A 72,089-nucleotide genomic window follows, 5' to 3' on the forward strand; every position below is an offset into this window, starting at 1 on the left:
CCAAGGTGTAGAGGATTGGCCAGGTGTGTACCTATATTATTCGGTCAAGATATCGGATCACAAAATTCGCCTACCACAAAAATAACGAGAAGGACCGGTGGAAGAACGATAATTAAGTGCAGAGGAGCTGCTAAGTGTATGCCTATATTATTCGATCAAAATATCGGATCATAAAATCGGCCTACCACAAAAACAACGAAATACGAAACGAAATCTACGAGAAGGACCGGTGGAAGGACGATAATTAAGTGCAGCGAGGAGGTGCCAAGTGTATGCCTGTAGTTAGTTAAATTGTCTATAATTAAAAATGTGTGCGTTGTCACAACATATCGCAACATATCGCGGTTTATTCGTAATCCCAGAGGCCATTAATTTGTTTTTTAATTTGAATTCTAACAGTCGATTGATTTTAATTTAATTTCAGAATTACATTTATGCAATTACTTTACGTACCTTACTAGGTTAACAGCATTGGTTTATAAGATATTTTCTGCTGCCGTTTAATAAATTCATAAATTATATAAATTCGTAATTTTTATAACAAGGTGGCCATGATTATTAAATTAATATTATGGGTTTGTGTGTTTGCTATGTTTGTTTTTGAAACGAGTTCGTCCGATGTCTATATAAATATCTGTGACGGAGATCCGGTAAGTTACACAGCGATCTGTGTCCTTATATCCAAATCCCTGGTTATACAAGCCTTCTTGAGATTACTGTGGGACTAGGTCGATATGTATAAAATTGTCCTACAGTAGGTACATATATATATTTTTATTTTATCTATTTATATTTGGACGGGAGCGTCGGAGCCACTCAAAGAATAGTATGTATAACACTCGTATAATAGGAACCACTTTTGTCCTTCACAGTGTCCAAGAAAATTAGCTAAGAATAAGCATTATTAAAAAGGTGTTACGCTAGTAATTAAAGTGAAAGAATATATCGTCGCAAGAAATCAGTAATGCTGTAACTGTAACCGCGCGTACAAACGGGAGTTGTGTTCACTTTCGAGGTTCGTTATAGAATGAAGGTAATTACTTATACAGGATCTCTTTATATTAAATCAAAGTACGTTTATTGGAAAACAATAAACAGCCATACCACACGCGTTTTTTTTATTATGCCCCAAATGCACACGGTGGGCTGCCCTTAGCCCACCGTGTGCATTAAGCGCGAAATTAAGTAGAATAAGGCCGAAGCCCCACTGCTGCGCACGCTATGTACACGACCCACGTTCCTATACAAAATTTCGTGGGCTTGCCCACGGTTTGTATTAAAACGTGGGCTGTATACATAGCGTCCGCAGCAGTGGGGCTCCGGCCTAACGCAAATACAACTTATGGCTCCTCTACACGATGGGCCAGCCCCAGCCACTCCAAGGGACGCAGCCCAGCATGCGGTAGAATGAGATAGCAATATCACTTGCTCCCTCTAACGCATAGATGCGTCCCTTGAAGTGGCCGGCGCTGGCCCATCGTGTAGAGGAGCCATTACGATTCTACGCACCTCCAGTGGACTACAACACTGGAAAACACTCTCATCAACGCTCATGCAGTCACTAAAAACTGTGTTAAGTGCGATTCTAACCTCAATTGTTCGTAAAATCACAACTTTATAATGTCATAAAAGTTATTAGACTTATTAGATACCAAAGAGGTACCTGTATTATATTATGTATAAATAAATTCATTCATAACATTTATTATAGAAATTCAATACAAATCAATTTATAACATGTGTTATAAAACTTGGCCCTGATGAAATGCTGTTACTTAATATCCTTATAATAAATCTGGAAAGCAAAAATGCTGCATCTTGCACCAAATGAACGTACACTTCTTTATATTGAAATCAGAAAAGTGCTGTATGTGTCATTCTGATGTAAAACTCCTGATTTCATGTGGGTTGCAGCAGTTTAGTTTTCACTTATCATTGATTTAGTAAAAATCACTTACACTGTGTATTTTATTTTTTACCTCAGAAACCCGAGATATACCAATCAGATTTTTGCATATTCTTGTTGCATTTGTTTTGCTTCGATTGGTCTGTATCTCGGGTTTCTGCGGTTAAAAATAAAATTCAGCATTATTGCTTTCTTGCGACGATATGGCCATCTAGCCGGTTTTGACTTTTAATTACCGTTTGCTCATCAGAACCCTCGCCTATTTATATCACTTCCTATTTATTTTGTACTGAAATTATATCCCTTTTTCTAATTGAAGTTATTTTCAATCTCAACTGATAAAAGTTATCATTAAATTATGTCAATTTTTACACGTATTTTTTTCCACAATTCTTGGAATATGAGGGATATTAAATCTCATTTTGTGCAATGCATGATGATAGTATCGGATATTGTTTATGTAGTTACATATACACATATTATAAATAAATAAGCTTAAAAATTATAAGAGTATCTGAGCTAAATTAAAATATTTGTTCTTAGACGACTTGCTATACTATGCATTATACTGGCACTGGGCCAATAAACTTTACTTTTCCGAGAAGAGATAGCACCTCTTGGACTCCTGTTAGAACCGGCGCCACAAGCCGTCCTGTCGGAACCAGTACCTCAAGGCGTCCGGTTGGAACCAGTGCCTCACGGCATCCGGTTGGAACCAGTACATCAAGACGTCCGGTTGGAACCAGTGCCTCACGGCATCCGGTTGGAACCAGTACATCAAGACGTCCGGTTGGAACCAGTGCCTCACGGCATCCGGTTGGAACCAGTACATCAAGACGTCCGGTTGGAACCAGTGCCTCAAGGCGTCCGGTTGTAACCAGTGCCTCAAGGCGTCCGGTTGTAACCAGTGCCTCAAGGCGTCCGGTTGTAACCAGTGCCTCAAGGCGTCCGGTTGTAACCAGTGCCTCAAGGCGTTCGATTGTAACCAGTGCATCAAGGCGTCCGGATAGAAGATCGACTAAACCGAGGACGCGGACGGTAAGTGATTCCAATTGACTGAAGTGACTCGACGTTCCAAGTCATTACGAGATTGAAATCACCATGAACATTTTGCATCTCTTTCTGTGAGGTTGAAAGTAGCTAGTCCAACTTAAGGATTTATTAAACCACGAATGGGATGGGATGGTTGGCGGTTCTCAAATGTGCGTTTCTCTAGAAACTTCCTGCCTCACACAGCTAATCTGTAGAACTGTCGCTCGCGGTATTTCCGGACCAATAAAACCTTCAAACCTTCAAGAGCACAGCGTACTCCAATATTAAACGCCGGCAACGCACTTACTATCCCTTTGGTGTTGCAGGTGTCCATTGGCTACGGTAATTGCTAACCGTCTGCTAGTGATAGTGAGCAAGGCGATCTGCTAGTGTGCCATTATATATTTAACAAAATATAGTTGTCTGTAAAGTCGGTTTAAGGACGATAATTTTGCGTGATAAAGTCATAAGAAAACGTGGCCGTAAAGTTACCATGGAGGTTTGTCCACAACGTTACCATGGAGATTTGTCCACAACGTGACACTTTTTCGTGTATGCTACCGGTGTTCATCTATTTATAAGACGCTATCACGTCAAAAAATAACATTTTGAATCTCTTTCTGTGACGTAATTTTCTTGAAAAGAGCTGCAAGAATTTATTTTATATTAATATAAAACAAATAACAAATATTACAAAACAGTAGTTTATTATCTTAATCAGCAATTCCATTTCACCAAATATCGCTATCCTAGAGAAATTCCCAGAGGTTATTTGAAGACTTCCTTAGATTTGACCAATATTCCGTTATCAGATCTTCTTCTTCTTCCTCGCGTTATCCCGGCATGTTTGCCACGATTCATGGGAGCCTGGGGTTCGCTTGACTACTGATCCCAAGAATTGACGTAGTATTACGAAAGCGACTGCCATCTGACCTTCCAACCCAGAGGGGAATCTAGGCCTTATTGGGATTAGTCCGGTTTCCTCATGATGTTTTCCTTCACCGAAAAGCGACTGGTAAATATCAAATGATATTTCGTACATAAGTTCCGAAAAACTCATTGGTACGAGCCGGGGTTTGAACCCAACCAAACAAGATTCCATTATCAGATCCTGACCCAATGTCAATAGACCAAGTATTAAAAAACCGTATTAGCCCAGCTGTATTTCAGAAATTAAGTTGAAAGACTGATTAAACAGTTAAAACTTTAAAGACTTCATCTTCTTCTTCCTCGCGTTATCCCGGCATTTTGCCACGGCTCATGGGAGCCTGGGGCCTAGGAACTTTTAATAACACCATTTAAATTTATATAAAAAAAAAATAGTATAATCTGTATTATACAATAAATAAGTATGTATATGAAATGAAATCCCAGTAAATATTTATTTTTGTGAATTGTTTTATTTCATGTCACGACGAAGACTACGAACATAAGAAGACTTTCTCCAAGGTGTACAGGATTGGCCAAGTGTGTACCTATATTATTCGATCAAGATATCGGATCATAAAATTCGCCTACCACAAAAACAACGAAATAGACGAGAACCGGTGGAAGGACGATAATTAAGTGCAGAGGAGGTGCCAAGTGTGTGCCTATAGTTAATTAAAATGTCTAGACGTAAGACGTAGTAATTATTGGTACAAATAAAAGCGCCTATTTTTTTCAATCCAAATTTACTAATTAATAATATTAATAAAGAATTCAAATAAATAAAGAATTAATAATTATGTTTGTAAGTGCGTGTAACTACATATTAGTTTATTCTTCTTTGCGTTGTCTCAGCTTTTTTAGCCACGGCTCCTGAGAACCTTGGGTCCGCTTGTCAATTTATCCTGTAAATTGGCGTAGGCATTAGTTTTTACAAAAGCGACTGCCATCTGACCTTCCAAAGGGTAAAACTAGGCCTTATTGGGATTACGAGCCCCGATGCAAATTAGTTCGTCTAGTTCCACACAACGATTTTGTTTATTCTTATAAATTATACACATGAACATAAAATGATCCAGTAATGGCAACCATAATAGAAATGTTTAATCTATCACATCTGTTACATTCCTACCCGTAAATTAAAAAAATATATCGTATTTTTTTTTCTTTCATTACAAACGGCATTTCTTGTATTTGGATTTATTTATTGTAGAATATTACCATATAAAAAAAAACTACATTAGTATAGGTAGAGTCAGACCAAGAATAGTCTGCAGCGGATTTTATAAGCCACGCAGTGAAAGTGTCAGACTTTTTTTGGTCCGACTCTAAGCATTAAATATTAGTGGTTTTTAAACTAAAACATTATATTTGTAGAAAGCGAGAACCTCAAATAATGGTTTGACTAGACGAAAACATTTGCGTCGCGGCTCGTAGATCTGTTTCCTCATCATGTTTTCCTTCACCGAAAAGCGACTGGTAAAAATATCAAATGACATTTCGTTTATACGTTCCGAAAACCTCATTGGTACGATCCGGGCACGACACGGGGTTTGAACCCGCGACCTCCGGAATGAAACTCGCACGCCCTTACCGCTAGGCCACCTGCCACCAGCGCTTCAATGAATGTATTAGTACCTTTGGGTATAGTGCTTTACGCACACAAGTGTCCCATCCCCTCCCCCTGACGCTACTCCCTCTTTTAGCATAAAATAATAATATATCCCCGTTGAAGGTTTTTTTTTTGAGAAAAGGTTTAGAGTTAGGAAAAAGGTTTTTAGGTAAGAAATAATCCTTAATACAATTTTAAACAAAAAAGGTTATATCGACGCCGGAAAGCAAGCACGTAGTAACCCACTAAAACCAAATTGTTCACCAGAGACGAAAAACTTTTCGAGTTTTGAAAAAAAAAACATAACTATCTTGTTTATGAACATAACTTACTCAAAATTAGATGCAACATTCAAAATCTTTTGGACTTCAATTTCATTTAAATGAATTTAACCGCAAGTTGTTACAAGTCCATTATTTGTGGGTTACTACGTTTTGATATTCTTTACATAGTACGCAAACACGTAGTAAACGCTAGTACCAAATGTATGGGATAGCATTTCCTTAAATTTTGCATGGACAGCAAAAACGCAGTAATCCACCTGAATATGACAAAAGATATCCGTAATAAAGTCTTAAACGTTGCGGTTTAGAAATTTTGGGTGAACAAAATGCTGTAACAGTATTTCTTTCTTCTTGTAAGCAATTTTGAATGCATTAAATGAATTGCCAAAAATTTTACCACACCCTTAAAAATGACGTTAATGGCATTTCGATTCGCTATCGATTTAAAGTATTTATAAAAAGTGGTTTCTACATTCTCTTTAGACAAAACAAACTTTCACCAGATACCATAAGACCAAATTTTATTTAAGTAAGTGGGGAAAACCAGCTTGTTCAACGGAAATCTAGCTATAACGTAAATATGGTGCATCTTAATTAAAAAAATGAATAATAACCTTTTTGGTTAAGAATTTAATACTGGGATTATTTCGTTTCTTGACACTTTTTCTTATATTTACTATACAAAGTAAAGTATACGAATACTTTCCCCAAAAAATAAAATAAAAATACTGTCACCCGGGACATAAATATTTTTATGCTAAAAGGGGGGTTTGCGTCAGGGGGAGAGGATGGAACACGTGGATGGATGTGCGTAAAGCACCGTACCCAAAAGTATATGCTGGCTATAATTTGTTTTTCAAAAAATACAATTTGATCGAATCATAAGGCACATGTTTATGTGATATGTCATGACTCATATTAGCTAAGGAATGATTCTGACTCAGCATAGTGTTAGTCTGGCTGGGCTAACGCTGGTCTTCCGTCGGGGTAATAAAGTATTTTAATTCGTAAACCTTATTCCAAAGGCAAAAGGTCCATCTGTGGTCAGGGCTATAACCGCGAAAATCGAAGTTCGAAAATTGCGGGCATTTTTCTCTGTCACTCTTATTACGCCTTCCTTGGAGTAAAAGAGAAAGATCCCCGCAATTTGCGAATATCGATTTTCGCGGTAGCCCCTCAGTCCAGAATGTTGCTGTTAGTTGCGTTGCGTACACACGGTGAATAGACTTCTCTTAAACAGACGTACCTTTTGTCATCGGCGACGGAAAGATCCAGTGATAGTGAAACAATGGTTCACTTTATAAAGTGTGATATTGTCAGAAAACTCAGAAACTGTCAGATTTAAGGGTTCCGTAGGACTAGCTTACTGCGCGTTAAGGTTGACTCAAGCAAGAACTGGGTCCGGGCCAAGCCATCCAACACTTCGCTTTGCAGATGATAGTTGCAGCGACTAAAGAAGGTATTTAGAGTAGGTAGTATATAAAATATTACGCTTTACTACCCGTGCGAAACCGGGGCGCGTCGCCATAACGAGGGGGCGTAAAGCCAGGAAATAGGGAATATTAGGCAAAGCTCTCCGTAGGTGGCACCTTTGTGGCACATACAGTAAACAAACCACATTGACACATGGCCTACCGCGAAACAAGAAGATCGAAATTTCGTTATCTAATCTCTCTATCACTCTTGCATATTCGAGCGATAAAGAGGCAGATAACTAAATTTCGATTTTCGCGTTTACCGGTAGGCCCTTGTTAACAAACCGCCTTGATGCATCAATGTCATATTTTATTGTCTGTGAAAACTTGTCAAAAAAACAGTTTAAGCTACAGTATGTATACGTTAGTCTATGAATTTACTGAGTCGGTAGTGCTGCACTCTGGCGGCAGAACATTGCAGTAATATCCCCTATTAGAAAGAATAGAAATTAGATTAGGCGCACCGCGTGAAATTTGCACAGAAGATTAAGGTGGTGGAACACTAGCTCGACATGCTAATGCCCAATAGATGACTCCTTGCTGTCACCTCATTGAAAATGGCTTTAACTTTCAAGATGACATGTACTGGGAACGCGTCGAGCAACAGTACCTTACGTATTCGCGCGGGTTTTGAAGTTTTTCGTCAATATTTCTAAAATTATACTTCTATTTGAAATTTTGCTAGTGAATCCTTCGCTTATTAGTAGTGTCCGACCGAAACATGTTTTTTCGCCGAAACCGAAACCGAAACCGAATGTTCGGCTTTGGCTCTAGTTTCGGCCGAAACCGAAACCGAAACCGAAACTTTTGTAGACTTGTTAAAATCGTTGAAAAAATGTCATAAAACCGCTTTTACACACATATTATGGCGCTGTCAACACCCAATGTCCTTGAAATTGATGTTACTTAAGCAGTTTTTTAAGAAAATTTACTAGAGTTAAACCAAGATAATTCTGCAACGATTTTGATAACACACGCAGTGCAAGTGTTATTTTAAACGTCAAAACTTCTATGAAATTATGACGTATAAATAACATTTGCACTAATAGTTGCACTGCGTATGCTATCAAAATCATGGAAGAATTTTCTTGGTCTAACTCTATTCATTCACCAGTCAAGCTAACATGTAGATACATGGTCAACAAAAAAACGCGAGCGCAGCGAGCGCGAAATTTTTTGTTAACAATATCGCAAGGCCGGGTACCGATCTTCACCTGGGCATAAAAGTCCGAAGTGCCCCAGTGAGGCGAACTTTCATGCGAAGTCAAAGCCGTGCTTCAGGCTTCAGGATAAGTAGTTGAGCACAGACTCCAACCATTGTCCATTGTATTAAAAAGCGAGACCACAGGCCGAGCATGGCGCAGCGAGGCCAAAGGCTAAGCTGAAGTAGAGGACATGTGGAACACAAACCAATGGTAATATGAGGTAAAAAGTGAGGCTAACGTCGAGCATTTTTCTTCGTTTTAATCAATAGTCAACTGTTCAGCCTCGCAAAATATTAACTAATGAGAAAATCAACTTTGCGGCACTAGTTGAGCGTAGCCTTTAGCCTCGCTTAAAATTTGCCATTAGAGGTAGATAAGAAAATGACTGAATAAGTAAGTGAATAAGAGCGAAAAATACATCGTTCGACTCGGGCCGAACTGATACTCTGACAACGGCTACGTGCGACAGTGCTATCTCGTTCACTCCGATACAATTAGACAGTGTGCGCGTTATAGGTGTTGACAGCCTCTTAAAACTGCGTCGACCGTCCAATGGCGCCCTCATTAGTGTGTTTTATAATAAACCAATTAATTTCTGTACCTATACATGAATCAGTATATGCAGGTATTAATATTGTTGTCCTACTTATTCCCTAACTTTTGGTCTTTGTCCGAAGTACTATTTCGTAAGTTTCGGCCCGGCCGAAAGGTTCGGCCGTTTTTTGGCCGAAACCGAAACTACAGCCGAAACATAATTTTTTGGCCGAAACTGGCCGAAACCGAAACCGAAACCGAACCTTCGGTCGGACACTACTTATTAGATACATTACCCATTAGCTATTATTTGACACTAAAAATAATTAATACAAGAATATCATTTTTAGGGTTCCGTACCCAAAGGGTAAAACGGGACCCTATTACTAAGACTTCGCTGTCCGTCCGTCCGTCCGTCCGTCCGTCCGTCCGTCCGTCCGTCTGTCACCAGGCTGTATCTCACGAACCGTGATAGCTAGACAGTTGAAATTTTCACAGATGATGTATTTCTGTTGCCGCTATAACAACAAATACTAAAAACAGAATAAAATAAAGATTTAAATGGGGCTCCCATACAACAAACGTGAATTTTGACCAAAGTTAAGCAACGTCGGGAGTGGTCAGTATTTGGATGGGTGACCGTTTTTTTTTTGCTTTTTTTTTGTTTTTTTTTTGCATTATGGTACGGAACCCTTCGTGCGCGAGTCCGACTCGCACTTGCCCGGTTTTTCTAATCCACGAAAAGATAACGTGCTGGTCAATCAGTGCTAACCCTGTCATCAAGCTCACCCGTAACCTGTCGAATTAGCTGATGCCTTTACTGATACTGGAAAGCGATATGTGAATATACTACATATTTTACCTATACGAGGCCTGGAAGTTGGTGAGATGACGATAACTCTTTGCTGGTTTTCACGTGATTATCCATCTGGTTTCTTGAACTATTAGACATCAACAATTCCCTCGGATCATTGTTCACTCTGAATACTGATATACGTTGATCACAATCTACAAGAGACACATAATTATTCTAATAACACCATAAGCAAGTCCTTGAATTGATCCAAAAGCAAATATCATTCCCCGTAGATTTGTTTGCACACAACCTCTATTTTCTCCTGTCGTTCCGGGCGTCTACCCTTATGTCTTCACCTAAAAATCACAATAGAAGCGGTTATTTAACTTAAATGTGTTATACAAATCCGTTATACTTAGTTACGTATGTTTTACATGCAATTAATGTTCCCACCCTCCCACCGCAAAAATAAATACGCAAATAAATATAACAAACCACCACCAAAAACACAACACACGTGTTTCGCCTCTCTACGACTCTCTTAAATTATACTGCTATGGTATGCATGGTAACCATATACAATTGAAAATAAATGGAAATCAAACATATTTTTTCCTAGCCTTTAACTTTTTAAGTTTCTGAGTGAAATTTTTATATAATTTGCCCTTGAATAAAACATAAAAATTCGAAATAAAAACTACAATTGCACGCGTTAGTTCGAACCGGAAATACTACACTGTATTTGATTCGAATTGTTAAAAAATCTCAACCAATTAATGGTGTTATGTAACCAAAGAAATGTATCCAAATATTATTTAAAAAAATTAAGAAAATGGATTTTAGACTACTCTTTCTATGACATCAAATATTTTTTTGACCTACCGAACAATTTGAAGTGTTGTAAAAAATGTTAGAGCTAGTTACTTACAATAATAATATTTAAGGAACTATTTAATTCAATGAAATACATTTTATCTTTATTAATAAATGGGATTTAATAATAACTATGTGATGTATTCAATTGAATAATTTAATCCTAATATTTTATTAAATTTTAATGTTATATTAGAACTGAATATTGCTTGACGTGTAATATTTTAAATATTATGAATAAATGTAGGTATATTATGTATATGTCTAACTCGAACTAACCTGTCCAATAATTATAAGTTGGCAATTAATCAAAGATAAGGTTTATTCGCAATAATACCCAAAAGCCATTAATTTATTTTTTAATTTGAATTCTACGAGTCGTATCAGTTTAATTTAATTTCAGAAATACATTTTTGCAATTATTCTGCGTACTTACTAAGTTAACGGCAATAGTTTATAAGATATTTTCTGCTGCGGTTCAATCAGAGTTTAATTAAAATCCATAAATTGTTTTTGTAATTTTTATAAAGGAGGTCATGATTAGATTAATATTATGCTTTTTTGTATTTACTGCGTTTGTTATTGAGGCAGAGGACAGAGTATGTACAAACGACAATGCAGGAAACGTAAGTTACACAGCGATCTGTGTCCTTATTCGCTAGGTGCACAACTGGTACTGCCCTCATTTTGTCAGCTTTTCTACGTTAAAATCTTTTGGAGTACAATTAGTTCCAACGGCCGCTAGCATTAGTGTTTGACATTCCATAAGATTACGTGTGTTTATGACAATCAGTTCTAAATCTCCCTCTTCCGACTTCGCACCTTGCCAATATCAAAATCCCTTACCAGTCCGCCAGACAATATCGGCCTGTCAGTTAAACGCAAAATTTGACAGCTCCGAACAACTGACAGGCTGATGTCGTCCGGCGAACTGGTAATCTGTGGGCCCCTTTAGATTCGTGTGCTTAATGACAATCAGCTATTTTTTTCTTCTTCTTCCGACTTCGCACCTTGCCAATATCAAAATCTCTGATTATTATTTTATTTAAACCGGAGCCACTTCTTTACAGTGTTATATAAGGTATTATATTACATTGGGCTAGCGTTGGGACTATAGCCCAAGCCCTCTTGCGCATGAGAGGAGGCCTGTGCCCAGCAGTGGGACGTATATAGGCTGAAATGATGATGATGATGATATTACTATGGTGTGCAGAATAATTATATAACTATAACTGAAAATAAATTACAATTAGGTAGGTACCTATAGTCATTATTTTTTCATGATTTTTCCTATCAAGCCAACTTTACCAATTTAAAGTCTTTGCTAGAGTCTGCCCGCAACTATATTCTAGTTTCCGTGTGTTTTTCATGGTATTTGTTCTTAATTTAGTACAGTACAATACAAGTGCGAAAAATAGGAAATATGCAATGAGTGGCGATAAATTAAAACACGACAGATGGGAGTGTTTTAAATTGACACAATTTGCAAACTACCAATTCGCACATGTATTTGTCTAACGTTTTACAGTACATAACAATTAAAATTTTTTCATAGTTACGTAATGTGCCAATTATCGCACTAGTGCGGTAAAGTAGCACAATATTGTACTGTAAATGTGTTTTTCTACTCGTGTACTTTTATCTGTCATTTACATAGTCACGAACGAACATATAAGGGCATACATTATTAATACTCCTTAAAAGTCTATAATCTATTGCCCAAAAAAGCACTTGTGTCGTTTTAGAGACATTACGATACGGTAAGCTAGTGCAGGGATAGCAGTACGGTTACCGTCAGTTTGTCACTGACGTAAACGCCGTCGAGAACGTAATTTACTTTCTATACATCTCGCTCGCACTCGCATATTAGTGCAAACGGGATGTATAGAAAGTAAATTACGTTCTCGATGGCGTTTATGTCAGTGAGAAACTGATGGTAACCGTACAGGTGCCACATACCGGTACATTGCTACCAACGTGACAAACGATTGAATCGGTTTTTATTAAAAAAGAAACAAATTTGTACTGAGTTCATTGCTACCAACATAATAAAAAATACTTTTATACCCTACAGCACCACGACCCTGGTGCGGTGCGGTAGTGTGTAACGGCTTTAAAAAAACATAACCATAGACATTACTCGTTTGTTTCTCGTTTCCCGCCTTTCCCGGTAATTTCTTGTTCTTTTGACGACCGGTCTGGCCTAGTGGGTAGTGACCCTGCCTATGAAGCCGATGGTCCCGGGTTCGAATCCTGGTAAGGGCATTTATTTGTATGATGATACAGATATTTGTTCCTGAGTCATGGTTGTTTTCTATGTATTTAAGTATTTATATATTATAGAATATATCGTTGTCTGAGTACCCACAACACAAGCCTTCTTGAGCTTACCGTGGGGCTTAGTCAATTTGTGTAAAACATGTCCTATAATATTTATGTATTTGAGTATTTTGCGTTACTATTTGTTTTGCGTTCATAAAAAGTGTTGAAAATGGACAAAGAGGAATATATTTTTACTACACCTGAAGAAATATCCGCTGCAGCACAAGCAGCAACCGAAAATTTGTTGCCTAAGTACTAAATCGCAGCACCTATACGACAAATCTTATGAGAAGTTCATGGCGTGGAGATTGGAGCACAAAACTTCGTCATTCTCTAAAAACGTCTCATTGGCGTATTTTCAAAGACTAATTGGAAGCACCGGATCAGATCTATCTTTTAAGCAAGGTTGGTATATGTTACAAAAAAAATTGATTTAGGGTACACAGTACAACGAGCTATATTTATGTACATTTTATATTTTTGCATTGAAACTGAATATTATTTAATTCTTCTTTTTCTTGTTACAGGTTGCAATAATATTTGGTATTATGGGTGCTTGTCGCAGACAAGAGCTACATACATATAGTAATACCTACTATCCAAAATTTACATTGACATTTTCATAAATAAAATTTTGTTTATATTTTTTTGTATTTTATTTAATATTGCCTACTCATAGAAAAAGCATTGTATGCAACGTTGTATAAATAGTAAAAAAATGCTCATGGCGTATTTATTAACAATGTTCGCCTTCGGCTCACATTGTTACCCACGCCACTCACATTTTTTGACCCCTCTTATAAAACTGTTGCATAAAATACTATAAAATTTTCCATCCCAACCGATAAAAGTTACCCATTAATAATCATTTTTTTTTGTATACAGTATATATACAGTGGTACTACTAAACGAAATTAATAACTAGCTTAAATCTAAAATAGGCCCTTGAGGCATTGTACCAAGGATGCTGGACCGGTGTGAAGTTATCGGCCAAAGTTATCGGCGAACAATAACCCGACCAAATTAAGAAGTCGAGATTTTCAATGTTTTTATTCGTCGTTAAAAAGAGCGTAAGTACATTAGTTTGAGGAAAAGTTGAATGTCATCAATTCTATTAAGAACATTTCATCATAAATTTTACTATGTAGCTGAAAAACATGCATCGTGACTGGTCGTAGAATTTTGTGCTTAACAAACAAAGAAAATCCTACTTTCTAGCCTACAACACGCTTCAAGTCTATTATTTGTAAAAGCTATTGACAAAAGCTTGCATTTTTCTGTTAAAAAAACTTACTTTCTTTGATAATCAAAGATTTAACGATTGATAATAGTCAGTGCTCTAAAGATTCTAGACATATATTTATCAATTTGACCAACTTCCGGGCAGAAGACCACTGTCTAACTGACATCATCAGAAACTGCACATCAGAATCTTTCATAAAACCCTTTCAGAACCCACTTAGCGAAATAACTGTAGCTGCATTAGATAAAATAAAGTTAGCGGCGGAACGATTTTGTAAACCCATTTCAACAAAAGAAAATTTATTAACTTACATAAACTGAAAATTTATATCGACAGCTTTTATTTTAAGCTTTCATAATCCACCAATCTAGGTATTCTAAGTATTTTTTTTAAATAATTCATTGCAGAGTCAATTGCTGAAATATTCCAAATACACATAACTAATTTTGACCCACTTCTGGACGAAAGACCACTTTCATTTTGACAACATTCGGAACTGTACACCAAGATCTTTCATAAAACACCTTCAGAACCCACTTCACGAGCTTACTGTAGTTGCATCAGCTGAAAGAAAGTTATCGGCGGAACCATATTATATCCTTTATTAATTCAGAAAAAAAACCTTTGAATCATACATGATTTCTGAATGTAAATTAAGAGCTTTTTCATAAAGCTTTCAGAATTTATTAACCTAGGTGTTCTAAGATTTATTTTTTAAATAATTTATGACCAAGTCTATGGCCAAAATATTCCAAATGCACATCACTAATTTTGACCCACTTCTAGACGAAAGACCACTTTCATTTTGACAACAACCGGAACTGTACACCAAGATATTTCATAAAACGATTTCAGAACCCACTTCGCGAGCATACTGTAGTTGCATCAGCTGAAAGAAAGTTATCGGCGGAACAATATTATATCCTTTGTTAATTCAGAAAAAAAAACTGAATGTTACATGATTTGTGAATGTAAATCAAGAGCTTTTTCATAAAGCATTCAGAATCTATTCACCTGGGTGTTCTAAGATTTATTTTACAAATTATTTATGACCAAATCCGTGACCAAAATAGTATAAATGAACATCACTAATTTTGACCCACTTCTAGACGAAAGACCACATTCATTTTGACAACAACCGGAACTGTACACCAAGATCTTTCATAAAACACTTTCAGAACCCACTTTCCGAGCTAACTGTAGCTGCTTCAGCTGAATGAAAGTTATCAACATTCCGTGACCAAAATAAAATATTATAATTGAACATCACTAATTTTGACCCACTTATAGACGAAAGACCACTTTCATTTTGACAACAACCGGAACTGTACACCAAGATCTTTCATAAAACACCTTCAAAACCCACTTCGCGAGCTAACTGTAGCTGCATCAGCTGAAATGATGTTAGCGGCGGAAAGATTTTGTTAACTCATTTTCAACAAAACAAAATTACATAACTTACATAAACTGATAATTTACATAAAGAGCTTTTATTTTGACCTCTCAGAATCCACCAATCTAGGTATTCTTAGTATTTTTTTAAAATAATTAATTGCAGAGTCAATTGCTGAAATATCTCAAATCAACATAACTAATTTTGACCCACTTCTAGACAAAGACCACTTTCGTTTTGACAACATTCGGAACTGTACACCAAGATCTTTCATAAAATACCTTCAGAACCCACTTCGCGAGCTTACTGTAGCTGCATCAGCTGAAAGAAAGTTATCGGCGGAACCATATTATAGCCTTTATTAATTCAGAAAAAAAAAACATATGAATCATACATGATTTGTGAATGTAAATTAAGAGCTTTTTCATAAAGCTTTCAGAATTTTTTTAACCTAGGTGTTCTAAGATTTATTTTTTAAATAATTTTAGGACCAAGTCCGTGGCCAAAATATTCCAAATGCACATCACTAATTTTGACCCACTTCTAGACGAAAGACCACATTCATTTTGACAACAACCGGAACTGTACACCAAGATCTTTCATAAAACACTTTCAGAACCCACTTTCCGAGCTAACTGTAGCTGCTTCAGCTGAATGAAAGTTATCAACATTCCGTGACCAAAATAAAATATTATAATTGAACATCACTAATTTTGACCCACTTATAGACGAAAGACCACTTTCATTTTGACAACAACCGGAACTGTACACCAAGATCTTTCATAAAACACCTTCAAAACCCACTTCGCGAGCTAACTGTAGCTGCATCAGCTGAAATGATGTTAGCGGCGGAAAGATTTTGTTAACTCATTTTCAACAAAACAAAATTACATAACTTACATAAACTGATAATTTACATAAAGAGCTTTTATTTTGACCTCTCAGAATCCACCAATCTAGGTATTCTTAGTATTTTTTTAAAATAATTAATTGCAGAGTCAATTGCTGAAATATCTCAAATCAACATAACTAATTTTGACCCACTTCTAGACAAAGACCACTTTCGTTTTGACAACATTCGGAACTGTACACCAAGATCTTTCATAAAATACCTTCAGAACCCACTTCGCGAGCTTACTGTAGTTGCATCAGCTGAAAGAAAGTTATCGGCGGAACCATATTATAGCCTTTATTAATTCAGAAAAAAAACCTTTCAATCATACATGATTTGTGAATGTAAATCAAGAGCTTTTTCATAAAGCTTTCAGAATCTATTAACTTAGGTGTTCTAAGATTTGTTTTTCAAATAATTTATGACCAAGTCCGTGGCCAAAATATTCCAAATGCACATCACTAATTTTGACCCACTTCTAGACGAAAGACCACTTTTATTTTGACAACAACCGGAACTGTACACCAAGATCTTTCATAAAACACCTTCAGAACCCACTTCGCGAGCTAACTGTAGCTGCATCAGCTGAAATGAAGTTAGCGGCGGAACGATTTTGTAAACTCATTTTCCACAAAAGAAAATTACATAACTTAATAAACTGATAATTTACATGAAGAGCTTTTATTTTATCCTTTCAGAATCCACCAATCTAGGTATTCTAAGTATTTTTTTTAAATAATTCATTGCAGAGTAAATTGCTGAAATATTCCTAATACACAAAACTAATTTTGACCCACTTCTAGACGAAAGACCACTTTCGTTTTGACAACATTCGGAACTGTACACCAAGATCTTTCATAAAACACCTTCAGAACCCACTTCGCGAGCTTACTGTAGTTGCATCAGCTGAGAGAAAGTTATCGGCGGAACCATATTATATCCTTTATTAATTCAGAAAAAAAAACCTTTGAATCATACATGATTTGTGAATGTAAATCAAGAGCTTTTTCATAAAGCTTTCAGAATCTATTAACCTAGGTGGTCTGAGGTTTATTTTTTAAATAATTATTGACCAAGTCCGTGGCCAAAATATTCCAAATGCACGTCACTAATTTTGACCCACTTCTAGACGAAAGACCACTTTTATTTTGACAACAACCGGAACTATACACCAAGATATTTCATAAAACTCTTTCAGAACCCACTTCGCGAGCTAACTGTAGCTGCATCAGCTGAAATGAAGTTAGCGGCGGAACGATTTTGTAAACTCATTTTCAACAAAAGAAAATTACATCATTTACATAAACCTCGGAGTAAATATCTATGGAGTAGAGACGCGCACTAATTTCTATCTGAAAAATTCTGTCGTTTTTGGCGCGGGGGACGAGGTAACGCACACAAATAATGTTAACACTAATGCATTTTTAGCATGCGTCGCTACACACGCACACGACAAAATTATCAAACACTAGCAAAAACTATATTCACACAAGTACAAGAACAAACACAGACAACCCTGTCCGTGAACGAGATGACGTCAGTTCTAAATAAACCTAGATAGTGCGAGGGACGCGCCGATAATATTGTCGATAAAATTGACAATGAATTTTAATTTCTGATTTTATCAATTATAATAATAATACAATATCAAGTCTTTGTACCAGCATTTTACTAACTTATGATGATTTAGATGTTATTTCTAATAGTTTGTCAATTTGTTTAGGGCGAATCTTGCAAGCTGATATAGAATGATTTTTTATTATCAGTTCATTAGTTAATATTTTACATGTTGGTTTACTTCTGAAAGCAATGCAATATACTATCGAGCATGCAGATCTGATGACAGAGATGGAACGCGGCCATAGGATGTCATTTAAGGGATATTGAGTAGGGGATAATTAGTATATATATCGGCGGTAGATCGTAAAATCGGGCATATCGAGATATTCCTAGGCATATCATGAAACGCCGCCATTTAATAATCTGCCTTTTGCATTTTTTGCCACGGCTAGTGCTGCATTCTATGTGGCATTTGGAGCAGAATGCGTAGGTACTAGGTAGGTACTAAAATCATACGCTACCCAAACACGTACTATAAGTAGGCTGTCAAGCCATTTCAATGGTTATCATTTGCTAAAATTAGGACATCCTACTTATTCGATATGCCTAAATGTTGAGGTTTGAACGGTATGGCTGGTGGTCACTAGTCAGATCATGACATGCCGGCGTTTCACGATCTGCTTAGGAATATCACACCTTGAAGTTAGCACGATATGGCTGGTGGTCACTAGGCAGATCATCATCTGCCTAGGAATATCGCTCCTTGAGGTTTGTACGATATGGCTGGTGTTCGCTAGGCATCATGACCATCTGTATATTATTCATTATGTTTATATCGATTTTACCGATATTGGTTTTTATGGTGTCCCATCACTAATATTGGTACGGTGATACCAGAGTAATAAATTAAAAGTGCCTATTTATGGAAAGTGACAGCCGTAAATACCTTAAATTAATAAAATATTTGACATGTTAAACAAAAATATATAGCTGGTCAAGCAAATCTTGTCAGTAAAAAAGGCGCGAAATTCAAATTTTCTATGGGACGATATCCCTTCCCGCCTACATTTTTCAAATTTGCCGCCTTTTTCTACTGACAAGATCTGCTTGACCAGCTATATGTAGAAACTAAAGGAAAAATGAATTAAAAAAAAAGAGTCTATCGGTAATTTTACGTTATTTAGGGGTTGTGCACAAACCACGGGAGATGTTTTCGACTACTTTTTGATCCCCCGTCCCCCTTTTCTTTATTCTTATAGATCTATTTATTTGATTAAATAGATTAGGTTGATATGAAACTAAGGTGTTATATAAAAATAATGTGTTACATAAATTATATGTGACGTCCCACGGGTAAAGGTACCTTATGGGGGTTGGCGCTTACGCTATTATTAACACCGCTCCAATATTATTGCGGCGCCATGCGACGTAAGCGCCGGCCGCCATAAGGTACCTTTACCCGTGGGACGTCACATATAATTTATGTAACACATTATTATTATTATTATAACAAAAAGCAACGCAAATAGGGCATATTACTGCAATGTTCTGCCGCCAGAGTGTAGCACTAAGCTAGCTAGTAAATTTTCTCTTTTCTCTTTATCGCTCAAATATGCAATAGTGATAGAGAGGTTAGATAACGAAATTTAAATTTTCTTGTTCCGCGGCGGACCCCCAGATTGTGATGGATTGTGGTAGTCGCATTATACTCGTACCTAATGAATATTTAGAAAGTCTTCTTTAGAATTACCCTAAAATAGATCTAATATCATATCACTGGTATCACTGTCAGATTGACAATGTTTTTTAGTTATTTGCAAAGTTAATGCACTATTTGATAATATTTAGATGTAATAGTACTTACATATGATAAGAAACGTGTTCTTTTTGTAGACTAGACGTTTCCGATCTCATTTTGCACGAGAAAACGCTGCAATTCGGCATTTTCGGCTCCTATCATTCCGCTTAGACTGACGTTTGCTGAATGGCGTATGACGTGTGGCAACTAGTTTTATATAACCTCCTTGACCGGCGGCCGCGATCTTTTTGCAGAGGGGAACGCCTGTTAATGGCCGCTCCATAGATATTTACTCCGAGACATAAACTGATAATTTACATCGAGAGCTTTTATTTTAGCAGTTAGAGAGCTAACTGTAGCTGCGTCAGCTGAAATAAAGTTAGCGGCGGAACTATTTCCTTTATGAAGTCAGAAAAATAAAAATAAATTACTATCTTACATCTTTTGTGAGAGCTTTTTCATAAAGCTTTCAGAATGTATTGTTCTAGGTGTTTAAGATTTATTTTTTAAATAATTTAGGACCATGTCCGTGGCCAAAATATTCAAAATGCATATCAATAATTTTGACCTACTTCTAGATGAATGACCACTTTCATTTTGACATCATTCTAAGCTGTACACCAAGATCTTTCATAAAACGCCTTCAGTACCCACTTAGAGAGCTAACTGTAGCTGCATCAGCTGAAATAATGTTAGCGGCGGCGGAACGATTTCCTTTTTAAATTCAGAAAAGGAAAATAACTTTGAATCTCACATGATTTGTGAATATAAATCAAGAACCTAGGGTATATAATACATATTACTTATTCAGTCAATTTTAATTGTATTTTTGAATTTATTTGATAATGTAATGTAAATTATTTCGTATCGTAGCAACAAGCACAAATGTCGTCTCGTCTCTTTATAAATTAATAACTATTGAAATATGAATTTTCACGCATCTTAAACATGTTACAAATAAACTAGAGGTCGCTGTGAGGTTCTGCAAGTGTGGGCAGCATACGGAGGACTCCCCTCCCGACACAATCTGTGAATATCCCCTTGGCAGCGCTTGCTGACAGGAGTGACATATTGCCTTCATCCACCCAGTGCCTCAGCCAATGCCACACACATCGTGCAGGCTCGCACCGTCACGTATCTCCGTTTTATTGGCCGTCGCCAAGACGATGCCCTAACACAACATGCGCAGTGACGATCTTTTTGAAACGTAACTGTCATCAACATTGGTTTTGTTTACTTTTTTCATATTTATCAGTGTATTTTCATATTTTAATCAGTGTTTGGTTGCCAAACCAAAATATGTGCTTCTAATACTTTTTGCCGTGCGTTCGTGTAAAATAGCGCCAGCGTCTTGTAGCGCCGTTGCTGCACCTTTTTTAGTTTTTTATTGTATTTATTTCTAGGTAAGTTATTACTTTTTATCCCCCTATATCGAATGTCTACACAGCCCAGCATTTCTTCAGTGGAGCTATTGGAATGCCCTGTTTGTTTAGATAACAAGCTTTATAAGGGAGAGAGGGGACTCGCAATCCACACGGCTCGTCGACATGGAACGCGTATTCCCTTTAATCCCCCGCTGCCTAGCGCTTCGCAGCCTACACCGTCAACAGTAGGCAATTCCAATAGCTCTCCTTTTCTTGCAGATAGGTTAGGAGCCCTAAAAAGACATGTCACAGTTATAAAGAGAATACCCCGTGGCACCCGCAGAGCTGTAGCTAACTCTCTTTCGGAATGCGTCGCCAAGGTCGTCACGGAGAATTCTCCCCAAGCTTGGGAGCGCCTGCTCACTTTTTCTTATTCCGTTTTACACGCTTAAAAATCTAAGAAAACCTCCTTAACGACCCAACTGAAAAACAATTCTTACAATTTACCTCCCCCCAGTCAACTAAATCACACAGTTTTTATTAGTAACCCTCGGTCATACTCAAAAATCAAATCAATAGAAAACAAAATTTCAGAAGGGAACATAAGCGGAGCGGCTCGAATCCTCTTCTCAAATGACGACTTGGCGACGCATTCACCAGAAACCTTTGCCGCCCTCAGTGATAAACATCCGGTTCCCCTAGCTCCCACCCCGCTACCAGATCCCCCTACTCAGGACAATATAGGACTAACCGTTACAGAGGACGCAGTACAACAATCAATCCTTTTGTTCCCCAATGGATCTGCAGGCGGTCTGGATGGTCTTTCCCCCCAACACCTAAAAGAACTCATTGGTGTCCCTTCTGGAGACTCGGGATCAGCCTTACTTAAAGAGCTGACCGGCCTAATAAACGGGTCCATATTGGGTCGCATAATAATTGATTGTCCTAATGTAATGTTAGGCATAAAACTCATTTCGCATAATTGTTATTGTACTGAAAATATTAACATTTCTGAAAAATTATAACACAAACCTAACCTAACCTACCCTATTCTACACAACCTATGCAAAATATTTTCGAAAATACTTTCTGTTTCAGTTGGAGAAAAAATATGCGAAAAGAGTTTTATGCGTAACATTACATTATGACAATCAATTATTATGCGACGAGATAGGATCCCCGAAACTACTCTTTGGTGATAGAACCATTCTGTCAAGCACAGGTTGTCAACAAGGTGACCCCCTTGGACCTGCGATTTTCAGTCTAGCAATTCAGCCGATAATTTCAAATTTAAATTCTAAATATAATCTTTGGTATCTAGACGACGGCTCCCTCGGCGGAGACGCCGCTACAGTCCTACAGGATTTAAAATTTATAATTGACAAGTTTTTAGACATAGACCTCTCTTTAAATTTTACAAAATGTGAAATTTTCATACCTAATCACCTTCCATCAGAAAGAAAATCCGAAATACTTACAAACTTTAACGCCATCCTGCCCAACCTCTCTGTTCATTCCAATTCATCTCTTACGCTTCTAGGTTCACCAATTTTCGACGAAGCCATCAACCCTGTTATTAATTGCAAATTAAATCTGTTTAACTGTACATCCAATCTGTTATTCGAAATTAATCCCCACATGGCCCTTTACATCATCCGTTTTTGCCTTTTCACTCCAAAATTTATGTATTTACTTCGATCCTGTCCGATATGGAAATACCCCGCCATACTTTCATCAATTGACAGCAGTCTCCAACAACCTCTCTATCTAAAATTTTAAATGTTTATTTTGACCTCAGATCATGGACCCAGGCGGTTCTCCCTGTTCGATTTGGTGGCCTGGGTGTTCGCTCCTCGACCAGCGTAGCGTTGCCTGCCTTCATGTCTTCCGTTTACTGTTCGCTGTCTCTCGTCGGTAAAATCTTAAATCTCCCTCAGATTTCCGGCGCTGAGATAGCGAGCTTGGCGGAGGCTGAGACCGCTTGGTGTGGCACGTGCCCAGGGGTGACCGCCCCGGCCACAAAACATGTCCAGAGAGCCTGGGATACCCCCGGCCTTGAAGCTACTCACGCGTCTCTCATACAAAATAGTCCGGACGACTCAGATCGCGCCCGCCTACTAGCTGTCTCTAGTTACGAATCGGGTCACTGGCTGAACGCCTTACCGTCTCGCAATATTGGTACTGTTTTAGAAAAAAAACACGCTTAGAATATCAGTTTGCCTGCGCATTGGGGCCAAAATATGCTCCGCCCACACCTGTGCTTGCGGCAAGGACGTGGACCAGCTAGGTCGACATGGCCTCTCTTGCATCAAAAGCGCCGGCCGTTTATATCGCCACGGCACCATTAATAATTTGGTCCGGCGGTCGCTTGCTACCATTTCTGTGCCTGCTACTTTAGAACCCTCAGGCATGGCGAGAGACGATGGTAAGCGACCGGACGGAGCCACACTGGTGCCGTGGAGACTGGGTAGGCCTTTGCTGTGGGACGCTACATGCGTAGACACCTTTGCGCAGTCCCACATCCAGGCTACCCGGGCACAGGCTGGCGCTGCTGCCGACCAGGCCCAACTACTCAAGCGCCGCAAATACTCATCTGTACTGCAAGATTATGAGTTTGCCGCGCTTGCAGTGGAAACAATGGGTCCTTGGTCGGCGGACATGAAAACTTTCATGGGGGACCTGTCGACACGGCTGGTCGACGCTTCGGGAGACCACAGGGCTGGCGCTTACCTCTCCCAGCGCATATTGCTGGCAATACAGAGAGGTAACGCAGCCAGCGTTATGGGCTCAATGCCGCAGGCGGAGGTTCTAGAAGGGGTATTCCTATTCTCTTTATAACTTCTTTTTATTTTCATATATTTTATTAGTATATTTTAGTTTGTATATAATATTATAAGCATTAGTTAAATTTTTAAGTAGGTTTATTTTAATTTTAGTTTAGTTTTTAAATCTTTAATTCATAGTTAGTTTTAGAACCTAGGTGTTCTTATAATTTTTTTTTTTAATAATTTTCTCCCATGAGCCGTGGCAGAATGCCGGGCTAACGCGAGGAAGAAGAAGAATAATTTATGACCAAATCCATTTATTTTATTGCTTTAGTTGTTTTTTTTTTGTGTTTTTTTGTATTTTTTGTTTTCTTTTTGTTTTTGTTAAGTACAAATGTACTAATTTTATAATTATATAACGAATTTTGATGTTCCCATGTTTGGCTGCTTAATTTTCTTTTTAAACTTAAGTCTACGTTTGATCATTTTTTTTATTTTATTAAAAATATTTTTAGTATGTATTATAAATCGAATTTTACAGTTCCCATGTTACGCTGGGTAATTTTCACATAAAACTTAAGTCTACGATTAATTGATATTTTATTGTGTTTCGTAGACGACCTGTCTGGCCTAGTGGGTAGCGACCCTGCCTGAGAAGCCGATGGTCCTGGGTTCGAATCCCAGTAAGGGCATTTATTTGTGTGATGACACAGATATTATTTAAATTATTTGTGGCTAACTCCGTGGCCAAAATATTCAAAATACACATCACTAATTTTTACCCACTTCTAGATGAATGACCACTTTCATTTTGACATCATCCTAAACTGTACACCAAGATCTTTCATAAAACGCCTTCAGAACCCACTTAGAGAGCTAACTGTAGCTGCATTAGCTGAAATAAAGTTAGCAGCGGCGGAACGATTTCCTTTTTAAATTCAGAAAAGGAAAATAACTTTGAATCTCACATAATTTGTGAATATAAATCAAGAACCTAGGTGTTCTTATAATTAATATTGTTCCGCCGATAACTTTCTTTCAGCTGATGCAACTACGGTAAGCTCGCGAAGTGGGTTGTGAAGGCCTTTTATGAAAGATCTTGGTGTACAGTTCCGGATGATGTCAAAATAAAAGTGGTCTTTCGTCTAGAAGTGGGTCAAAATTAGTGATGTGCATTTGGAATATTTTGGCCACGGACTTGGTCATAAATTATTTAAAAAATAAATCTTAGAACACCTAGAACAATAGATTCTGAAAGCTTTATGAAAAAGCTCTTGATTTACATTCACAAATCATGTAAGATTCAAAGGTTTTTTTTTCTGAATTAATAAAGGCTATAATATGGTTCCGCCGATAACATTCTTTCAGCTGATGCAACTACAGTAAGCTCGCGAAGTGGGTTCTGAAGGTGTTTTTTGAAAGATCTTGGTGTACAGTTCCGGTTGTTGTCAAAATGAAAGTGGTCTTTCGTCTAGAAGTGGGTCAAAATTAGTGATGTGCATTTGGAATATTTTGGCCATGGACTTGGTCATAAATTATTTAAAAAATAAATCTTAGAACACCTAGGTTAATAGATTCTGAAAGCTTTATGAAAAAGCTCTTGATTTACATTCACATATCATGTATGATTCAAAGGTTTTTTTTTTCTGAATTAATAAAGGATATAATATGGTTCCGCCGATAACTTTCTTTCAGCTGATGCAACTACAGTAAGCTCGCGAAGTGGGTTCTGAAGGTATTTTATGAAAGATCTTGGTGTACAGTTCCGAATGTTGTCAAAACGAAAGTGGTCTTTGTCTAGAAGTGGGTCAAAATTAGTTATGTTGATTTGAGATATTTCAGCAATTGACTCTGCAATTAATTATTTTAAAAAAATACTAAGAATACCTAGATTGGTGGATTCTGAGAGGTCAAAATAAAAGCTCTTTATGTAAATTATCAGTTTATGTAAGTTATGTAATTTTGTTTTGTTGAAAATGAGTTAACAAAATCTTTCCGCCGCTAACATCATTTCAGCTGATGCAGCTACAGTTAGCTCGCGAAGTGGGTTTTGAAGGTGTTTTATGAAAGATCTTGGTGTACAGTTCCGGTTGTTGTCAAAATGAAAGTGGTCTTTCGTCTATAAGTGGGTCAAAATTAGTGATGTTCAATTATAATATTTTATTTTGGTCACGGAATGTTGATAACTTTCATTCAGCTGAAGCAGCTACAGTTAGCTCGGAAAGTGGGTTCTGAAAGTGTTTTATGAAAGATCTTGGTGTACAGTTCCGGTTGTTGTCAAAATGAATGTGGTCTTTCGTCTAGAAGTGGGTCAAAATTAGTGATGTGCATTTGGAATATTTTGGCCACGGACTTGGTCCTAAAATTATTTAAAAAATAAATCTTAGAACACCTAGGTTAAAAAAATTCTGAAAGCTTTATGAAAAAGCTCTTAATTTACATTCACAAATCATGTATGATTCATATGTTTTTTTTTTCTGAATTAATAAAGGCTATAATATGGTTCCGCCGATAACTTTCTTTCAGCTGATGCAGCTACAGTAAGCTCGCGAAGTGGGTTCTGAAGGTGTTTTATGAAAGATCTTGGTGTACAGTTCCGAATGTTGTCAAAACGAAAGTGGTCTTTCGTCTAGAAGTGGGTCAAAATTAGTGATGTGCATTTGGAATATTTTGGCCACGGACTTGGTCCTAAAATTATTTAAAAAATAAATCTTAGAACACCTAGGTTAATAAATTCTGAAAGCTTTATGAAAAGCTCTTAATTTACATTCACAAATTATGTATGATTCAAAGGTTTTTTTTTCTGAATTAATAAAGGCTATAATATGGTTCCGCCGATAACTTTCTTTCAGCTGATGCAACTACAGTAAGCTCGCGAAGTGGGTTCTGAACGTGTTTTATGAAAGATCTTGGTGTACAGTTCCGAATGTTGTCAAAACGAAAGTGGTCTTTCGTCTAGAAGTGGGTCAAAATTAGTTATGTTGATTTGGAATATTTCAGCAATTGACTCAGCAATGAATTATTTAAAAAAAATACTTAGAATACCTAGATTGGTGGATTCTGAAAGGTCAAAATAAAAGCTCTTTATGTAAATTATCAGTTTATGTAAGTTATGTAATTTTCTTTTGTTGAAAATGAGTTAACAAAATCTTTCCGCCGCTAACTTTATTTCAGCTGATGCAGCTACAGTTAGCTGGCGAAGTGGGTTCTGAAGGTGTTTTATGAAAGATCTTGGTGTACAGTTCCGGTTGTTGTCAAAATGAAAGTGGTCTTTCGTCTAGAAGTGGGTCAAAATTAGTGATGTGCATTTGGAATATTTTGGCCACGGACTTGGTCCTAAAATTATTTAAAAAATAAATCCTAGAACACCTAGGTTAATAAATTCTGAAAGGTTTATGAAAAAGCTCTTAATTTACATTCACAAATCATGTATGATTCAAAGGTTTTTTTTTCTGAATTAATAAAGGATATAATATGGTTCCGCCGATAACTTTCTTTCAGCTGATGCAACTACAGTAAGCTCGCGAAGTGGGTTCTGAAGGTGTTTTATTCCGGTTGTTGTCAAAACGAAAGTGGTCTTTCGTCTAGAAGTGGGTCAAAATTAGTGATGTGCATTTGGAATATTTTGGCCACGGACTTGGTCCTAAAATTATTTAAAAAATAAATCCTAGAACACCTAGGTTAATAAATTCTGAAAGGTTTATGAAAAAGCTCTTAATTTACATTCACAAATCATGTATGATTCAAAGGTTTTTTTTTCTGAATTAATAAAGGATATAATATGGTTCCGCCGATAACTTTCTTTCAGCTGATGCAACTACAGTAAGCTCGCGAAGTGGGTTCTGAAGGTGTTTTATGAAAGATCTTGGTGTACAGTTCCGAATGTTGTCAAAACGAAAGTGGCCTTTCGTCTAGAAGTGGGTCAAAACTAGTTATGTTGATTTGGAATATTTCAGCAATTGACTCTGCAATGAATTATTTAAAGAAAATACTTAGAATACCTAGATTGGTGGATTCTGAAAGGATAAAATAAAAGCTCTTCATATAAATTATCAGTTTATTAAGTTATGTAATTTTCTTTTGTGGAAAATGAGTTTACAAAATCGTTCCGCCGCTAACTTCATTTCAGCTGATGCAGCTACAGTTAGCTGGCGAAGTGGGTTCTGAAGGTGTTTTATGAAAGATCTTGGTGTACAGTTCCGGTTGTTGTCAAAATGAAAGTGGTCTTTCGTCTAGAAGTGGGTCAAAATTAGTGATGTGCATTTGGAATATTTTGGCCACGGACTTGGTCCTAAAATTATTTAAAAAATAAATCTTAGAACACCTAGGTTAATAAATTCTGAAAGCTTTATGAAAAAGCTCTTAATTTACATTCACAAATCATGTATGATTCAAAGGTTTTTTTTCTGAATTAATAAAGGCTATAATATGGTTCCGCCGATAACTTTCTTTCAGCTGATGCAACTACAGTAAGCTCGCGAAGTGGGTTCTGAAGGTGTTTTATGAAAGATCTTGGTGTACAGTTCCGAATGTTGTCAAAACGAAAGTGGTCTTTCGTCTAGAAGTGGGTCAAAATTAGTTATGTTGATTTGGAATATTTCAGCAATTGACTCTGCAATGAATTATTTAAAGAAAATACTTAGAATACCTAGATTGGTGGATTCTGAAAGGATAAAATAAAAGCTCTTCATGTAAGTTATCAGTTTATTAAGTTATGTAATTTTCTTTTGTGGAAAATGAGTTTACAAAATCGTTCCGCCGCTAACTTCATTTCAGCTGATGCAGCTACAGTTAGCTCGCGAAGTGGGTTCTGAAGGTGTTTTATTCCGGTTGTTGTCAAAACGAAAGTGGTCTTTCGTCTAGAAGTGGGTCAAAATTAGTGATGTGCATTTGGAATATTTTGGCCACGGACTTGGTCCTAAAATTATTTAAAAAATAAATCCTAGAACACCTAGGTTAATAAATTCTGAAAGGTTTATGAAAAAGCTCTTAATTTACATTCACAAATCATGTATGATTCAAAGGTTTTTTTTTCTGAATTAATAAAGGATATAATATGGTTCCGCCGATAACTTTCTTTCAGCTGATGCAACTACAGTAAGCTCGCGAAGTGGGTTCTGAAGGTGTTTTATGAAAGATCTTGGTGTACAGTTCCGAATGTTGTCAAAACGAAAGTGGCCTTTCGTCTAGAAGTGGGTCAAAACTAGTTATGTTGATTTGGAATATTTCAGCAATTGACTCTGCAATGAATTATTTAAAGAAAATACTTAGAATACCTAGATTGGTGGATTCTGAAAGGATAAAATAAAAGCTCTTCATATAAATTATCAGTTTATTAAGTTATGTAATTTTCTTTTGTGGAAAATGAGTTTACAAAATCGTTCCGCCGCTAACTTCATTTCAGCTGATGCAGCTACAGTTAGCTCGCGAAGTGGGTTCTGAAGGTGTTTTATGAAAGATCTTGGTGTACAGTTCCGGTTGTTGTCAAAATGAAAGTGGTCTTTCGTCTAGAAGTGGGTCAAAATTAGTGATGTTCAATTATAATATTTTGGTCACGGATCTGGTCATAAATAATTAAAAAAAAAAAATCTTAGAACACCTAGGTGAATAGATTCTGAAAGCTTTATGAAAAAGCTCTTGATTTACATTCACAAATCATGTAAGATTCAGTTTTTTTTTCTGAATTAACAAAGGATATAATATTGTTCCGCCGATAACTTTCTTTCAGCTGATGCAACTACAGTAAGCTCGCGAAGTGGGTTCTGAAAGCGTTTTATGAAATATCTTGGTGTACAGTTCCGGATGTTGTCAAAATAAAAGTGGTCTTTCGTCTAGAAGTGGGTCAAAATTAGTGATGCGCATTTGGAATATTGTGGCCACGGATTTGGTCATAAATAATTTAAAAAATAAATCTTAGAACACCTAGAACAATAGATTCTGAAAGCTTTATGAAAAAGCTCTTGATTTACATTCACAAATCATATAAGATTCAAAGGTTTTTTTTTTCTGAATTAATAAAGGATATAATATGGTTCCGCCGATAACTTTCTTTCAGCTGATGCAACTACAGTAAGCTCGCGAAGTGGGTTCTGCAGGTGTTTTATGAAATATCTTGTTGTACAGTTCCGAATGTTGTCAAAACGAAAGTGGTCTTTCGTCTAGATGTGGGTGAAAATTAGTTATGTTGATTTGGAATATTTCAGCAATTGACTCTGCAATGAATTATTTAAAAAAAATACTTAGAATGCCTAGATTGGTGGATTTTGAAAGGTCAAAATAAAAGCTCTTTATGTAAATTATCAGTTTATGTAAGTTATGTAATTTTTTTTTGTGGATAATGAGTTTACAAAATCGTTCCGCCGCTAACTTCATTTCAGCTGATGCAGCTACAGTTAGCTCGCGAAGTGGGTTCTGAAGGTGTTTTATGAAAGATCTTGGTGTACAGTTCCGGTTGTTGTCAAAATGAAAGTGGTCTTTCGTCTAGAAGTGGGTCAAAATTAGTGATGTTCAATTATAATATTTTGGTCACGGATCTGGTCATAAATAATTTAAAAAAATAAATCTTAGAACACCTAGGTGAATAGATTCTGAAAGCTTTATGAAAAAGCTCTTGATTTACATTCACAAATCATGTAAGATTCAGTTTTTTTTTCTGAATTAACAAAGGATATAATATTGTTCCGCCGATAACATTCTTTCAGCTGATGCAACTACAGTATGCTCGCGAAGTGGGTTCTGAAATCGTTTTATGAAATATCTTGGTGTACAGTTCCGGTTGTTGTCAAAATGAAAGTGGTCTTTCGTCTAGAAGTGGGTCAAAATTAGTGATGTGCATTTGGAATATTTTGGCCATAGACTTGGTCATATATTATTTAAAAAATAAATCTTAGAACACCTAGGTTAATAGATTCTGAAAGCTTTATGAAAAAGCTCTTGATTTACATTCACAAATCATGTATGATTCAAAGGTTTTTTTTTTCTGAATTAATAAGGGATATAATATGGTTCCGCCGATAACTTTCTTTCAGCTGATGCAACTACAGTAAGCTCGCGAAGTGGGTTCTGAAGGTGTTTTATGAAAGATTTTGGTGTACAGTTCCGAATGTTGTCAAAACGAAAGTGGTCTTTCGTCTAGAAGTGGGTCAAAATTAGTTATGTTGATTTGGAATATTTCAGCAATTGACTCTGCAATTAATTATTTAAAAAAAATACTTAGAATACCTAGATTGGTGGATTCTAAAAGGTCAAAATAAAAGCTCTTTATGTAAATTATCAGTTTATGTAAGTTATGTAATTTTTTTTTGTGGAAAATGAGTTTACAAAATCGTTCCGCCGCTAACTTCATTTCAGCTGATGCAGCTACAGTTAGCTCGCGAAGTGGGTTCTGAAGGTGTTTTATGAAAGATCTTGGTGTACAGTTCCGGTTGTTGTCAAAATGAAAGTGGTCTTTCGTCTAGAAGTGGGTCAAAATTAGTGATGTTCAATTATAATATTTTGGTCACGGATCTGGTCATAAACAATTTAAAAAAATAAATCTTAGAACACCTAGGTGAATAGATTCTGAAAGCTTTATGAAAAAGCTCTTGATTTACATTCACAAATCATGTAAGATTCAGTTTTTTTTTCTGAATTAACAAAGGATATAATATTGTTCCGCCGATAACTTTCTTTCAGCTGATGCAACTACAGTAAGCTCGCGAAGTGGGTTCTGAAAGCGTTTTATGAAATATCTTGGTGTACAGTTCCGGATGTTGTCAAAATAAAAGTGGTCTTTCGTCAAGAAGTGGGTCAAAATTAGTGATGCGCATTTGGAATATTGTGGCCACGGATTTGGTCATAAATAATTTAAAAAATAAATCTTAGAACACCTAGAACAATAGATTCTGAAAGCTTTATGAAAAAGCTCTTGATTTACATTCACAAATCATATAAGATTCAAAGGTTTTTTTTTTCTGAATTAATAAAGGATATAATATGGTTCCGCCGATAACTTTCTTTCAGCTGATGCAACTACAGTAAGCTCGCGAAGTGGGTTCTGCAGGTGTTTTATGAAATATCTTGTTGTACAGTTCCGAATGTTGTCAAAACGAAAGTGGTCTTTCGTCTAGATGTGGGTGAAAATTAGTTATGTTGATTTGGAATATTTCAGCAATTGACTCTGCAATGAATTATTTAAAAAAAATACTTAGAATGCCTAGATTGGTGGATTTTGAAAGGTCAAAATAAAAGCTCTTTATGTAAATTATCAGTTTATGTAAGTTATGTAATTTTTTTTTGTGGATAATGAGTTTACAAAATCGTTCCGCCGCTAACTTCATTTCAGCTGATGCAGCTACAGTTAGCTCGCGAAGTGGGTTCTGAAGGTGTTTTATGAAAGATCTTGGTGTACAGTTCCGGTTGTTGTCAAAATGAAAGTGGTCTTTCGTCTAGAAGTGGTTCAAAATTAGTGATGTTCAATTATAATATTTTGGTCACGGATCTGGTCATAAATAATTTAAAAAAATAAATCTTAGAACACCTAGGTGAATAGATTCTGAAAGCTTTATGAAAAAGCTCTTGATTTACATTCACAAATCATGTAAGATTCAGTTTTTTTTTCTGAATTAACAAAGGATATAATATTGTTCCGCCGATAACATTCTTTCAGCTGATGCAACTACAGTATGCTCGCGAAGTGGGTTCTGAAATCGTTTTATGAAATATCTTGGTGTACAGTTCCGGTTGTTGTCAAAATGAAAGTGGTCTTTCGTCTAGAAGTGGGTCAAAATTAGTGATGTGCATTTGGAATATTTTGGCCATAGACTTGGTCATATATTATTTAAAAAATAAATCTTAGAACACCTAGGTTAATAGATTCTGAAAGCTTTATGAAAAAGCTCTTGATTTACATTCACAAATCATGTATGATTCAAAGGTTTTTTTTTTCTGAATTAATAAGGGATATAATATGGTTCCGCCGATAACTTTCTTTCAGCTGATGCAACTACAGTAAGCTCGCGAAGTGGGTTCTGAAGGTGTTTTATGAAAGATTTTGGTGTACAGTTCCGAATGTTGTCAAAACGAAAGTGGTCTTTCGTCTAGAAGTGGGTCAAAATTAGTTATGTTGATTTGGAATATTTCAGCAATTGACTCTGCAATTAATTATTTAAAAAAAATACTTAGAATACCTAGATTGGTGGATTCTAAAAGGTCAAAATAAAAGCTCTTTATGTAAATTATCAGTTTATGTAAGTTATGTAATTTTTTTTTGTGGAAAATGAGTTTACAAAATCGTTCCGCCGCTAACTTCATTTCAGCTGATGCAGCTACAGTTAGCTCGCGAAGTGGGTTCTGAAGGTGTTTTATGAAAGATCTTGGTGTACAGTTCCGGTTGTTGTCAAAATGAAAGTGGTCTTTCGTCTAGAAGTGGGTCAAAATTAGTGATGTTCAATTATAATATTTTGGTCACGGATCTGGTCATAAACAATTTAAAAAAATAAATCTTAGAACACCTAGGTGAATAGATTCTGAAAGCTTTATGAAAAAGCTCTTGATTTACATTCACAAATCATGTAAGATTCAGTTTTTTTTTCTGAATTAACAAAGGATATAATATTGTTCCGCCGATAACTTTCTTTCAGCTGATGCAACTACAGTAAGCTCGCGAAGTGGATTCTGAAAGCGTTTTATGAAATATCTTGGTGTACAGTTCCGGATGTTGTCAAAATAAAAGTGGTCTTTCGTCTAGAAGTGGGTCAAAATTAGTGATGCGCATTTGGAATATTGTGGCCACGGATTTGGTCATAATTAATTTAAAAAATAAATCTTAGAACACCTAGAACAATAGATTCTGAAAGCTTTATGAAAAAGCTCTTGATTTACATTCACAAATCATATAAGTTCCAAAGGTTTTTTTTTTCTGAATTAATAAAAGATATAATATGGTTCCGCCGATAACTTTCTTTCAGCTGATGCAACTACAGTAAGCTCGCGAAGTGGGTTCTGCAGGTGTTTTATGAAATATCTTGGTGTACAGTTCCGAATGTTGTCAAAACGAAAGTGGTCTTTCGTCTAGATGTGGGTGAAAAGTAGTTATGTTGATTTGGAATATTTCAGCAATTGACTCTGCAATGAATTATTTAAAAAAAATACTTAGAATACCTAGATTGGTGGATTTTGAAAGGTCAAAATAAAAGCTCTTTATGTAAATTATCAGTTTATGTAAGTTATGTAATTTTCTTTTGTTGAAAATGAGTTAACAAAATCTTTCCGCCGCTAACTTCATTTCAGCTGATGCAGCTACAGTTAGCTCGCGAAGTGGGTTCTGAAGGTGTTTTATGAAAGATCTTGGTGTACAGTTCCGGTTGTTGTCAAAATGAAAGTGGTCTTTCGTCTAGAAGTGGGTCAAAATTAGTGATGTGCATTTGGAATATTTTGGCCACGGACTTGGTCCTAAAATTATTTAAAAAATAAATCTTAGAACACCTAGGTTAATAAATTCTGAAAGCTTTATGAAAAAGCTCTTAATTTACATTCACAAATCATGTATGATTCAAAGGTTTTTTTTCTGAATTAATAAAGGCTATAATATGGTTCCGCCGATAACTTTCTTTCAGCTGATGCAACTACAGTATGCTCGCGAAGTGGGTTCTGAAATCGTTTTATGAAATATCTTGGTGTACAGTTCCGGTTGTTGTCAAAATGAAAGTGGTCTTTCGTCTAGAAGTGGGTCAAAATTAGTGATGTGCATTTGGAATATTTTGGCCATAGACTTGGTCATAAATTATTTAAAAAATAAATCTTAGAACACCTAGGTTAATAAATTCTGAAAGCTTTATGAAAAAGCTCTTGATTTACATTCACAAATCATGTATGATTCAAAGGTTTTTTTTTTCTGAATTAATAAGGGATATAATATGGTTCCGCCGATAACTTTCTTTCAGCTGATGCAACTACAGTAAGCTCGCGAAGTGGGTTCTGAAGGTGTTTTATGAAAGATCTTGGTGTACAGTTCCGAATGTTGTCAAAATGAAAGTGGTCTTTCGTCCAGAAGTGGGTCAAAATTAGTTATGTGTATTTGGAATATTTCAGCAATTGACTCTGCAATGAATTATTTAAAAAAAATACTTAGAATACCTAGATTGGTGGATTATGAAAGCTTAAAATAAAAGCTGTCGATATAAATTTTCAGTTTATGTAAGTTAATAAATTTTCTTTTGTTGAAATGGGTTTACAAAATCGTTCCGCCGCTAACTTTATTTTATCTAATGCAGCTACAGTTATTTCGCTAAGTGGGTTCTGAAAGCGTTTTATGAAAGATTCTGATGTGCAGTTTCTGATGATGTCAGTTAGACAGTGGTCTTCTGCCCGGAAGTTGGTCAAATTGATAAATATATGTCTAGAATCTTTAGAGCGCTGACTATTATCAATCGTTAAATCTTTGATTATCAAAGAAAGTAAGTTTTTTTAACAGAAAAATGCAAGCTTTTGTCAATAGCTTTTACAAATAATAGACTTGAAGCGTGTTGTAGGCTAGAAAGTAGGATTTTCTTTGTTTGTTAAGCACAAAATTCTACGACCAGTCACGATGCATGTTTTTCAGCTACATAGTAAAATTTATGATGAAATGTTCTTAATAGAATTGATGACATTCAACTTTTCCTCAAACTAATGTACTTACGCTCTTTTTAACGACGAATAAAAACATTGAAAATCTCGACTTCTTAATTTGGTCGGGTTATTGTTCGCCGATAACTTTGGCCGATAACTTCACACCGGTGGATGCTGGCGGCATTTCTTTTGTATTTTTAATTTTTTTAACCTCTAGCCGCCCAGAGACATATAAAAAGTAGTGATGTACCGACTATTGATTTGGCCGACTAGCCGACTAGCCGACTAATCGGCTCTCGAATGGCCGATTAGTCGGCCGACTAGTCGGCTAGTCGGCCAGATCATTAGTTTCATATAAGTTCAGGTGAAAAACAATAGTTTTATTCCTTTGGTCGCGCTATTCATCATATTAGCTTGGCTAAAAGGTGTTCTATACAGCTTCAAAGACCTATCACAAGAATCCTCGTTCAATGTCTGTCTTTCTTTTATTTTGCGATCCTGAGCAGACCATCCGTACAGCTTGTATTTCCAAGGCTCTATTTCCCGTATGTAGTCGCCAGTTAAGAACCTATCCCCTTGGTCAGCGACTTTACGATCAACGTGCCCTGCCTAAGTCTCTAAATTTTGCAATAATATTAATAGTTCGTCAATATATAGTTACTATAATATAAAGGCGAAAGTGTGTCGGTCTGTCTGTTTGTTACTTCTTCACGCTTAAGCCGCTGAACCGATTTAGTTGAAATTTGGTATAGAGATAGTTTGAGTCCCGGGGACGGACATAGAATAGTTTTTATGTCAGAAGCCATCCCCGAAGAGAGTGCAAAGGGAGGTGGAATTGAAAGAGTTAATGAATTGCCGAGTAATTGAAGTAAGCAATGCGCGAATTGAATGATTACTATTAGCATTATACAGGCGCTATACCTACTTTAGCTGCTGTCACTAATTCCACGCAAACAAAGTCGCGGGCAAAAGCTAGTACTGAATAATAATAAAATTTAACTATTTAACTATCGAACTTGCCCATGATATTACACGAGAATCAGTTGAGATCGACCTGTAGAGGAAAACACCATCCCACCAACATACGATAACGATCAAACGGTCAATTATATGAACAAAAGTTCTCGTATGCACTCTGAATAGGTATTTTAGTAAAAAAGACATAAAACATATGGTAAATATTGACTGTTGATTTCTGTTTTTTTCTGTTTTTCTTGCACTAATAAAGTGCCGACTAATCGGCCATTTTTGCCGACTAGTCGCCGACTAATCGCCGACTACAAATGTGGCCGGATAGTCGGCTTTCCCGACTAGTCGGCGACTAGTCGGTACATCCCTAATAAAAAGGTCTCCTGTTCCATTCTAATTTGAACTTTGTGTTGACAAAATCAAAATTTCATTTTGCTGGGCAAGGTTTGACGTATGGGCGGCTAGAGGTTAATTATGAGGGATTTTGAATCTCATTATGTGCACTGCATGATAGTCTCGGATATTGTTCGTGAAGTTAAATAACATTTTTCTTTAATTTATTAATTACATTTAAACGTTTGTTTTTAGCGGATTTGCATTATTCAAAATGAAACCGGGCTGTTTATCATTACTGAAATACCATACACCCACTCAACGCTTCCGTTTAGAACCAGCAGCGCCTCAAGGCGTCCGGATAGAACCAGGTCCTCCAGGCGTCCGGATAGAAACAGGTCCTCCAGGCGTCCGGATAGAACCAGGTCCTCCAGGCGTCCGGATAGAACCAGCGCCTCTAGGCGTCCGGGGAGGCGGACGACGAGGCCAACGCCCGCTGGAGAACCAACGAACCAAGGATCAGTAAGTGTCCACATAAAATTAAACCAACCACATACATTCAGACAAGACGTTACAAGTCATTCGGAGATCATTTTCTTGCTTAAAGGATTTATTCAACTATAAATGTGGTGGGCGGTTCTCAACTGTGGGTTTTTCCAGAAAGGAGGTCGTCGATTTTGGGCCCTATTGCATATTTTACATCCTATAATAATATATAATTTACAGTACATATGATTAGTGCTGCTTTGCCACCCTAGTACGGTAATTACCACAATAGGTATGTGCCTATGTCGAACATTTAAAGGGCCATATGTACTGTAAAACGCTGTACGATACACGTGCGAATAGGTAATACGCAACTCGTGTCGATTTAAAACACTTCCTTCCGTCGTGTTTTAATTTATCGCCACTTGTTACGAATTTATTCATTTTCGCACTTGTATCGTTATTTACTATTTTTTCATTAATGAGATAATGAGTTAAGGTGGGTAGTACCCACCTGCGAAAATCACGTTTGTATGGAAAAAATGAAACTCTAGCTAGAAGAAGCGGCATCCCCTCATTTTACACAAAATACGCCAAGTTTTGTAATCTTAACTACAAGGGGGTGCTCAAACACTTTGAAAATTTTCAAAGTTGTATGTAATCCAAAAAAAAACATTCCAATTCAATCCAAAAAAGTTATTATTTTTAGATTTTTATGTAAGTAGTAGTTTTCACATTATTTGAAAGTGCGATTTAAAAGTTATTATGTAAAAAGAACATTTATATTTCTATTTTTTATGAATATTTATAAGTGTAGGGTCAGTTGTTCTACATTGAAACAATCGGACACAGTGTAACTTTGCGATATCTCGGAAACTAGGTGTTACCAGTGTAAGATTCATTAAAATTACTAATTATTAGAAACAGATTTAATGAAATAAAGAGTTGAATAATCATTGGTAATCTATAATTTAATAAATTTAAAAGTAACGTGATTAATAGTTGACCTTTGTAAATAGAAGGTAGTTGGAAGAAAGAATAAAAGACGACTGGCATGGCGGTTAACGGGCATTCGGTTACGGGCAGAGGTGAAGGGAGGACGATTGTGAAGTAAAGTGATTGATTGTGATCAGGAAATATATTGCTGTTATGGAAGAAGGAATTTTTATTACAGATCAGAAGTGGTAAGTACCTACAAGTCAGTATGGTATTCCTGAATGTATTATATTATGTAGGTATTAATATTAGAACTGATTGAGTTAAATCTTAATTGCCCAATTAAGTTGTTACAATAGTAACAGTGGTGTAAAATTATTATAATTATATACCTATACATGCTCGTTGCGTCCCATGGACTTCTCAAATTGTCAGACGTAAAAGTTTTTTTTTTTTTTTTACCAGTGTTTACATGAATTTCAACTAGATTTTTCAAATTTTCCGAATATGAGTATGATAAGTTCTATTATATTTCAACCTCTCAACCTCTTATAATGTCTTATACTATATATAATACCTACCCTGTAACATCATAACATTAAAGCCAATTTGTAACTTTATTAGTAATTATATTATCTGTATTTTTAAATATTTTTCAAATGATTATGTTTATTTTTCTGCTTCCTTTTTGCAATATTGTATGATTGCCACTACCGTTAGGTAATCAGTTCTAAACTACCCTCCGGCCTGGGGCTCCACAGAAAACCAGCGCTGTGGTATTTATACCAGAGCATATGCTGAGTGGTGTCCTTTTGTAGCCACTATAGCGGCGCCAAATTTTATTTTAGTAGTTTTCTTACTCCTTTTTTCTTTTATTTTTCACTTTGCTGGTGGACTTGTCTATTTTTGTGTAACATTTACTTTAACAATTACTCTGTATCTAACTTTAAGTGTTTTAGTTAGTAAGTTCTTCTCTCTTTTTTGTAACTGAAGTGGCGCTGTATGTAGAAGGTTTTTACAATAAATGTCTTTCTTTCTTTCTTTCTTTCTTTCTTTCTTACATATATTAGTAACACTTATATTGGTTGTTGTTTAGTTGAAATTAATTATCATTTCGTATATCCTATGTTAGGAAGTTTATGTTTAACGGGCGCTTAGAAACAAAGACACCGTTAATTTTATCAAGAACAAAATAATTGGGTAAACCCATTTCGGCCTAGTCGTTCACTCGAGAGCATTATACTGCAAGTTTTCTCTTCAAGACCAACAGTTAGGTTTTTTTAGTGTTTGCTGTAATGACTATCCATAATATAATTAAAGCATTCATTACATCGCGGGTAGCGTGAAACCTTTGGAACACCGTTTTATTTTGAATAGTTCGGATACCTTTATGATTATTTACAGGTGTAGATCGGATTCGTTTAGTCTATGTATGTACCGCTTATTTGGTTACAACTTTTCCCATATTTTCAATATATTACTTATCAATACGTCAGTATTATATAGCGGGGTTAAGTGTTTTCGAAATTATAAACTACTCAGACTGTAAATAAGTAGGAATGATACTTTTACTGGTAGTTACCGACCCGCCGACCTAGCCGGAGTTACAATCGCTGTCGCTTCGACAACGAAAAGCATTATGTATCTATATCACTCTTCCATATTAGCGCGACAGTGACAGTTGCGCTCCGATCGCTACGGAGCGTAAGCGATTGGCATCTTGGCTACGCGGCCCGTTTCGTATTCCGGATCCCGTTTCGAATATCGGATCCATCTCGCGTTCCTGGATTTGGGTCCGTGCCGGATACTGGAACCGTGCCGGATGCATACCTGATTTGTGCCGGATGAGTTCCGGATCCATGCCGGATACGTACCGGATCCGTCCAGGACTGGTGCCGGATCCGTGCCGGATCCGTGCCGGATTGGTACCGGATCTGTGCCGGATTAATACCGCATGTATATCATTTGCCGGATTCGTGCCGGATCTGAACCGGACGCGTGCCGGATTGGTATCGGATCAGTGCCGGATCCCAAATTTGTTCTAGATTCCGTTTCTGTACCAGTTTTAGAATTCTCTCGTTTCGAAAAGCCTGTGTTCCGGATCCGTACCGGGATACGGATCTGTTTTGGATTTAAGATCTGTTTTAAACGTCCCGCATTCTACCCCGGAAGCAGTAACGTAAATTAAATAAATAAAACAGTTGAATTTAGCTTAATAAGAACAATTTATATTTGTCTACTATTAACAATCCAAAGATTTAGAACTCTTCCATTGCGGGTGTTGTTTTCGAGTTCCAGACTATGGACCATGAGGAAAAAAACATCCAGGCAGCGCTTGAAAACTCCTGAGCGTGACCGAAAATCGAAATCTGATGATGGACAAGAACGTCGAAGCCGAAGTCGCAACTGCCGCCAGTCCCCGAGGAACAACAGACGGAGTCGCAACCGGCGAAGCCGCAGCAGCGGCAGACACGGCCGAGGCAATGAGAGGTGGCTTCGAAGATCAACACGGAAGGACAACACGGCCAGGATCGCTTTCACGTGGAAGCCGCACAGGACAGGAACGGATGGCTTGTATAATTTGTATATCTTTGTCGTCTTCAGTTGTAGATTTTAATAGATGTCGTTTATTGCTTAAACTGCGAATATTTTGGTACAGTACCTTAAAGTTATTTCTATTGACGAAAGTTGTCTCGAGGTACGAGTTCACAGATTATGGGGGTGGAATCGTTGTCCAGGCAATGCTGTGGTGTCCTGTAGTTCGCTCAAGTTAGTTGTATGGGGCTCGTTAGCCTAATTTATAAGTTTTGATCTTGGTTGTTTCCTCTTTTGGCAAAATGTGACGTTAACGCTGGTAAAGGAAAGACTAAGTTACGTTACTTCAGTATTTGTTCATAATTTAGTATATATAAAAAAAAAAACAATAACGATCGATGCGCTATACGCTATACACCGATATTAGTACCTACCTACGTAATAATGGGTTGAACTAGGGCAATATAGGTTGATTGGCGCTGTGGTATATCCATGATATTTCGAAGATATTTAAATGAGTGTTAGGTTATTTCCTGACACTATTTAACTGTGGTTTGAATGTACGCTGTAAAGTTGAGTTTCTCATCTTCCTCTGTCGGTTGTCAGTCTGCTCATCCAGAATAACACCTAAGTACTTTATAGACGAAGTTTTTCTATTGTTTTACAATTACATGATGTCTGGTTGGTACCAGTGGTAACTAATATATGAATAAACTTTTGACACATTTAGAGACCACGAGGCGGAAGCAGCTGTTTTATACACGCACACATATATATCTCGTTTAGTCTGCGTTTAGAGTTACAAATTGTATTGAAGCCTGTTCGTCACCAAAGCTAGACCGCTTTCTGTGAAGGCGCTTACTGCATCCCAGGAAGCACCGTGAAATAGTATTGCCGTGTCATCTGCGTAGCACAACGTCTGCATTGGTCAGATCCAAGAAAGTCAAGTCGTTAATGTAGATTAGAAACAAAGTTAATCCAAGTATATGTAAAGTTGTTTGGTTAAAATTACCGACTTGTTCTTTAACCCTAACACAAGTGTGCGGCCTAACAGGACAGTTCCGCGTATCCGGGAAATCTACAATTTTCTAATTATTATTAGAATAATAAGAGAAACTGACGGGAATTTTTTTTCAATCTTATAAATCTTATAATGTTGGCGGGATCATTTTGGCTGGTGTTGATTGAATAACCAAGGTTGGGCCTACACTAGTAAAGTATTCATTATAACCGTGTATTGATTCGCTTTCAGTATCCTTGGTTTTAAGAAGTTCGTTGCATTTTAAATATTTTAGCTTGGTTATTGTAGCAAGCAAAGCTCTGCTGATTGCTGTTGATCAATTCGTCAATTGTGGTTGGTGCAACTGACGCTTTAAGTGGCAAGTAATATAACGATATGATGATAATATCTACATATGATGATAAGTATAATATTATCGAATTATAAAATTGCTAGATTATTTTAATTAATGAGTTACGGATTAATGAGTTACGTATTAATGAGTTACGTATTAATGAGTTACGCATTAATGAGTTACGTATTAATGAGTTACGGATTGATGAGTTACGGATTGATAAGTTACGGATTGATGAGTTACGGATTAATGAAGAACGGATTAATGAGTTACGGATTAATGAGTTACTGGATTAGTGAGTTACAGGATTAATGAGTTACTGGATTGATCAGTTACTGGATTGATCAGTTACTGGATTGATCAGTTACTGGATTGATCAGTTACTGGATTGATCAGTTACTGGATTGGTCAGTTACTGGATTGATCAGTTACTGGATTGATCAGGTACTGGATTACTGGATTAATCAGTTAATGAATTATTGAGTTACTGGATTATAGAGTTATCGGATTATAGAGTTATCGGATTATAGAGTTATCGGATTATAGAGTTACCGGATTATAGAGTTATTGGATTATAGAGTTATTGGATTATAGAGTTATTGGATTATAGAGTTATTGGATTATAGAGTTATTGGATTATAGAGTTATTGGATTATAGAGTTATTGGATTATAGAGTTATTGGATTATAGAGTTATTGGATTATAGAGTTATTGGATTATAGAGTTATTGGATTATAGAGTTATTGGATTATAGAGTTATTGGATTATAGAGTTATTGGATTATAGAGTTATTGGATTATAGAGTTATTGGATTATAGAGTTATTGGATTATAGAGTTATTGGATTATAGAGTTATTGGATTACAGAGTTATTGGATTACAGAGTTATTGGATTACAGAGTTATTGGATTATAGATTTATTGGATTATAGAGTTATTGGATTATAGAGTTATTGGATTATAGAGTTATTGGATTATAGAGTTATTGGATTCCGTAACGGATTGATGAGTTACGGATTAATGAGTTACGTATTAATGAGTTACGTATTAATGAGTTACGTATTATTGAGTTACGTATTAATGAGTTACGGATTAATGAGTTACGGATTGATGAGTTACGGATTGATAAGGTAATGATTGATGAGTTACGGATCAATGAGGAACGGATTAATGAGTTACGAATTAATGAGTTACTAGATTAGTGAGTTACAGGATTAATGAGTTACTGGATTGATCAGTTACTGGATTGATCAGTTACTGGATTGTTCAGTTACTGGATTGATCAGTTACTGGATTGATCAGTTACTGGATTGAACAGTTACTGGATTGATCAGTTACTGGATTGATCAGTTACTGGATTGGTCAGTTACTGGATTGATCAGTTACTGGATTGATCAGGTACTGGATTACTGGATTAATCAGTTAATGAATTATTGAGTTATTGGATCATAGAGTTATTGGATTATAGAGTTATTGGATTATAGAGTTATTGGATTATAGAGTTGTTGGATTATAGAGTTGTTGGATTATAGAGTTGTTGGATTATAGAGTTGTTGGATTATAGAGTTGTTGGATTATAGAGTTGTTGGATTATAGAGTTGTTGGATTATAGAGTTGTTGGATTATAGAGTTGTTGGATTATAGAGTTATTGGATTATAGAGTTATAGGATTATAGAGTTATTGGATTATAGAGTTATTGGATTATAGAGTTATTGGATTATAGAGTTATTGGATTATAGAGTTATTGGATTATAGAGTTATTGGATTATAGAGTTATTGGATTATAGAGTTATTGGATTATAGAGTTATTGGATTATAGAGTTATTGGATTATAGAGTTATTGGATTATAGAGTTATTGGATTATAGAGTTATTGGATTATAGAGTTATTGGATTATAGAGTTATTGGATTATAGAGTTATTGGATTATACAGTTATTGGATTATACAGTTATTGGATTATAGAGTTATCGGATTATAGAGTAACCGGATTATAGGGTTATTGGATTATAGAGTTATTGGATTATAGAGTTATTGGATTATAGAGTTATTGGATTATAGAGTTATTGGATTATAGAGTTATTGGATTATAGAGTTATTGGATTATCGAGTTATTGGATTATCGAGTTATTGGATTATCGAGTTATTGGATTATCGAGTTATTGGATTATCGAGTTATTGGATTATCGAGTTATTGGATTATCGAGTTATTGGATTATCGCGTTATTGGATTATCGCGTTATTGGATTATCGAGTTATTGGATTATCGAGTTATTGGATTATCGAGTTATTGGATTATCGAGTTATTGGATTATCGAGTTATTGGATTATCGCGTTATTGGATTATCGCGTTATTGGATTATCGAATTATTGGATTATCGAGTTATTGGATTATCGAGTTATTGGATTATCGAGTTATTGGATTATCGAATTATTGGATTATCGAGTTATTGGATTATCGAGTTATTGGATTATCGAGTTATTGGATTATCGAGTTATTGGATTATCGAGTTATTGGATTATCGAGTTATTGGATTATCGAGTTATTGGATTATCGAGTTATTGGATTATCGAGTTATTGGATTATCGAGTTATTGGATTATCGAGTTATTGGATTATCGAGTTATTGGATTATCGAGTTATTGGATTATCGAGTTATTGGATTATTGAGTTATTAGATTATTGAGTTGAGTTTATTGGATTATTGAGTTGAGTTTATTGGATTATTGAGTTGAGTTTATTGGATTATTGAGTTGAGTTTATTGGATTATAGAGTTGAGTTTATTGGATTATTGAGATGAGTTTATTGGATTATTGAGATGAGTTTTTGGCTTATGGAGATGAGTTTATTGGATTATTGAGATGAGTTTATTGGATTATTTAGTAGAGTATTGGATTATTGAGTAGAGTTTATTGGATTATTGAGTTGATTTATTGGATTATTGAGTTGAATTATTGGATTATTGAGTTGAATTATTGGATTATTGAGTTGAATTATTGGATTATTGAGTTGAGTTTATTGGATTATTGAGTTGAGTTTATTGGATTATTGAGTTGAGTTTATTGGATTATTGAGTTGAGTTTATTGGATTATTCGGTTGAGTTTATTGGATTATTGAGTTGAGTTTATTGGATTATTGAGATGAGTTTATTGTATTATTGAGATGAGTTTATTTAATTATTGAGTAGAGTATTGGATTATTGAGTAGAGTTTATTGGATTATTGAGTTGATTTCATGGATTATTGAGCTGAATTATTGGATTATTGAGTTGAGTTATTGGATTATTGAGTTGAGTTATTGGATTATTGAGTTGAGTTATTGGATTATTGAGTTGAGTATTAGATTATTGAGTTGAGTTATTGGATTATTGAGTTGAGTTATTGGATTAATTAGTTGAGTTATTGGATTATTGAGTTGAGTATTAGATTATTGAGTTGAGTTATTGGATTATTGAGTTGAGTTATTGGATTAATTAGTTGAGTTATTGGATTATTGAGTTGAGTTATTGGATATTGGATTATTGAGTTGAGTTATTGGATTATTGAGTTGAGTATTAGATTATTGAGTTGAGTTATTAGATTATTGAGTTGAGTTATTGGATTAATTAGTTGAGTTATTGGATTATTGAGTTGAGTTATTGGATTATTGAGTTGAGTCATTGGATTATTGAGTTGAGTCATTGGATTATTGAGTTGAGTTATTGGATTATTGAGTTTAGTTATTGGATTATTGAGTTATTGGATTATTGAGTTGAGTATTAGATTATTGAGTTGAGTTATTGGATTATTGAGTTGAGTTATTGGATTAATTAGTTGAGTTATTGGATTATTGAGTTGAGTTATTGGATTATTGAGTTGAGTCATTGGATTATTGAGTTGAGTCATTGGATTATTGAGTTGAGTTATTGGATTATTGAGTTTAGTTATTGGATTATTGAGTTATTGGATTATTGAGTTTAGTTATTGGATTATTGAGTTATTGGATTATTGAGTTTAGTTATTGGATTATTGAGTTTAGTTATTGGATTATTGAGTTTAGTTATTGGATTATTGAGTTATTGGATTATTGAGGTTAGTTATTGGATTATTGACTTATTGGATTATTGACTTATTGGATTATTGACTTATTGACTTATTGGATTATTGGATTATTGGATTATTGGATTATTAAATTATTGGATTATTAAATTATTGGATTATTGGATTATTAAATTATTGGATTATTGGATGAAAAAAAAAGACGGAAATAAAGAATGTTATGTTGTGATGAGACACGTTTGTGTCATGAGAGTGATTCAGTAAGAAGCACATTAAAAAAAATAAAAATGGAATCAAAAAACAAGAGAAATATGTGCTACACGTAAAATTTGATTAAAAAAATGGTATGTTGTGAGACACGTTTGTGTCATGAGTGATTAAAAAAAAAAAAACAAACGGAATAAAAAAAAAAACGAGAAATAATGAGTAAAAAAAAAAACACAGCAATCGAATATGTTAAGTAATGTACTTTATATGTATTGATGCATAAAAATAATTGTATATTGTTGTATAATTATTGAATAGAAACTTAAAAGATATAGATTAATTCAATAAATAATAAGAAAAATGTATATAGAGAGACAAAGAAATTGTATTAAATGGGTAATGAAGGATTAATAATTTTCTTACTGAATGCCCGACGATTTGACATGCCGAGTGTAAGATTAGATGACAGACGCGATTAGTATGACTGTGCATGAGGACATGCACAATGTCAGGATGGGCGAGTGTAAGATTCATTAAAATTACTAATTATTAGAAACAGATTTAATGAAATAAAGAGTTGAATAATCATTGGTAATCTATAATTTAATAAATTTAAAAGTAACGTGATTGATAGTTGACCTTTGTTGAAGGTAGTTGGAAGAAAGAATAAAAGACGACTGGCATGGCGGTTAACGGGCATTCGGTTACGGGCAGAGGTGAAGGGAGGACGATTGTGAAGTAAAGTGATTGGAGATTGAACTGTAACGGAATATTGTGATCAGGAAATATATTGCTGTTATGGAAGAAGGAATTTTTATTACACCAGCTAGTGCCGTCTGTCAAGCAAGGGCAGGCTCAGGGACCCCCAGCACCTCCCCAAAACACGAGCGCGCCTCGGAGAAGGAGCACGCTGCTACGAGCATTATTGTGAATTCGTGCAACAAAAGTAAATTTTTTCATTTAAGTTTCGCAATTTTTTACCAAGATATAGACTCGAGTTTGGCGTTTTTTAAGTTTTTGTTATGTTCTATGTGTATTAAAGTTTATTTGGAGCTAAATATTTTTAAATTTATTTCACTCTTTGGTGCAGTTTTTATTAATTGATTAAAAAAACACCCCCTAGTCTCACAATGAAACATTTTTATGTAGTATACAATGAAACATGATGTTCACTGAACAATAATCCAATAACCCAATAATCCAATAACCCAATAATCAAATAACCCAATAATCCAATAATCCAATAATCCAATAATCCAATAATCCAATAATCCAATAAGTCAATAAGTCAATAATCCAATAAGTCAATAATCCAATAACTAAACTCAATAATCCAATAACTCAATAATCCAATAACTAAACTCAATAATCCAATAACTCAATAATCAATAGTATACAATGAAACATGATGTTCACTGAACACCAGTACCAGCACACAATGAAACAAACTCATTATTTTTTTAAATAATTAAAACCTATGTGCTAAATTTGTGAAACTAAAATACCATGAAAATTGGCAATAATTTGTCTATCATATGACAAAATATAAGATACTTAACTTTAGGAATGGCTGATATAGGATGGCTTATATGTTGAATGTTTCATTGATGGCAAGGTTAAGGACACATGTCTTACAATGAAACAGTCGTGTATAAACACTATGTTGCAAGAAAGTGTATGAAATCAAGCATGGAGATGCTCAAAACCCTCCCGCGTCTACCTAGTTGGCAATCATGCTCCGTGGACATAAAAGGCGCCTTTTTCGCAGCATGCCGTACCTGCCGACCAGATTTTCGATTCACAATGAAACTCAGGTGTGTGTACAATGAAACAAGTCTTTCGCTTTTAGATATTTCAGCAATCTTATATGATTCCATATGTCGGAAACCTTTTAAATAACTAATTTCAGCCTACCACTATTTTCTCCTTTCCTTTCTCATTAATTGGGTGAAAGCATATATGTATTAATGTCACTTATTTATTACACCGTTTCAATGTTTATTAGCGATGTTTCATGGTAGACTATAATTATTACATTTGTTTCACTGTAAAAATCAGAGTGTTTCATTAAAAACATGCACAAGTACACATTTAAACAAAACTCATTTTTCAAAAAAAGGCTTATAACACAGGAACTGTTCCAGATAAGTAGAAACCAAGAATGCCATATGATAGCCAACGAAATTGTTTATCTTCATACGAAATGTCACACTCATAACTTTAAAAACACCAGAGATAGAAAGGCTTGAACTTTTAGTGTTTCATTGATCAACAAGTTACCCTAATTCAAAAACTCTTACTTTTGAAAAATTATAAAAAATAGAAATAAAAATGTTTATCTACTGTAAAACTCATAAATCACATGTACAAACAGTGTTAAAATAGATACTTAAAATAAGTCTGAATAATAAATACTTTTTTTTTGGGTTTCATACAACGTACGAAAATTTCAAAGTGGTTGAGCACCCCCTTGTAGTTGAGATAAAATTACGAAACTTGGTATATTTTATCAGCATAATAAGTGTAACAAAATAAGGGGGTGCCCCGTCGTAAAATAAAAAAAAATGTTTATTAGACAATTAAATCTGTGTTTTAGATTGGCACTAACTGCCACTCTGTGTCATAGCGGGCAGATTAAATTTCGATACTAAGTATTTAAAATAAAATAACACAGGATAATTTATTATCATTTTTTTTTCTTAACATTAAACATTATACTTTAACGGGTAGCTGCAATTTCTTTGTCTACCCCGAACATTTTTATAAACTTATTTCGGGTAGTTTAGTGTTGTTCTATTAATATCTCCGTTGAAATTTACTGGGACGTCAGTCTTTCCGTGACCAAAGCTGGTGCAACTCAGCTAAAACGTTGGAATTTAAGGTAAAAACAATGAAATGATATCGCGGTAGACCCGTTTGTGTAATTTAATAATGTGTACAAACAGTGTTATATTAAATAAATTCTGAATTTGAAAATGTAATAAAGTCGGACCAAAAAAAGTCTGCAGCGGATTTGATAGCCCACGCAGTGCAAGTGTCACTTAAGTATACGTCATAATTTCATAGAAGTTTGACGTTTAAAATAACACTTGCCCTGCGTGGGCTATCAAATCCGCTGCAGACTATTCTTGGTCTGACTCTACTCCTTTTATACAACGCAACGCAAATTTTATATTTGCAAGCAACGCCAACTTTGAATAAACCATATTATCGTAGAAAGAAGTGTTACAAATGGTCAGTTTAAAAATAATGTTCACTTTCATTAGGAAACAATGTACAATTCAGCAACCCGCGCAGCAAGAAGATGTTGATCATGGTATAATAATATATTCCGCCTGGTACTCTCTTCCGACCACGTGACTGACACAAGCCTACGTCATCATGCGACAGCGCTATATGATAATATGCGATAGCGCTATATAAAGTGGCAATGTTATTGTGACGTAGGCTTGTGTCACTCTGGGAAGAGAAGACCATGTTTTATTGGACTATGATGTTGATACAATTCCTCGCCAGTATGCCTGTGACCACGAACGTAACGTCACGTTTCTCATCCTTTGTTTTATTTCGTGATCCTGTTTTTACCATCGTAATCTAGTGATTATAACGATTAATAAGACGTTAGTTTCAATTCAATACGCTTCACTATGTTCTGGGCCCAAGTGGCTTAGCAAAATCGACGGTTTCCTTTCCTGCCTCACAACAGCTAATCTGTAGAATGAACTGTTTCTCTTCCTAAAAGAACAGACGCCGTAGTCAAGGTGACAATCGCTATTTCTACGACAACGAAACGCTTTGTATCTCACGATAACTCTTCCATAGTAGTGCGACAGGGACCAGTTGCGTTTCGATCGCTACGGAGCGTAGGTAAGCAATTGGCAATTTGGCATGTTGGCTAATAGCGACCTGTTCTTTTACCGGTAACCGTAGACGGAAACAAAATCAGTTCCCGGGTGAATGAGCGAAACCGGTTTGAAATATAAAACGGTTTCCAAGCCTTGGGCCCAACCATATTTTCGAATGAAAAACTCATTAACAGTTAAAATTGGGAATCCCAGTAAATAATTATTTTAGTGCATTGATTTATTTCATGTCATTAAAGGAGACGAAGACTACGAACATAAGAAGACCTCTAAGGTGTACAGGCTTGGCCAGGTGTGTACCTATATTATTCGATCAAGATATCGGATCACAAACTTCGCCTACCACAAAAACAACGAGAAGGACCAGTGGAAGAACGATAATTAAATGCAGAGGAGCTGCCAAGTGTATGCCTATATTATTCGATCAAAATATAACAACGACAAAAACGACGAGATCGACGAGAAGGACCAGTGGAAGAACGATAATTAAGTGCAGAGGAGGTGCCAAGTGTATGCCTGTAGTTAATTAATATGTCGAGACATAAAAACTTGTTCATATCCCCAAGGATATACTTAAATAAAATAAATGCTTGGATTACTACTAAATATCTGGCATGGGTTTGGACCAATGATGCCAGATGTCTGGTAATAATGCAGGCATTTATTTTTAATAGCCATATCGGTCATTATTGGTACAGTCACCTGCAATAATAAGCAATTACTCTTCGAAGGCCGCAAAAATATGAGACACGCTCTTATCCTCCTAAGGCTCAAGGTTCTACTTATAGTAGTTTATTCAGTTCAATTAAATTTAAATCATATTCGCCTGGAACAGAGTTGCTTTTACTTTGTTTCGTTCCGTTTTTGAACAACGCAAAATAAAATTTATTTCCTACATTGTAGGTCCAAATTTCTGTGGCAAATTTTGCATTTTTCATTTGTATTGCTGGGCCGTACGAGGCTAATATGGCTTTACAAATACGATCGTCTCAGATATTGTTGCGGCCTTCGTTGTGTAACATATCGATACTTTTGGGTTAAATTGGCGTAAAGGACAAAATGCAACTTTTCAGGAGACGCGAAAAACTGCGATTTTTTTTTTAATTTTGATATATTTTTGTTGTTTATCGAGCTATATTTCTGATGTGTATTAGAAAAGTACTCAAAATGTTAGTCTCTTTAACCTAAATTAGCAATCATATCTATAAATTAAATAGGAAAGAAGTTAATGTCCTTTAAAATTGGTCAAAACAGTATCAATGTCCTTTGCGCCCATGAAATTTTTGATAATTTAGTGAATCTTGTTTAGTAAAGGGTCGTAAGTGACGTTCTCAGACTATTTTATTACAAATTTGGGGTGTATTAGTTACCAGCCATGGTACACACATGTTAACTGTTTTCAGCATAGTTTACTGTTACGAAGCTTAAAAATGTATCAAACGGTAGTTAAATATGCTAAGTATATCCCGATCACAGTTGTAATTAATATTTTTCTGATAATATAGTAATAATAATGAAAACACAATATTTTTAACCAATTATATTATAAAAAAGAATTAAATGCTCAAAAAGTTGCTAATATTCGGGAATGAAGGTAAAGTAAATATCCCACTGCTTAACACTAGCCACCTTATATTATAATAATCATAACATAACAGCTTTTAATCATAACAAGGGAAGTATTAGATCGGCTAACTATGATTGGAATTAGCATATCAAGCATTTGAACGTTTACTTAGTGAATACATGTCCAAAAACTATAATTCAATACAGTAAGTTATAATAGGTAATAATACTGTTTCAATATGTGAAGATCTCTTATTTCAAAATACGATACATCAAGATATTTAATCGAAAACCACTATTAATTCCTATTCAAGTTACTCAAGTAGTGATTCCTATAGCTGCATTAATTTCTGATTTCAAACACATATAAAAATATATTTTGTTAGAACGATTATGAAATAATTAAGTAAATGAATTAATTAAAACCGATTCGGTTATTAAGTATTAATTACCACTTCGTTCAGATACGTTTCAAACTTTCTAAAGTGCTTGAAATGATTTTTTTTAAGGCGTTATTCTAAAGTGCATGAAACGTTTTTTTTTGAAGGAGTTATTTTGGCCGAGCTCAAGCAATGACACAAATAATTAAATTACGCACAAACAACCACTTCCATCGCTCAGGGACGGATAATAAACAGTCATAACATCACCATGCGCTGGTCAAGCTGCATGCCCAATAAGAATCGGGATAGCGAGGCGATGGGCAGTCGCTGATACACCTGTCTCGTTCTCCTAATCAACAAGAAATGCGAGTTGGAAAGGTACCGAGTGTATTATGCACAGGCTAGTACGTTGTCGCAGGACTATAAGAGATTCCACTGCGAGTAAAACAATGATAGTTGCGGAAAAAACACTGAACTGCGGTTTATAATTTGAAGGGCAAATATTACATTTTAGTAGTAAAGGACCCATAAAACGATTTATTTATTTGGCATTATAGACCTTTACGCCCATGAACAAAGATAACAGCGGAAAAAACTCTTAGCGTAAATGCTTTCAAATTTAAGGGCAAACATTATATTATAGTAATAAAGGTCCCAGAAAACGATTTATTTGATATTATTCACCGCTTCGTCCATGTTATTTGTATTAAATTTGGAGTTTAGAAACTAATTTGAGGAGGTAAAAGACACAAGTATTAGAAAAGTCCTTTACAACCTTGTTCGCTTCTTATACTTATTAAAACTATTTTTAGAGTGGGTCGTAAAGGGCAAGTACAATAATATCAATAGTAAAATATGTCCTTTACGACCATCTTGACCATACGATATGAAAAATCATTAAGACAAATGAAGGGCTTAAAGGACGACAAAAGACATGTCAGTAATTTACAACAATATTTATATTTAGCGGTAACCTTTACGATAATATCTTTAAACATCTAATTTGTAACTGGTCATTTACGCCCGTCAAGCTAAGCTGTTTTTGCAAGTTCATAGTGTAAAAATTGGGCCACTTTTTAAGAGATATCGAAATTTTAACTATACGGGTAATTCTTATTCTTATGCATTTTTTGTGTAACACGTAAGAATAGCATGTATCTTTGTGAAAATAAGTAAACTCTATATCAATATACTTAGCAATTTACCTCTAGTTTTAGGTCAACCTAAATGTATTGTCCTAAGAATATTAGAAACATATTAAAAAAAAATTACAAGTGCGAAATGTCACGGACCGTGTAGTGTGCCTTCCCCAGATTTTGTGATATTTGATTTTTTTTTGAAAAAATATGAAGTGATTTTGCAATAATTTATATCAAATATAAAGCACTAATCCTTGTTCTACAACACTGTTTAAAAATTGTATAGATTTATAACGATTTTATATAATTTTAAACAACATACATTTTGTGATTAGTTTTCGCGTCACCACCGCGCGTGGTAATATAAACATGCGGTACTCGGTAGAAAATTATCTTTACTACTGGCAGCCTTATTAAAGATTTTTTAGAACAGCAACACTGTGTTGTTGTCAGGTTTACAAATGGCTGAAGGGAGAAGTTTTGTCGAAAATTATTTATTTGTGTTCATTTGTTAAAACGGTCAACCTTAACGCGTCAACGCCGTGTTAGAGCTTTAAAAGTAAGTTGCAGTTTCACGTTATTGTTTGTAATATAAGATATACCTCATACATTGCAGATTAAGCTAATTATTTAACATTTGCAAAATCAAAGGAAATGTTTGTGTAATATCGAACATGTTCCAAATTATCACGACCGTGTCCTCAAAAATCTGTCACCGCTACGGACTTTTGAGTCCACGTTCGTGACATATAGACACGTGGTCGTGTCATTCTTAATTCGTTTGATTAATTTAGAGGCACATGCACTTTTCAGAAATGCATTTTTATTAGCTACAGATCATTTGCTATTATTGCCCGACTGCCAAAGCAATAAAAATGTTTTTCGCTTGTATGTATGTATGATGTGTATCGAATTCTTTGTCACGCTCTACAGCCCATATAGTTTGACGGATTTCAACGTCTGAGCTGTCATAAGGTTTGTGGTAGTTATAGGAGTGACTTAGGCTATGTTAAAATAACTATATAAATCAAAGTAGCCGATTTGGCCACCAAAATGCCGAAATGTCACGACTGAGGGACACTTTGTCACAACCGTGTTTATGTGCTAATTTTATTTACCTTTCCCGAGGGTATCGATATCGATATTATTGCAGGTGACTGAACAAATAAAATACTACTCGTACAACTGGAAATAAATTGAAAAATTTACATGTTTTCGTGATTTTTTTCTGATTGCAAACATTGTCTTATTTCCATGTGAATTTCTTTATGACTTTTGCCCTTTATTTTACCGTGAAAAAAAAATTTGATTTATTTTGTAATAATCCTGATGAAAGAAGAAAAAGCATTAAAAATGATATCTTATCTACCCACGCATCTGTTAAATTAAAACATAATTAACATAATAATATTTAATACAACAAGGCACTTAGAAATTTCGACTCAGTATTGTTTTTTAAAGTGGATGTATGTAAATTAGTGAAATTACGTCACAGGACAGGACCTGCCATTTTTCGAGTCGAATAGTTCCCTTAGAGACATTTTCCCGTTAAGGTTGAATTGAGTTAGCAATTGTCATCCCTCACCTAAATCAACCCTAAATAAATGCCACTCGTCCTGAAATGCCTAACAGCGATGTTGCGAATATTCGCATCCGCATCCGCGGAACTTCCGCATTATTTGCAACATCCGCATCTGCATCCGCATCCGCATAAAATCGATGCGGAGCTTATGCGGATGCGGATGTTGAACAAGTCGGTACAGGAAAGTCTTAGCGGCCATGGTATAATAATATACTCCGCCTGGTACTCCATTCCCGTCTTTTCTAGGTCACCTAACTGACACGGGCTTACGTCATCATGCGACAGCGCTATATGATAATATGCGATAGCGCTATATATAGCGGCCATGTTGTTGTGACGTAGCCCCGTGTCACTCTGGGAATGGAAGACCATGTTTTATTAGACTATGTTAGCGGCGGCGTAAGTGCTAGGTAATTTCGTCATTACCTATAACGAAATCGTCTAGATCCAGAAAAGTCGGCCTAATAGTTACTGTTTATTAAATATAACGCACCGATATTCTTGCTCAAATACTAACCGTTTCGTTTTTTTTAAATATAATTACAAAAAATTTAACCTTTGATGTTTTTTAACTATCTTGACATCCGCATCCGCATCCGCGGATGTAAGCCTTTAAATATTCGCATCGGCATCCGCGGATGTCAAAAAACCTGCATCCGCAACATCCCTGATGTCTAATGTTGAATTAAATCAAAGGACAGGATTTTAATTTATTGGCTCCTGCACAAATACGCGCTGACAACGGTATATTGGACATCCCAAGCCTTTCTTTTTAGAAAAGAGAGGGATAAGACGGGGTGGGAAGTAAAACAGACATTAAGCATTATAAACTATACTCTGTATCTTTAGGTATTTAAATAAAAGTAAACAAATTCTACCCTCGAATGGCTACTTAAGCCAGTTGAGGGTAGATGAAAACATTACATGATCAAATAATGTTGGTTAAAGTCAGGTCGTTCAGTGACTGATCCAGGCGGTTTTGTATTTGGTTGGTTAACCAATAAATGTTATAACTACCCGAAAATGTACAAATTGTTTATTTACTTTTAAAAGTAAAGTAAAAAGTAAAAGTAAAAAGTAAAAAATATTTTTATTGCACAGAAAGAATACAGTGGTAACATAACAACACGAGTTACTGATAAGAGTTGTGCATAACCAACTTGACATTCAGAGATTCCAGGAGTCCCCGCACTAGGCTAGGCCTGTATCGCGGGAGACCAGATGTACATTGTATGTCATGCAAGTCAACTTAAGATAGGAAAAAATAATTTTAAGTTTAACATTTTTTAAAACTATGTAATCTGTTATAACATTACTATTTAAATACTACTATTTTATTTAAATACCTAAAGATACAGACTATAATGTAAATGAGATAGATCCAGAGGTCGATTCTATCTTATCAGATTCAGAATAGGGAACTTTATTTATTCACCAAATTTTAACAAAATCGAACGAAAAAAATTAACGAGAAAATAAAAAAATCTGTCCCCCTACGTGTTGTGTCCGATACGTCAGCATTCATCATTGTCCACTCCAAATACGTCTATTTCACATCGACAGCGTACGTGGGACAACGGGTGACGTGACACATACCGATGGGAACAATTTAGCATGAATTATTATCATTTTGTATACATGTTTGTGGTTGATTTATTTAGGTTAGGTTAGGTATGGCTTGTTACCGCTGGGGAGACGAAGGGCAGAAAGACCTTAGCGAACTCGGCGCCGTCGAATGGACACTGGACAGAAACGGCTTTGGACAGAGTAGTAGCATGGCTGTCTTTAGTGTCGGAGGCCAATATCCACTTCGGGTCGTTGCGCTACAGCAGTAAGTAAGTACTTAAGTAGGTCTGGGTTAATGTGTGTAGTACGGATGTACGCCGTTCTGTCGCCTACAGATGTAGTGCATAATTGTTTTCCTTCGTATTTTCTCGGAAACGTTCGTATTTGTCATGCACTCATGCTACTTCAATCAACCTCAGTTCTGTTTAGACGACAACGGTTTCACTCACTTGAATTGTTTTGGTTTATTTAATTTGAAGTACAATATATATACAGTGGTACTACTAAACTAAATTAATAACTAGCTTAAATCTAAAATAGGCCCTTGAGGCATTGTACCAAGGATGCTGGCGGCATTTCCTCGCTGTATCGCAATGCTGATACGTTGTGCGAGGTAGCCGCCAGCTCTTCGGTCACCAGTTACGTCAACCAGACGCTTCGCGATTTCTGCGAACAACTTATGCGCGCTGGGACCCCATGGACCTAGAGTTTCAACTCCAAATGGTACAAAATGGTACTCTCTACCGAGGCTCTTATATTTGTTACGTTTTAGAATTTCGGCGCTTTCCGCCGCTCCGCCCGCTTTTACAGTAGTCCGTTGGAGGTGGGACGGTGCCAGTGTGTCTACGCAGGTAGCATCCCACACTAACATCCGTCCCAAGCTCCAAGGAACTAAGGACACTCCATCGGGCCTCTTGCCATCATCTCTGATAATGCCAGTCGGCTCAAGAAGAGCAGGCACATTGATGGTGGCAAGAGACCGACGGACTATGTCATTAAGCGACGCATGTCTCGAAAAACGGCCTGCACTTTTTTGACAAGATAATCCGTGGTGTCCCAGTCGGTCCACGTCCGTGCCACAAGAGCATATGTGTGGCGTACACACCGAAACCCCGAGTCGCAAACCAGTCGCCAGTCTAAGGGAGGCCGGATCCAAGAAAGAAAAGAAGTTGTCGTCTAAATATTTTAAAATATGTCTCACGAAAGTTTAATTTTGAACCTCGGTTCTTTTTGTACCGAGATAGACTAAAATAGTAAGACACGCTCGTACGTTTCCGTGAAAATACGAAGGAAAATAATTATAATTATGCACTACATCGGTAAATATGACGTTATTCGTAAAACGTCTGTCAAATTTAAGACTGCATCAAGCGTCCATACGTCAAAACTGAAGTTGTTGTCTGGGTAAGTTCTTACATTTGCGGCAGCAATGCAGTCTGCGGCAACATCGCGCCGCATAATTGCAACAGTAATGCTGCTGTAATCTAAATTCGAATGGTACCTTAAGAATAAATTATGAATAGTAAAAAATTACAGTACTATCCGGGTATAAATATGCGTGCATCGAACTGATAGAAAACTGTTTATTTTCGTTTTCGATTCGTTTCATAGTGAACGTAGTTTCATTTTGTTGACGAAAAGAGTTTGTTATTTTAAGGTATTTTTTACCCAATGATTGTAGTGAAAAGGCATTTCATTAGGTAACTAAATAAAGCAATGTTTATAGCAATTTAGTATGTGTTTTCAGTTAATTCATATTTGAAATTTAGAAAAATGCATGAAAATCGTACTAGGTATTGTATGGATTTTCTAATAAATAAACGTAAATCCAATGACAGTAAAGTTCCTTTTCGTCGTATACTAGTAAATGTCGATTGGCTCTGCAGGTACCAGGGCACCATAACATCGGTGGTGAATGGAACGAGCTCGGCCTTTGTTCTGCAATTCCACTGTAGGGCGACGCGCCCATCACGAGCGAGATGAAGAAGATTTTCCGTGTAGAAGCGACAAAACTGATTCCATATGGATAATAGGTATTCAGTAAATTAAACCAAAAAGAAATAAAACCGGCCAAGCACGAGTTGGACTCGCGCACGAAAGAGTCCGTACCATTACGCAAAAAGCGGCAAAAAAATCACGTTTCTTGTATGCGTCCCATTTAAATATTTATTTTATTTTATTTTTAGTATTTGTTGTTATAGCGGCAACAGAAATACATAATCTGTGAAAATTTCAACTGTCTAGCTATCACGGTTCATGAGTTACAGCCTGGTGACAAACGGACAGCGGAGTCTTAAGGGTCCCGTTTTTACCCCTTGGGTGCGGAGCCCTAATAAAAAGTCGTAGTCACATTGTCGCATATTCTATTGAGGTAAGTTTTGGATGTCAATTGTTGCGGCATCGCTGTTGCCGTCGCTGTATCAGTCAATTTATTTGATAAAATGAGTGACGTTCGGTGCCGCATTACTGTCGCGCTAATGACAAAGGTAATTTTATCACGCTACTTATATTAAATTTGACATTTTCTGCCGTAATACAGTCGGCAGCATTACTGCAGCAGTGTTGTAGCCTAAAATTACTGCCGTAAATGTCAAAGTCAATGTCAATGCCCACATTTTTGACATTAGAATCGACAGTTGGTGTAGCCTGAAACCGAAAGGTAAGTATACATAAAATAGTAGAAATTATATAAAATGGAACTAAAAAAAAAATCCATACTTAATTGTGACAGTTACGTAGGAAGTGGCGCCCTCAATAATTTTCTACAATTTCTGGTCGGACTAGGTATACCTGTTGCAAAATACCGGGTAAACGCTGTCTTCATTGTGTTCATTCTACATATAAGATAGTTACTCTCACCCCGCCTTGAACTTCTGTTACCAAGTGAAGAGCCGTCACAAGCACCGCCGTAACGCTTCAGATAGCGAGCGCCCATTCTCTGATAATGGACAACTTTCATTTACAACGGTGAAGTAGCATTTCACAGAAGTAGTGTCGGTTTCTAAGCGTTACTCTTTCGAGTAACAAGTTGTTACTTCAGAGAATATGACCTCGCCAAATTCGAAAGAAAACTTTATAAATAAATACAGGGCCCGATGGATTTTGAAATAGATATCTATTAGACATCTTTTAGACATCACCAAGATACGATAACGATATGTTTAAGATCTAACCTGTCACATTTGACATTTGCGCGATTCTGGAGATACTGTTGAACGATTTCCACAGGATATGACTTAGAGATCCAATTCACATCTAATAGATATCTTACTCTATCTAACGTAAAAATGACATTGGTTGCCCGAATTGCGCTGCAAAAGAGAACTAGTTGATATCTAAACTATAACGTATCTAGAATGGATCTAGTACGTGTCGTCTCTTGTGAATATCTTGAAGTTCGAATACGGCAGATAGATAGGTGAATTTGGTTGATTAGACAACCAAAACTCACTAATTACAAATTGACCAAATTATGGTAGGTACTAGCACGGTTCACTATGGATCTTAACTTGTGATAGTACCTAATAATTAGTTAGTTTTGGTTGTCACCTGATGATATGTTTTATCATTTCAGTTTTTCAAATTTATTGAGAATGTACTTAATTACATGGTATAATAATATACTCCGCCTGGTACTCCATTCCGAGATTCGCGTATGACCTAACTGACACGCGCCTACGTCATCATGCTGTTTACAGGTTCTCAAACTTTGAAATGTGGGAGAATTTTAACCAACGGTGAAAATTATTTTAACGGCATTAATTTTAAGTTATTCATGTAGAAACATAGTAAAATAAAACAAATCTAATGTATTAAATTAAACTTTATTTATCTATACAAGACAAACGTTTGAAAAACTAATTCACAGTTACACATTAATTACCAAGCTTACGACGTGAAAAGTTTGGAAAACACTGCGACTGCTGACACTGAGCGAGAAGGAAATAACAATTAACACGCGTTCGACAAGGATGACGGTCAGGGCATGAAGTTATCTAGATCCGAATTGTCAAATGTGCACAGCGCTATCCTGTGTTGCCAGTAGTATAAACAGAATTACCCGAAAGTCTGAAATTTCTTTCGTGAATCGGAAGATATTGCTAACGAGTAATTAAAAATGACGTGTTATTGTAAAATTTAAGCTAAAATACATATAAATGAAAATTATAAAATTATAAAGAAATATTTTAACTTATTAACCATAGGTATAATGTACCCATGTAACATATATGTTATGTTGAAATAAAGTGGCAATGTTATTGTGACGTAGGCCCGTGTCACTCTGGGAATGGAAGACCATGTTTTATTAGACCATGCTTAATTAGATTTTTAACAAAATATCGACATGACTGTGTCGTCATCCTTAATGGCTTCATGTTTCATTGCGGATACCTACATGCCGGACGCAATACAATATCTTTCCAGTAAATAGATAATCCATCTTACATACACTTGCGTAACTCAATCTGGGTTTACCCGAATTTGTTCGGTCTAATCCAGGGGGGCCGAAAATGCGCTGTACCGGAAAATATCAATAACGGATGGTATTCCGTAACACGAAAGGTATGCTTTGCTGGCCCGTGAGCGATTTAATTATTTTTAAGCTTACGGCTATAATGTAAAGTTTACCTATTTTATGGGTGGATTATTTAATTATTTGTATATTTTATGCTTCAGCTAGTTTACTCGTAATAATAAGCTGTAAGTATTGAGGTGTCTCTGATAACGGAGTACCTAACAAATTTAGAAAGTGACTAAATTCTGCTAAAGCCTAGGGTTCGATATATGCAGGCATCCTTTTGGACATACATAGCAGGAAATTTTAACATTTCTTACTTTGATCTCATTATGTTCATTGTAGCGAATGAGAGCGACAAGCCAATCCAACGTAACTACACTGATATCAGAATAATTCATTTGATTATACACACATAATCACTCAAAAATGAATAGACATAATAATCCATATGTCGACTGTGTCAACTCAAACGTAGTACATCTCGCATGCACCTTACTTTTCGCGGTCGCTAGCGAATATGTCAGTGTTAAACACTGATTTAAACTTTCACGATTATTAAACATTATCAAACTACACAACGGGACTTAATCGCGTATTTAATTAAAGTTCTAATAACGTTCTTGATAATAAGTATCAGTGTTAAACTCGTAACTCACTTAATTTTACGCGAATTGATTGTGGAAAGCAAAATGGAGACTTTTCGCACGCGCTTGTCGCTCGCTCAGTCAGAAAGGTAACATTTTAATAATTCGAGCAGTGATATTTTCATAAAGTGCACTTCAGCCACAAAGTACTTAACTGCTAGAACGGCACAATGACTTCATAACTGCCCTTCAGAGCCCTCGGTAACCTTTACCTCAAATGTCAAGCGGGGATGGCTCACTAACGTACCCTGATAAAATTATGGATGTTTTTATCGGACTGCACAAGGTAAGGATAAATATTAAATATTAAATAAATATTATAGGACAATTTTTACACAGATCGACCTAGTCCCACAGTAAGCTCAATAAGGCTTGTGTTGTGGGTACTAGACGACGATATATATAATATACACATATATATATAAATACTTATATACATAGAAAACATCCATAACTCAGGAACAAATATCTGTGATGAACACACAAATAAATGCCCTTACCAGGATTCGAACCCAAGACCTCCTGCTTCGTAGGCAGGGTCACTACACTCACTACCGACTAGGCTAGGAGGAGGATGGAGTGTGAAATTGGGTAATTTTTAGTGTACCGCACAAAATTTTGTTCGCGGTACACTTAAATGGGATCACTTCGGTCTTGCAAATCGGTTAAATCTGTTTTTCTCAGAGACCGTTTGACGTAGATAGCTAAAATTTGGAACAGTTATAGCAATTACCACCACTAAAATTATGAATAAGTCAAAACCACTTACTTATTATTCAATTTGATTCATAAAATAGGCTATTTTTTACATATTTGTCGGCCTCCTAGCCTACTCAGTAGTGACTCTGCCTAAGAAGCAGAAGGTCCCGGGTTCGAATCCTGGTAGAGGCATTTATTTGTGTGTTGTCGTTCCTCAGAGGATCTATATTCTATTTTGAGGAGTGTTGAGACTGTTGAGCCTCGAATTCATCTTGCATATACTTGTATACAAAGGTGAAATCCTTTTTCTTGTTACTGTTACAGAGATCACACGTGTGTCCTATTGTTTGTTAATATCAAAGAAAAGTATATAATAAGAACTGACAATTACTCGCGTTAGAACGTTCGACCGAGGCATTCGACACTTCAGTTTTTTTTTATAGGAAACATCACGTGATCAGCGACCACGAAGTCACGGATGCCTTGGCCTATGCTTGGCCTGGATACGGATCGTTCTAGCATGAGGCATTCTTTATGGTGTTAAGTAGAGGTAAAACGCCCTTAACATAAAAAAAAAAATCTGACATATAAATAGATTTTATTTCATTTCTTTTTAATGTGTTGACATTGTTGACAACTATAGTAAGCAGCAGAAATATATGAGCGAGCGACATGAACAAAATAGAACAACTGGGCCTCTAACTAGCCTAGCCTTAGGTACGAGTATTCAGGGTACAGTAAAATGTAAAAATGCACTCATCATACTCAAAAATATGTCCCATAGCTCTTGTGTCAGCGAATTAAGAACTATGGGACATATTTTTGAGTATGTAATACCGTTCACTCATCCTACGCTGCCCCTGAAGCACAGAATAAATAATAGTACTACCGTACAGAAAGGAAACTTCCTACAAAACTGAAGTGTGACAGCGGTTCAGGGTCAAATCGTGCTGTCCCTTTCTAATAAATGGCACTATCCCTTTCGTCTATTTAGGGTTGTCAAAATTCAAGCCATTATCTGTGGTCGTGCACGCAAAGGGACGTCAAGTTGTGTCAACCCTAATAATTGCTCGGAGCAATGCTGAGCCGAACGGAGTCGAGTTTCCCCGAAGGGAGGAGTTTCGCACACCTGCCCGAAGTAGAGATGTCTACAGTCTATTATGTACCAGTCTCTGTGCACACGTAGCCCCGAGTTTTGATTAAACCCTGCTAGATAGTTTTAGTTACAAATCTACAAAGCTTCCTCAAAAATATTCTTTTGATCGCGCCCTTTGAAAGATTCCGTTAAGATTAGAATATTTCTAATCTAACTTTGCGAGTTGAGTACTCATTAAAAGAAAAGTTTAGTTTGGAAACTATGTAGAATGTAAGATTAACCCATTCAGCGCTAATACGAAGGGTTCCGTGCTATTACGCAAAAAAAACGGCAAAAAAAATCTCGTTTCTTGTATGGGAGCCCCACTTAAATATTTATTATTTCGCGGTTCATGAGTTACAGCCCGATGACAGATATACAGACAGACGGACAGACGGACGGACAGCGGAGTCTTAGTAATAGGGTCCCGTGTTTACCCTTTGGGTATGGAACCCTAAAAACAATTTTCACCAATAAATTAAACCATTTTCACAACGTTTCAAATATTAGAGTCAATCCTCACATCACAATCCAGCGACTAGCATCTTTAACACCCCTTAAGGGGCCCACTGATTAACAGTCCGCCGGACGGTATCGGCCTGTCAGTTAGAACAAAATTTTGACAGTTCCGAACAACTGACCGGCCGATACCGTCCGGCGGACTGTTAATCAGTGGGCCCCTTTACAAAAGTGTAATACTTACGTGTAGCATGTATTAATAGCAGCTCTTATCCGGCTTATGACTGTAATCTGGCTTTATGTTCTCAACGCTCAAAGAAAGCAGGCGAGCGCGGCTGCTAAAAAATAATTACAAATTATATTTTATTTAAAAACCGAAGTGCGAGTCGGACTCGCCGAGGGTTCCGTACTTTTTAGTATTTTGTTTTATAGCGGCAACAGAAATACCTACATCATCTGTGAAAATTTCAACTGTCTATCACGGTTCATGAGATACAGCCTGGTGACAGACAGACAGACGAACGGACAGTGGAGTCTTAGTAATAGGGTCCCGTTTTTACCCTATGGGTACGGAACCATATGACTGACACTTATTTGACACGTACCTACCTACCATTTTCAGTTATCCGTTCTCCATAAATATACCCCTCCCATAGCTTTGAGTATTACCCAAAAAGGTGGTGGTACTAGTGCTCGACATGCTAATGCCCAATAGATGACACCCTGCTGTCACCTCTATTGACAATGACTTAAGTTTCAAGATGTCATGTACTGGGACCGCGTCGAGCACCAGTACCACCACCTTACATAGTTTCCTGCTATTGAAAAAATAGTTTTGTCCAACTTTTAGTAATCAAGTTCTGATTGGTTATTGTTGGGTTATTACCGGGTTGATGATGAAAACTAATACTTGCACCAATATTTTAACTTTATTCATTTGTTACGAACATAATAACAACCAATTTACAATAAAATATTCAAGACGTCTTCACTCTAACTTGTCCGTACTCGAACTGGCCACCTGTCACTTGTGTACCCGCCCTTTTATAACAATTCAACATGGCGGGAACCAGTGACAAGTATCAGTCAATTGATACTGTTTTACAAGTTAATCATAAATAAAAGTAAGAATGATCAAATTATAACCTATTAATAAATAATGATCCTTACATTATAATAACATTCTATTTGTCAATATCTTACGCGGCATTACTACAGTTGAGTCACTCGCGGTGCAATAAACCGAGCTGACCCCAGTCATTTTTGAGCTCTAGTTAGATTTCTATAGTTATTCTAGTTCGTTGAGTCAAAGTTTAGACTGAGGCAAAAACTGGGTAAGAGATGAGAATAATCTGCGATGGAGTCTAGTGTGGAGCTTTTTATGCTCCGCTGTAAGTGCCGTTATCTCGATGCATTACGATCTTACATCCACTTAAGCTTACCTAGCTTCTAGGTTTCAGCTTAAATGGTTCATTTTATCTCAAGTTGCACTTGACATTCAGTAAGGCTATTTTTACTCAATTCTTTTCTTGATTTAAGGGTATGTGATGCCGAGGGATGAAAGTCATGTGACGAGAAAGGTATTACAAATGAATGTGGAGGGAAGTACGAGAAGAGGAAAACCGAGGAAAAGGTGGATGGACTGTGTGAGAGATGATATGAAACGGACGCAAGTGAATGATGAAATGACGGGCGACAGAGAGGTGTGGAAGAGAAAGACATGCTGCGCCGACCACAAGTGAATGGGACAAGGGTAAGAGAATGATGATGATGACTTAGGTGACATTTTATACTATAAAATGAAACTTCTTTTATCCAGGAAATTGATACAGCGGCGGCAAGCAGCTGCGCAGCGCAGTTGACATCTGAACATCACTTTAACTCCGATAGTGATAACTGCAAGGCCTGAGCGTACAAATATCAACATAAGCTTCAAACTCCTCAGATAATGTGACGTTTATATTCACCTCCACACGTCTAAATCTAAAAAATATTCTAGTGATAGCGGTACCTCCTGAAATTCGGGAATCAGCTGCAAATGGTGTTAAAGGTATGAAAATCGGCACGATTAATCTTTAGGCCATTTGAATCAATTTGACCTGTATCACCAAAAAAAAAACAAACGGAAAGGAGTTATGACGTCATCTTTTTTTGTATGGAAAATATTTAAAAATTGTTCAGAAACCTATCGTGTGTGGTATTAAATGAAAAGGCATTTTGAGCCGGTTTTAAAAATATATCACATTATTATATTTCCGTCACTTGCATTCAATTAAAATTAAAATAATTTTCAAAACATACCAAGTTTGGGCTCCTCCAGATATGAAATCGTTGCATAATTTTTTGTAAAATATACCTCAAGTAATACCCAATATCCTCATATCTAACCCCAAGAAATTAATTTCGAAAATATTTAGGTTTACTATTTTTTAATTTTTTTATTATTACAAATTGTGATCAAGTGCCCTGGTAAGGGCATTTATTTGTGTGATGATGATGATGAACACACAAATAAATGCCCTTACCAGGATTCGAACCTGGGACCTCCTGCTTCGTAGGCAGGGTCACTATCGACTAGGCTAGGAGGCTGTTTCATCGATAGATTGATAGATCACAATTTGTAATAATAAAAAAAAAAATTTTAATAAACGCCCTGGATCGGAGGGTACGGTCACTGCTCACCGCGCATCGCATGCTACACCCACGCTCGTCAGTTATGAGATTGTACATCCCACGGAAGTGTGGAGGCCGAGGCTTCCTAAACGCCAAGGATCTCCATAACCGCGAGGTGTACAATCTTAGGAATTATTTCCTTAACAACGAGTGTGGGATGCATCGTGATGTAGTGGCAGTAGACAGGAACCTCACGCCGCTCTCCTTGGCAAACGAGAACTGGCGCAAACCTGTGGTACTAAGTACTGCGGATCGCAAGGCGGCATGGGAGAGTAAGGTGCTACACGGGCGGTTCTACAAGGCCCTCACGGGACCCGATGTGGACCTGCTCGCGTCGGTGAACTGGTTACGATTCGGGGACCTCTTCGGAGAAACCGAGGGTTTTGCCTGTGCAATTGCGGACGAAGTGATGATGACGAACAACTATCGGAAATATATCCTGAAGGACGGTACGGTCGACATTTGTCGGGCATGCCGCCGTCCCGGAGAGTCACTCAGGCATATCATTTCCGGGTGTTCTCATCTTGCTAACGGCGAGTACTTGCACAGACATAATCTCGTAGCCAGGATTATTCACCAGCAACTTGCTCTTCTATATGGCCTTGTGGACCGCGAAGTACCGTACTACAAGTACTTACCTGCGCCTGTTCTCGAGAATGGTCGTGCCACGCTCTATTGGGATCGATCTATCATCACTGACAGGACTGTTGTAGCCAATAAGCCTGACATAGTGATAATAGATCGATCGCAACGTCGGGCTGTGCTCGTTGACATCACCATCCCCCATGATGAGAATCTCGTGAAGGCCGAGAAGGACAAGTCCAGTAAGTACCTAGACTTGGCTCACGAGATAACCGCCATGTGGGATGTTGATTTGACGATCATTGTCCCGATAGTCGTTTCAGTGAACGGTCTAATAGCGAAGAGTCTCGACCAACATCTTGAGAGACTCTCGCTAGGTGGTTGGATCAAGGGTCAGATGCAGAAGGCGGTGATCTTGGACACGGCGCGGATAGTCCGCCGGTTCCTCTCTCTGCGGCCCTGACCACCGGTAGCTTGGGCCTTGCCCCGCTGCTGGCGGCACCCTAGGTTAGGTTTTTTATAATGTGTTTATATGTATTTTTTTATCGTTTTGTAAGTGTTTTTATATTTTACTTTTATATTCATATTATAAATAACCTAACTTGAGATGAAAAATAAATAAATCGAAAAAAATAAAAAAATACTAAACCTAAATATTTTCGAAATTAATTTCTTGGTTTCGTATCTGGAGGAGCCCAAACTTGGTATGTTTTGAAAATTATTTTTATTTTAATTGAATGCAAGTGACGGAAATATAATAATGTGATATATTTTTAGAACCGGCTCAAAATGCCCTTTCATTTAATACCACACACGATAGGTTTCTGAACATTTTTTTTTTATTTTCCATACAAAAAAAAGATGACGTCATAACTCCTTTCCGTTTGTATTTTTTTTGGTGCTACGGGTCAAATAGATTCAAATGACCTAAAGATTAATCGTGCCGATTTCATACATTTAACACCATTTGCAGCTGATTTTGGTCAACCGTTAATACTATTGAAACTATTCGCGCATACAAAGCAGCCGGGTTAGCACGAGTGGCGCGACAGTATCTCGCTCGCGAAAATACTTTTTCTAACTGTATTAATTAAAGAGGGATGGGGAGGGGTAGTCTATATCGGGTGAGATACTGTCGCGTCACTCCTGTGCTATAGTTCGTTTTTTTTAGCATCAGAAAAAGACTATGCGATCTTGCCTTGCCTTTTAATTACAAAACGCTTTTTAAAAATCAGTAACTATTAAGCAAATTAAGCAAAAGAATGTAAATAATCGTATATGATTCATAATTGTTACATATTTGCCGTGACTTATTTTTCAAAAGTGTTTTTCAATAAAAATACAAATCAAGATTGTTTACCTTTATTCTAATGCTAAAAAAACGAGTTAGCCCGGCAGAAAAAAATGGAGCCCTATTTAGATATTAACAGCTTACGTTTTTAACTGCTTTTGATACTGCTTGAAGATCGCTCACGCTGATTGGTGCAGTCGCTATCAGATATATCAGAGCGGGCAAGGTGCTCACAAATATCTGAACACGCCTCTATTGTCAAGGCGCTAGAGTGCGTGTACAGATAATTTTGAGCACCTCGGCCGCTCCGATATATCTGATGGCGACTGTACATGCGAAAGACATGAAGACGTCGGATTTAAAACCAGAGATGACACAGAACCTCCGGACTAGGAGGGCCGACCCCAAGAGACATGGGAAATAGGCTCAGGAGAAGAAGAAGAAGACTGTACACTGGCGTTCAAAAGTGCATGGACATGTTTCAACCGTAATATTAAGGTATTACGGTCGACATCTGTCCATGCACTTTTGAACGCCACGCGAAATGAAGTGAAAGTCATGCGTAAGACAATCACCAACACAATCGTCACGGTCACATCAAAACCACTTTAAGTCCGTAACAAATTGGTAAAAGTAAAAAAAAATATTTCATAATTAAAATAATACATAAACTAAACATAAAACTAATTAAAAACTAAACTTAAATATAAATATAAACTAAATAAGTATAAAAAATTGCCTACTGAAGCCCGTCCCGGGCTGCCCCCGATGCAAAGGTGCCCATCACGCTCGCTGCGTTGCCGCGTTGGACTGCGATGGACAGCCTTTGCATCAGGAAAAACCCCGAGCGGGGGTCAAGGCCTCTTTCTAGCAGGCGCAGGGGCGTATTTACCCTAGGGCCATCCGGGCCATGGCCCGGGGCGCCAACCTCCAGGGGCGGCATATGCCAACCCCCAGGGGCGGCATGCCGCCCCTGGCGGATTGCATTTTGTTTTTCTTCCTTGACTTCTGGGGCGGCGAAACGTATTGGCCCGGGGCGCCAAATTTCAAAATACGCCCCTGAGCAGGCGACGACCCAGCTCCCGGAGGAAGGACATACCCTCAGCGCACCAGCAGCCTGAGGTCTCGACAGCGAGGGGGACGAATAAGTACCCGCTTAGCGCCGAGTATTTAGCTTTTTTAAGGGACGCCGCGTGCTCAGCAGTCGCTCCTGCCGACCGTATTGTGCAGCTAAGATGCGAGGCGGCGAAAGTACTGACGCACGTGGCGTCCCATAATAAGCACTTACCTCTTTCCCACGGCACCAGGGTCAAGCCTTCAGGCCTTTTGCCGTCCGATCGGCTGAGACCTGGCGGCTCAAGCATGCATGGGACATTAGCTAACACTAAGGCTCTTCTAATAATGTCATTAAGAGCATGGTGCCGTGGGAACCTCCCAGCGCAACGGCAGCAGCTCAAGGCATGGTGACCGTTGCTCTCCACAGTGGAACCGCAGATGCATTGGTGTGGTTGGCATACGTCACAACCTAAGCGGAGAGCAACGGCCACACGCATCGAGTCGCTGTCTAGTAAGGTGCCTAAGTTTGGGGAGGGAAGAGCGTGTAGCCAGGCTCCAGATTCAGGCCTGGAGGCAGCGATTAGCCTGGCTCTGTCAGAACCAGCAGCGGTATGAATAAGACTGTCGAGTAGTCTCTTTACCACGACGTCATCCCATAAACGCTGGCGGTAAGGTTTGTCTGGTACTGGCGCATCAGAGTTCAGAGTCTTCCAAGCCGACAAGGCCTCGGCGGCAAAGGGTATTGTGGCCTTGGCACCATCTAAAGGTAAAATTTTAGTGACAAGGTCCACAACCCCGGCCGCCGACGCAAGGAAGGCCGGAAGGCTTACATCTCGTGAGCGTCGTATACCCAGTCCGCCATTGCGAATAGGTAAAGAGGCCTGGTCCCACTGGTCATGGTTGAGGGATACATTTAAAAGACACTCAGCAGATTCTTTTAGTGCCAGGTCGAATGAGTCCATGTGTGTGGGGTGTAGCCAAGTAGGCACTATGCGTAGGAAGTAGGTGATTCTGGGGACGGCGAAGCAGGATCTTAGCAAAGTCAGAGCTACATGTGCCGAGAGCTTTCTAAGCCTTTCTCTTGCTAATAAGAGAAGTTGTTCTCTTGTCTTAAAAGCTCCAGGAACAGCATCGGGAAATATAGGGGAACCCAAGAGGTGAAAGTTTTGACTGGACAGCTCTTTGAGACCAGGTAGTAGGGTGCTAAACGACCCATATAACCATTCCAGTCGCAGAATCACAAAGTGGTAACTAAATGTCAGATGTGTCGTAACAGAGTCCACACAATGTGTCTAGAATTGTTTCGAAACAAAGTGTCGTCGCCGTGTCTACACTTTTCCGTAACAAGGTGTCGACACATTTGTGTGCACTTTGCGTGCGGTTTGCGATCTGACAGCAAATTTGTGACAGCAAATGTCAATATAAAATACCTCTTGAAAACCAAGGTTTGTCAAACTACTATTAGTGTCTCGTGTGCTCGTAATTCTAGTAAGTCATCATGGGCAATGCAAATGATAATAATCGACCGAAACCATATAAACACCCAACACCCGTCAACCTTTTACAGAAAAGTTTTTAAAGAAATTCAATAAACTACTTAGGTCAGGCAACGAATGCTCCAAAAGTTGTAGAGGGAAATGCTCGATACACAATTTTTGACTCCGTAACTCGGTTTGACAAGTTAGGAGGTGAACATATCAAAAGTCCCCGGCCGTAGCCCTTGAGCGGGGGGGAGAGAGGGGGCTTTGAAGGTCCCATTTTCCCGTTTTTCGATTATATCCAGGGACCGGAACCGGTTACCTTAACCGGGGTTTTTCATAGGGTTATTTTAAAAGTGGTTATAAAAACCCCTACCATAACGGTAACCGTCTGATAAGGTAACACTTTGATTCGGTAACCGTATCAGATCGAGTTAACCTCGGTTACCGGTAACCGAAATAAAAACCCAGTCGATTCAGTTACCTCATAATAAGGTTTTGAACCAGTTCAAACGATTGTAATCTTTACGCACACTTAAATTGAACTTATTATTGAATAACCGTGGTTGGCATGGGCGGTCTATTAAGTCTCCAGCACAAACATGTTTTTTTGTCGGTAACTTCGCTTATTGTCAATTCAAACAATATTGTACTTTGAGTCCTTAAGCTAAAATTGAAAACATTATTGAGCGATTACAGTATTACTTTGGAGCGACAGCCGCAGCGCGGCCATTCCTTTGTTTATCTTTATACCTGTGTTCTTATTGTTTTTGTTCATTTCGGAGCAATTCTAGTTTGGAATTTTTAGAAAAGGGCTTGCTGTAAGTAAACACCATCCTATCCTAGCAATATCTGCTATTATTTAGTTATATTTTTAATGCTACTTAGATATTATTTTTCTATTTTCGGGTTCGAACTTGGTATGTACATACAGAGTAAAGACTGATTTAAGGAAATATTTTAACCTAACTAGTAATTTTACTGGTAGGTATAGTTTATCTTTAGATAGAGTGATTAAATAAATCAC

At 36.7% G+C, this 72,089-nt stretch overlaps 2 long non-coding RNA genes across 3 annotated transcripts in view; both read left to right on the forward strand.

Annotated features, from left to right (window-relative positions):
• LOC134792426 (uncharacterized) overlaps positions 1-4,905 on the forward strand; it is a 23,435-nt gene extending 18,530 nt beyond the window's left edge. The window contains exons 3-5 of one of the 2 annotated variants that reach the window (XR_010144410.1): positions 1-650; positions 2,450-2,944; positions 4,359-4,905. The exon at positions 1-650 is cut by the window's left edge and continues 24 nt beyond it. This is a non-coding gene — a long non-coding RNA (uncharacterized LOC134792426). The other variant, XR_010144411.1, reaches the window with a different exon arrangement.
• A 6,190-nt stretch (positions 4,906-11,095) lies between these two features.
• On the forward strand, positions 11,096-55,360 carry LOC134792435 (uncharacterized). The gene is made up of 3 exons (XR_010144419.1): positions 11,096-11,270; positions 37,128-37,394; positions 50,530-55,360. It is a non-coding gene; the product is annotated as an uncharacterized LOC134792435 (long non-coding RNA).
• Positions 55,361-72,089: the final 16,729 nt, after the last annotated feature.

This window comes from Cydia splendana, chromosome 7 (assembly GCF_910591565.1).
Source record: "Cydia splendana chromosome 7, ilCydSple1.2, whole genome shotgun sequence".
Taxonomy (NCBI): domain Eukaryota; kingdom Metazoa; phylum Arthropoda; class Insecta; order Lepidoptera; family Tortricidae; genus Cydia; species Cydia splendana.